This window comes from Anas platyrhynchos, chromosome 3 (assembly GCF_047663525.1).
Source record: "Anas platyrhynchos isolate ZD024472 breed Pekin duck chromosome 3, IASCAAS_PekinDuck_T2T, whole genome shotgun sequence".
In the NCBI taxonomy this organism is placed as follows: Eukaryota; Metazoa; Chordata; class Aves; order Anseriformes; family Anatidae; genus Anas; species Anas platyrhynchos.
The window spans coordinates 55,131,705-55,203,793 of record NC_092589.1 but is presented as its reverse complement, the minus strand read 5'-3'; the positions used below and the strand labels follow the sequence as shown (position 1 = coordinate 55,203,793).

Genomic DNA, 72,089 nt, shown 5'->3' with positions numbered 1-72,089 from the left:
TTCTTCATCTTGGTTTTAATGAAAATACTGAAGAAAACTGAAGAAAACTGAAGAAAACTGGATCTAGCCAGAAAACTAGCCTCTGCAAGAGTGCAGTTCAGCATCCTTTTATTTAAAATACAACCATTAATTAATATTTTCTTTGGTAAGATTATTCAGCCACTTTGCTACTCACCTTTCATTTAGGGCATACTTCACTATATTGCTTGCAAAAATTTTATATCTAACTGTATTAAAAGTCATCATAAATGACAATTACTCTTTCTTCTCTATTCACAAGTCATGCTGTCCCATGATAGACTCATTAGTTTGGTTTAAGACAACTTACTTTTCACAGATCCTTAGTAATTGCTACTTTTTTTTTTTCTTTCATATATACTTTTTCCCTCATTTTATTTATATATCATTTTTTATTTTAGTTATGTGCACCAACTTGCCTCATTCCACTCTCTAGTACCTCTGTTTCCTTCATGAATTCACACATATATAATGGTGTTAAGAGTAACTTGGACAAATTTTCAACTATTTAGAAAGAAACTTTCCTGGCTTTGTTAACTTAATAAAATTTATATATTTTTTAAGAGTCTCACTGACTTGCTCCTTCCCAATTGTGTTATTTTTTACCTTTGATGCTGATATTAAATTGTGCTACTCCACTAAATTGTGCTATTCCACTATCTACCGAAGACAGACAGAAGAATGCCTTGAATACTTTGGCTCATCATCAACTGTTTAGTTTTACATTATTTAATGTTCTGTCCCTGATGCTACAATGCTACAAGGGATTCTCTCTCTCTCTCTTTCTCTCTCTCTTTCACACGCACACACACACTATTTCTTGTTTTCTTTATTGTCACTTGCAGGTCATGTTATAGCTTTTCTGACTTAACATCTACGCATTCTACTTATTTCTACATGTCTTTCATAACCTAACCCGATTTCCACTTTAGCATTCTTCCATTCCTGTAGCTGAGGTCCATAGTCATGGCCCAATGCTTTTCTCTGCACTGGGATTGTACCAGTTGTTTCATCTCTTTGAGGAAATGCCAGCTTTCTCTAATAATTTTCTTTCTTTCTTTCTTTCTTTCTTTCTTTCTTTCTTTCTTTCTTTCTTTCTTTCTTTCTTTCTTTCTTTCTTTCTTTCTTTCTTTCTTTCTTTCTTTCTTTCTTTCTTTCTTTCTTTCTTTCTTTCTTTCTTTCTTTCTTTCTTTCTTTCTTTCTTTCTTTCTTTCTTTCTTTCTTTCTTTCTTTCTTTCTTTCTTTCTTTCTTTCTTTTTCTTTTCTCTTAGACCTTCCTAATACAAATTGCAAAATAACAAATTTCTGAATCTAGTCTTCATCAGTTTTACTTTTCTGTTTTCCTCCTTTCCCTTTCTCATAGGCAGTCACTCTTTCAGTGAATGGTCAACCTCACTGAAGCTGCTTTCTATGTTGACTTTCTCCCCAGCTGGTAAGATTCAAACTCAATAAATTAGTGTCCTTGAGTGACATACTGCCCTGATCTATTATTACATAAGATATAATTATTCTTTGTGTGAGGCAGTTGAAACTTTACAGGCATGAAGATAATTTCATAAGGGAGGAAATGCTGTAATATTCAGCATTTGCTGTTGGTGTTAGTCTTTTTATGTAGAGTTGTTTCAACAGATTGACTGCTCTTAGTCTTTTTGGAAAGGTGATGAGTCCTTTTGAAGTGATGTAATTTGATGTAATCAGGAGTCTTGGGTTAATTTTTCTCCATCCTTTTCCTTTGATATCACTAAAGCGCTTTCATCTCACCAGTGAACAGCACACAGACATTCCACCTCTCTTCCTGAAGTATCTTCCATATGCAAACTGTTTGTTCTTATTCAGTTCAGCACCCCATTTCTCTTCAGTACTATCCTGATATTAACATTTTTGTTATTCAGTAATAATTGACCTTGTGTTTACATCCTGTTTACTTCAGTAGAAGTTGAATATGTCATAGAATCATACAACAGTTTGAGTTGGAAGAAACCTTAAAGACCATCCGGTTCCAACACCCCTGCCATGGGCAGGGACACCTCCCATTAGATCAGGTTCCTCAATGCCCCATCCAACCTGGCCTTGAACATTTCCAGGGATGGTGCATCCATGACTTCTCTGGGCAATGTATTCTAGTGTCTCACCATCCTCAGAGTAAATAATTTCTTCTTTATATCTAATATAAATCTCTCCTTTTTTAGTTTAATTCCCTTGTCCTATCACTACAGACTCTCCTAGTCCGTCCCCAGCTTTCCTGTAGGCCTCCTTTAGGCACTGAAAGGCCACTATAAGGTCTCCCTGGATCCTTCTCTTCTCCAGGCTGAATGTTCCCAGGTCTCAGCTTGTCTTCATAGAAGAGGTGCTCCAGCTTGCTGATCATCTTTGTGTCCCTCCTCTGGACTTGCTTTAACAGGTCCATGTCTTATGCCAGGGGCTTCAGATCTGAACGCAACACTCCAGGTAGTGTCTCAAAAGAGCAGATTAGAGGAGAATCCCCTGCCTCAGTCTGCTGGCCACACTTCTGTTGATGCAGCCCAGGATACAGTTGGATTTCTGGGATGCAAGCATACATTGCTGACTCAGGTTGAACTTCTCATCCACCAGTATCCCCAAGTCCTTCTTTGCAGGGCTGCTCTCAAATATGCCTCAGGAAGCCAGGTATCTGCAGGTTATTGCAGCCTTGTTTATACAGCATGCTATTATGAGACAACTCTGGAAACATTTTAAATTATTTGCTACGTTTTTGTCAACTCTTATTATGAGGGAAACAACTTGTTTCATAGTCTGCACACAGTGGCCACTGCAACAAATAGCTGTCTGATGATTTCCTTGCCAGGTCACAGTGTGTTCAGTCACAGCAGCCAGAAAGTTAAGATATGCAGAACAAGACCTGTGAAGCATGACAATGCTTCACTTAATAATATGTACTCATTCCTTCATGCATTTTATTCATTCTGGTAATACACAGCTGACTGGCTACGGTTTCTACAATGAAAATACCAAATCACCAGTACAGTCAACCGTGTATGCACCTAACAAATCTGTGGTAACATTTTTTATGCTTTAGTGGTAGTGTTTGAGGTACAGATATTTGAAGCAGATGTGTTTAGGTGGTAGCTAAATCACTAAAAAATGTGTTTGTATGGAAACACACACACATACAAGAAAAAAAAAAAAGTATACTCCTGAGACTTCTCTCCAATAGAAATCAGGTTCCATAACACACAGGCAATGTGGATGAAGAGATTAAGAGAATATATTTATTTAACCTCCAAATTCATCAATTGTCCTAAATCAAGAATTTTAGCTAGAGCTGTAAATCAACATAGATTATTTTTAAACTTTAATCTCCATGACATGGCAGTTAGTAAAATGAAATACTTTTTTCCAAACTCTTTCCCTTGGTAGTTTTGCAATGCTACTTATTAGGACAATCAAATAGAAGGAAAATTTTTTAAACAAGCTGTAAAGAAACTGAATATTTATTTGTATGAAAAGCCACAAGAATTCAGCCAGGCTGTGTATTGTACAGCTTGGGGCACAATTAGGAAGTGAAAGTAAAGAAGGCAAAGGTTATGATCCCCAGAAAACAAAGGTCTTTTTAATGTATTTATTTATTTATTTATTTATTTTTATTATTTTTTAATTTAAACTTACTGTGTGTCTGACATTTTACTAAAAAAGATAGAATTAAAATTCAGCTATATCAATGCACATCAAGGCTACCTAACTGTAGTAAGATTCATCTTTCTACATCGCCAGGGGAGTTTTAGGTTAGATGTTAGGAAGAACTTCTTTACTGAAAGGGTTGTTAGGCACTGGAACAGGCTGCCCAGGGAGGTGGTGGAGTCACCATCCCTGGAAGTCTTCAAAAGACGTTTAGATGTAGAGCTTAGGGATATGGTTTAGTGGGGACTGTTAGTGTTAGGTTAGAGGTTGGACTCGATGATCCTGAGGTCTCTTCTGACCTAGAAATTCTGTGATTCTGTGATCTTTGAATTCATCTTTGATACCTGAAAATGCAAAATGCACTATTTGATTTTGAATAAGCTTTCATTAAGAATTCTTAATGCTGTCCTTTCAGACACCCACAATATGTCTGTGAAATACCTGAAAATGCATTACAAATACATATGGAATACTTTGTTTCTCCCTTTGTCCTCAGTGAAGTGTTATTTAGTCGGTGTGAACAGAAAGTGATGACTGGAGAAGTGATGGCTGGACTTGGTGCTTATCAAATACTGGTTTTCTTCAGGACTACTGTGAAAAGTCACAGGAGAGAACAAAGAGGTGGTCTGTATTTCAAAACACATTGAAGAATGTCATCTTTCTACATGTGATAGGGAAAATCTAGTATTGTACACCAAATATTATTGGATTCAATGTTCTATACAGAAGAAACCCAGAGAATGTTTAACAACTTTTGCACAGTAGTTATTCTGTAGGTCAGCAGTTTAATTATTTTTTTCCCTGCTATTGTACAGCATAGTTGTATGCTTGAAAAACAATTTGAGTTACAAAATATGTTCACAATATATTTTTTTAAGTCCTTTCATTTCTGTGGAATTCCATAAAGGCAGCTTGAGGGGAAAAATGACTGAAGACAGGACAGTCCCGAAACAACACTGAATCATAAGACTAAACCAAGATGAGATAAATTTTATTTTGTAGGCTGAATTTGAATCGTGAAAATAAGAATCTATATTATTATTTATAAAAGTGAAGATCTTAATCTATATATCAGTTTGCTAGTTCTATAGACTATTATCCACAGAAAATGATGGATGAGAAACTCAGATATACTCAGCTTATTGATTTAAGTGAAGCAACTTTCATATCATTTTCCTTGAGAAGGTCTGGCCACTGTTTGATGTATCACATCAAATAGCAGAATACAAAATGCTTTGCCTTTGTTTTTAATGGAACTTCCAACATAAAAAAAAATAAAAATAAAAAAAAAGTCCAGTGTAAGACAGATAAATAGGTACTGTATGTGCTGAACAAAAATACCAGCACTGTTGTCTTCCACACTGCTTGTGACATGCATATAATTGCTATTCAGACTGGCAAGAGTGACATCCAAACATTTCTGGTTAGCCTGCAGAACATATTCTACTCAGCCTGGTTTTAATATCTCCTCTCTTCTGTGGCATTCGATAGAAGTCTATATTTACTGTAGCCATGTCACAAACAAGAGGCCTGATTAATATTTTTGTGTGTTTAAAAAAACTTTATAATTAAACCTACATCCACAAAACAAGCAAGTAAAAAATTATAATTTTTAGAATGTCTCAAGAAATTTTCAGTAAATAATCACATGAATCTGCCCTGATCATGCTCTGTCAAAAAGAATATATGCTGCAAGCAGGATTTCCTCTTACATGGAGTACATCATGTTTATGGTTAGCAGCTACAAATATACCTTAATGTACATGACATATTGTGTGTATTGTAGAGGAGTTAAGTATTTTTTATGAAAACTTTCCCATGTTGACATTTTTTCCCATGTTGACTGTTTTCCCATGTTGACTTTAAAGCTGTATTAAATATGAAAGAGTCTACTTATTTCTATTATTTTCATTACAGGCTATTTTCAATGCTGATAATTATACTACAATGAACAAAGCTGACACAATAACAAACACAAATAGAAACTTCTTAGTGCAAAACATGATAGATCTGCACAAGGAAACATTTTCTGTTTTAATCTCATTTAAACAAAGATGAAACAAAAATTAAATTCTTAACAATGGGAGTTTATGGGAAAAAATATATTTCTGGCAAAACAAAACAAAACAAAACAAAACAAAACAAAACAAAACATCAAGGCTTTGAGAATATTGGCTAGGGATTACTGAAAAATTGATTTTCTGTCTGCAAATTTAGTGTATTTTTATTAATTTTATTTTTTATATGGAAGAAGTGTGTTAATAAATGTAATGGAAAGAAAAAGTATTTTCCTCATCCCTAGTAAGGGATTAGCTCAGCAAAGATAACTGTGGAAGTTAGTATAATTTATTCTCTTTTTTTCATATGTTCCCAACACATAAGGTTTTGTTGGAAAATGTACTTTATTTTTCTAGCAGTTATGATATATTTTAATATATATAATGATAAGTGAAGGAAAGAGGAGATTAGAAACATTGACATCACTTTGTAACAATTCCTTCCTAAGGTTGCAAAATGTTTTCATACAGAGCTTTCCAAATTCATGACACTTTCCAATCATGCAGGCACACAAAAACACAAACAGAAAAGATCATGTCTGATAAAATTGCAATATCTACTTTCCTTTCCCAGTGCCTGCACCAGCACAGATTTTCTTCCAGATCCTTTCTTTCTCTGTCTTTGCTGTACGGGCCTCCCATGGTAACTATGACTTCATACGTTTCCTATCAAATTCCTGCTTCTGCTCATTGCAGCCCCTTGCTTAGTTTCTGTTCTCCCAAGTCAGCCTGCTCTCATCATCCTTTCCAGTCAACCTGGATTTCTTTGAATTGTGCTTTTGTTGTACATAATACATTCACAGGTAGAATGGAAAAAAAAATTGGGGTGCAAGTTAATTAAGGGCTTTGTAATATATTTGAAAATAACTTATACCCATCTTGTTGTAATGTAGAAAATATGAATATAAATCATTATTCCTAGTATTTAAAATCTAGTTGTTGGCCAGGACTGTTTTGAGCTACATCCCAACAACAAACATTTCCACATTTCTTTCAATTTGAAAAGAAGTCATCTCTTTATGTTTCTTGCTAGTGAAGATCTTTTATTCTGTAGTGTCATTTGGGCTCAGTTTATTTAACTGATTTAATGAGTCTAGATAATCTAAATCACTTTAGCATGTTTAGAAAGAGAGAATCCTGTAGGAATTTCTACATCAGATTTTTTTTTTTTGTTGTTTTTTTTAATAAAAATTTAAATACTTGAACCTGCGAGGCTTTCCTTAAAATATGCTGTAATTGTCATTTAAATTATTGGTGACTTCAGAAACCCTTTAGCTTGGCATGCCCTGTGTGACACTATCTGGCTGCTTTTAGATTTGGAAGAAAATTTCTGTTTAATATTACATACCTCTTCTAATGCATAGTTTGTAATTTTGTCATACATCTTCTCAGCAGTATTACCCATGCACTGTGAGTTATAAGTTTGAATATCTCGAAAGCCAAAATAAATTAATCCATGTTCATCCTTAAAGAAAGCAAAACATAGTAAATATCTGTTATGTAGACTTCCTTTTTCTGAATTTGCAAATCCTCACTTCATCTTCTGTATGATTATTTAATCTGCTTGGGATCATTAAGAATCATTGATTCCAAATTCTGGCTCCACACAGGTCTACCCAGAAATTCAGATCATGTGACTTAAGTTCATAGTCCAAACACTTCTTGAATTCTGACAGCCTTGGTGCCGTGACTACTTCCCTGGGGAGCCTGTTCCAGTGTGTGACAGCCCTCTCAGTGAAGAACCTCTTCTTGATATCCAGCCTGAACTTCCCCTGTCGCACCTTGCCATCATTCCCTTGGGTCCTATCGCTGGTTACTAAAGAGAATAGGTCAGTACCTGTCCCTCCACTCCCCCTTGTAAGGAAGCTGTAGGCCATGATGAGGTCTCCCCTCAGCCTCCTCTTTTCCAGTCTGAACAGGCCTAGTGACCTCAGCCACTCCTCATATGTCTTCCCGTCTAGGCCCTTCACCATCTTAGCAACCAAGGAAAGGTTGGATGTGGTGCTTAGGGACATGGTTTAGTGGGTGACATTGGTGGTAGTGGGGTGGTTGGACCAGATGATCTTGGAGGTGTTTTCCAACCTTAATGTTTCTATGATTCTATGTTACGCCGATGAGAGACTAGAACCTGAGCTGGAAAAGGCCATGTGGAACATGTGGAACAAGGTAGATAAGGCTGCAATTTGCAAGTTCCTGCAGTTTTGCCACCTAAATTAACCCATAAAAGTGGCCTAAAGGAAAGCCAGAGAAGGACTCTATCAGGGAGTGTAGCAATGGAACAAGGAATAATGGCTTTGAACAAATGGAGGGCAGATTTAGATTAGCTGTGACATGAGGAAGAAATTCTTCACTCAGAGCACAAAACACACATGGGAATTAGGGCTGAAGATGCACCTTGTTTCTGTTCTTTTCCATAAAGAATAGAATGAAATTACCTAAAAAACAGTGTTAAAAATAAACCCAGGGCACAGGATGGGAGGTGGAGGGCCATCCCTGTGGCCAAGGGGCAGCCTTTCTCTCTGGCAAGCCAAATGGCCCAGGGCAGCCAGCCCCAGAAAAGGGACCCTTAGCCGCCTGCATCCCTCCTCCTCCTTCCACGTGAGGGAATCTTCCAGGCCACTCCCAACAAAGCTGCCTTTGGCCACACGTTGGCCACTCCATCACAGAGGCTTGTTGAGGTCACAGTGGCTACCACTGTTCTGCCTTTGCTGCGGGCCCTATAAAACAGGCCCCCTGCAGCTGGCCCACCATTCACTGAGCTTCTAGGCACTCTAACAGACAGCTTCTGTGGCACAAAGAAGTCCAGAAGCAGCAAGGCGAGCGGCAGGCCTCCTCAGTGTGAGAGGACAGTGATGCAGTCCAAGAAAGGACCAAGAAGGATGGCACTTAATGAAAATGAGAAGTGTCATGGGCAGAGGGATCACACCTGCGGCACAACAGACACCAGTGCCTCAGGGACCTCTGGTGTGCAGCCCACAGACACTTACAGGCAGTGCTATTGGCGCTGCAACAATGCAGGGAACAGGCTGCCCAATCCAAGACACAGCTACAGGGGGCCTAGGTCTTCCTGTTTATGCAATGGTGGCATGACATGACAGCAGACGCATCAGGCAGACGGCCATGGTAAGCAGAGGTGTGCCCATAGTCCGGAATGCAGCATGGGACCTAGGCATGGCCATAAAACAGACGGCAGCATCGAACCCATGCGTGAAAATTAACCTGATTTTCAGCCTGCCCCTCCACTCCCCGTGATGAAGAAGCTGTACACAACAATGAAGTCTCCCTTCAGCCTCTTCTTTTCCGGGCTGAACAGGCCTAGTGACCTCAGTTACTCCTCATACGTCTTCCCCTCTAGGCCCTTAACCATCTTTGTAGCCCTTCTCTGGACATTCTCCAATCGTTTCACATCCTTTTAATATACATGTATATTAAAAGGGATATTCTATGCTCTTTATAATTTCAGATATAGGCAATTTTCTCTTTGGAGCAACTGAAAAAAAATAAGCACTTAGAGACAGTGAGCTTGTTTACTAAGATCTGCTGCATTAAAATTTGTTCAGGACAAACACAAATTTTCTAGTGCCTTGGAGGGAGTAGTGTAGATGTATTAGAGACACAAGGTGTTTCTTGTTTTCCTTGTGAATTCAGAAAATATTTTCCCATGATTCTTAGTACTATCAGTGATTGTTTGGCATGGTGCATATTTTAGCCTTTCACAAGTGTTTATTACTATATCATAATTTGTTTAGCATCTTTATTTTGTAGTGCATGCATTATTGTTAGATAATAACTAATCAAAGCATATTCTTAATTCTCTCTAATACTTCATTTTTCTTATGTTTTAGAAAAAATATTCAACACAATCGACCATTATGACCTCTGAATATGAATATTTAAAGATCTCTATAAAATTCTTCAGCATGGGGAGGATAGTATCTACTAAAATCTTGAATGTCTTTTAAATTCGCAGAAAAGTTTTCCTCATCAGTTAAATTTTGCAACTTGTGTTGAATAATTTCAAGAGAAACCACTTTCTCTCTCATTCAATTTTTGTGTTCTGTGAGCAGACAAATGCTGACTCACTTGAATAATTTTAATATGAGGCAATTATAATTTTCTGTCCAATGTTGAGTATAATGTGATATATTATGTATGCAAATAATTAAAGACCTTAGTAATACCATTCAAGATCATTGCTCTTTTCGTTTCAACAGAAGGTAATGATTCTTTATACAGCATCTGATGTTTTGGCCAATATCATCTAAAGAAAAAGTCTATCAAAAAGAATCAGTTTTTATACAATAAGTTGTTACATTTCTTTACTGTGGGCTGATAAAATCCTTGGTGACAATTTTTGTACTTGTTACAGTGACAACAACAACAGAGATACTTTCCACTGCTCTGCATCACCTCATTAGTATATGCATTTACCTTTATATTTTTTCTATTTTTTTTCATTGAGTCCTGGTGGTGGAGAATTTGCTGCAATATTTGTGTTAGAATTCATTCACCGTAGAATTCACCCCCATTTTATTTGATTTTTTTTTGTTGTTCTAAAACATAGTTCTGTAGTTCTGACACATGTTGGATTGTCAAAACTGTTTAAAAGTTTGCCTTCATATGAGCATCAAAATTGAATTTGATTTCTCTAAATAATATAAAAAACACATCATCATACTCTGGTCATCATTATATTTCCATTATTCCAAGATTAATTTTTATCCAGTTTTCAAGCTATTTTTCTTACTCTACTCAAGATTCCATAGAAAATCTTGAGTTACAGGGGAAATAATCAATACCTTGCAGTACAGTGAGACTTTCCTGAGGTTTCAAGTCTGGTACCTAAAAAATGGAGCCAGACAAGCTCATTGGTCACATTTTAAATTCATAGTGTATATGTGAACATTTTCGTTACTTCTAGCAAGCTTTTCTTCCTCCTTGTGGAGCTGTCAATGTCACATAATCTATTTTCAAAGTGCATGTAAGATGCACACAACCTTGAGATGTTTCTCCAGGAGCTCACCAAATATGTTAGTTAGTTATGTCTGTACAAACAATACTTAGCATTCTTTTTACAGCCTGAATAAAACTTTCATTTGCTTGTCTTGTGTGTTTTTATCATCTTGTGATACAGTGGACATTAGAAGTCCGTTTTTCATCAGTAACTTAGTTCAACAGGTATCAAACTGTTCCACTTGATCACAGTGATAGTTCATCTTTGCTGAGTAATGTTATTGTCACATCCTCAGTTTATTTGAACTGCTGGAAAAATTAGTTTGAATCTTACATGTTTGGGTGAGCACAGAAACAATTTTACCACTATAGATGATGTGATATATCAAGCTACAAGAAAGTGAAATGTTGTTTGGCTGAAAGGTTAAATGTGCACGTATAAGAATGAGACAGCACCATGGCTTTTAGGGGGTCATGTTATGTTACACTTGACAGAAAAAATGAACAAATACAAACCTTTACTTTTAGGCATAAATTCGCAGCCCTTTGATATACGGGTCAGATTGAGAGAAGTAAGAAATAGATTAAAAAAATAATAATTTCAATGTCTGAAACAGCTAATATGCCAAACAAGCTGATAGAAGAGAGTTCTCTTTTACCTTAGGTCTTTGAATTATGTATTAATTATATAATATTGTTATATTTTTCTGTATGAATGAATTTTTGTTTTGAAAGAAACTTTGAAGTTTCATCTACTCTTTCCTGCAGATGCAAGGCAACATTAAACTAGCTATTTAACCAAGTTGCTTTTCAAGTTTTTTAGTACTTACTATTCTACATCACCCATAGCTTATTTATTCAAATGTGCTGTCCCTGGAACTATTAGAATGGTTTCCTCGTGTTTCTTTCTGCCACTTAAAGTTATTATTTCTTTCTATAAACACACTGCACAGTGAAAACAGGTAATATTCTTCCTGGTTGGAGCAGTATTTTAACCTTTTGAGGACTAGTATTTTGTATTCACTTAGGATTCTCCTCTTGCTTAAATTTACCTACTCCTTGGTTCAGTCAGTCTTTCCCCACAGCTCACGCTTTTTGGACTTCTGATCAATATTGTTGCTCTCTTCAGGACTGTCTCCAATTGGTGACTGACTCTTTTTAAAGAGCAACAGCAAAACTGAACCCAGTTCTCAAGTGCCAATCCATGCTGACTTCATGTACTTGTAAATTACACTGCTGTTTGCACTCTCAGATGATATTTGCCTTTTTTACTATGTCATTATTGATGTGTTTAACTTGTGGTCAGATAATAACAACAACCTTTTATTCTGAACTGCTTACTTCTTTATTTATTTTTCACCTTTTGTGTGGCTGACTGCACCAGAAAAGATAATTCACATGCATATATTGAATTGTATTTTATTTAGGTTATTTTTCCAATTTCTTATGAACAAACTATTCTGTAATATACCTCTAGTGTTTTCCAGGATAATGCCATTATTTCTTGAAGGTGTCTTTGAATAGGCTTGATATTTATTCACTTCTCCTTTAATTTTCATGGTATTGTACCCAAACAGTCTGAAATCACAGAATCACAGAATCACAGAATCTCTAGGTTGGAAGAGACCTCAAGATCATCGAGTCCAACCTCTAACCTAACACTAACAGTCCCCACTAAACCATATCCCTAAGTTCTACATCTAAACGTCTTTTGAAGACTTCCAGGGATGGTGACTCCACCACCTCCCTGGGCAGCCCGTTCCAGTGCCTAACAACCCTTTCAGTAAAGAAATTCTTCCTAACATCTAACCTAAAACTCCCCTGGCGTAACTTTAGCCCATTCCCCCTCGTCCTGTCACCAGGCACATGGGAGAACAGACCAACCCCCACCTCGCTACAGCCTCCTTTAATGTACTTATACAGAGCAATAAGGTCACCCCTGAGCCTCCTCTTCTCTAGGCTGAACAAGCCCAGCTCCTCCAGCCGCTTCTCATAAGACTTGCTCTCCAGGCCCCTCACCAGCTTCGTCGCCCTTCTTTGGACCCGCTCAAGCACCTCGATGTCCTTCTTGTAGCGAGGGGCCCAAAACTGAACACAGTACTCGAGGTGCGGCCTCACCAGAGCCGAGTACAGGGGGACGATCACCTCCCTAGCCCTGCTGGTCATACTGTTTCTGATACAAGCCAGGATGCCGTTGGCCTTCTTGACCACCTGAGCACACTGCTGGCTCATATTCAGCCGACTGTCCACCATCACTCCCAGGTCCTTCTCTGCCTGGCAGCTCTCCAACCATTCCTCTCCCAAATGTTTTGTTTCTATCTGAACAATCTCCATACTTATCTCTGAACATATCTCCAACTTATGTTTCTTTACTGTAAGTTAAGAATATTTTCTATGGAACTGTCTGGGAAGATTTTAAAAACTCCATTTAGCATGGAATTATATTTGATAGCTTTTCTTCTGTGTTAGGTAACTGTTAATTTATACATAATTTACATATAATTTATACGTAATATATTCTATAACATACAATATATATTAAGTACTATTTCTTTATATCCTAAATGTCACCTGTGAGATGTGCTTCAGTTGTTATCCTGGCCTGAATGTACTCAGCTTGTAACCTGGCTTATATGCATACAGTATTTATGTATAAGCCTTATGTAATCTACTCATTTTTTTTTAAATTTTATTTATTTATTTATTTGTCATTTGACTTGCCTAGAAATTGTCTTAGTTTATCAACATTTTGTAATAAGTGATCTGTTCCTTTTGTTTGTAAAGACTATGAGCTCTGGCATTATTTATTCGTTTATTTATTTATCTACATGTATCTGTTTGTTCATTTATTTATTTATTTATTTATTTATTTTGTCACTTCTGTTATAATTGCTTTAATTCTCATTCCATAATTTATAGCAAAGCTTCAGTCTGGACTAGTTTCCCACCTATTCACTTTCTTCATCTCTCTATAAAGAGATATCTTAGGACCTTGAGGGACTCATTGTATCTGGCTTTGCTTACACAGGTACAGCTAAAGAATCTTTCATTCATACGTCCCCTTTGCAGGATGATTCTTCTGGTTATTCATGAAGATTCCTGTTCCTGTAAACCCATAGACGCAGCCATGGCAGCACTTAAGCTTTTCTCATACATTCTCGTTAGTCTTAGAATTCTTGCACTCTCTATTTGAACAGAGACTTATTCTTGCTATATATTTTTATCTCTTACTGAAATTCCCATCTTCTATGGAGATTTCATGATCATTTATGTTGAAAAAAAAAAAGAATAATGGAGTTGCTGTTATGTGAATCAGACATAATTTTTAGTCTATGAAACCTTTATGAATAACCTAAAATCTCAGTCCTACTTTTAATAACCTCTGCTAGATCAACACCAAAAATGACAGCTTCTATGTGAAATATGGCATGCTGACTATGAATTCAGGATTGTTGATCTGGTCAATATACTGAAATCACTGTGATACTTTTATTTGCAGCTCATAGCATAAATTTATGTGATATATTTACCTGAAAGCGGTAAATTTCAAAGACAAATTAGGATGAAGGTCTCAAACATAGTTTATTGTCTTCTGGTGGGTTGCTCATAGACTTGAAACATTTTATTTCTAGAATCAGCCTAGAATTTCAAAAAGTCAGGAGGCAGTATAATAAACAACAGGCTTCTTAACTTTGAAGTAAAAGAAAAAACAGAATTTATTTACCGGGAAGTAAACACAGAAGATTAATCTCTAAAAAGTCCTTGAACACAAAATACCTTAGCTCTCTGTAAATCAAAGATAATTAGTGTTATAGCTGTCAGTTTGATGCCATTTGTTTTCAGGAGTTTCTGTATTTTTTTTTTTGTTGTTATTTCATTCTTTCTATGCCTAATGGTGTTAATGTTGTACTTATTGTTTCTTAATTTTACTCTTATCTTGGTGACACTGACTAATCCAAAAACTCTTTGCCGTTGTCGCAGAGCCTCCTGGGTAAAAACAGTGCCAATGCTTGATAAGTGGCTGCCAGATAAAATTCATGTTGTGTTCAGGAGTCTGTGTCAACTATAATGCAAAAAGACATGAATCAAGACAGAAAAAGACCATAAAAATTTGCTTTAAGTTTTGGTTATTGAAACTGTGTATATTCAAGTTAACCAAATGTTTCAGGAAGCAGTGCAGCTTAATTTTTACTTCCCATAAATTAGGACAGAGTAACCAAAATAATTTTGTTTTTCTATATATCAAGTACTCTGTTGGGACTTACAGTGATTAAGTCCTTGCTATTTTACAATTTGTGAAGGATAAGTTGGTAATAGAAGCCCATTTCTGAGTGAAAGAAAATATATATCATTTCAAGTCTTTACACAAAACCAATAAAGATGTGGAGACTGAACTGCAGCTTCTATATATTCTAGATCAGAGTGTAGTGGTTAATCAGAAAGAAATATGGTGCAATAAGAAGGAAGATTAGCATGTTTTTATATATATAAAATATATATTATTTTGAGGGAGAAAGGATATGAAGGGGACCAATTACTTGTATTGTGTACAATTGCAGAAGACAACTGCAGCCACTGAAATTTAATGATCTTTCTTTTTCTTTCTTTCTTGCTTGCTTGCTTTCTTGCTTTCTTTCTCTCTTTCTTTCTCTCTTTCCTTCTTTCTTTCTCTCTTTCTTTTCTTTCTTTCTTTCTTTCTTTCTTTCTTTCTTTCTTTCTTTCTTTCTTTCTTTCTTTCTTTCTTTCTTTCTTTCTTTCTTTCTTTCTTTCTTTCTTTCTTTCTTTCTTTCTTTCTCAGCTTTTCATAGATTTATTGAGGATTAAGCAATTTAGGAATAATTCCTAATTCAATATATTTGCCTTTGTCAGAAAAGATCCATGAACCCAAAGTACATCGGGTCATTGGTCAATCTGTGCATGAGTCACTTAGTTCGGGACATCTGTACAGGGTGTGTGAAAAATGTCTCCTACATAACACATTTTTGCAGGTTAGGAAGACGTTCATCTTAGATACAATCCAAACCAATTTGTGGAATCCTTGAATATATAAAATATTGGACAATATTACATTTTAGTACATTTAGATTACAGCAGGTTGTTATAGCCAGCAGAATTGTGCTCAACAAAACTGCAGTAACCATATTTGAAAATGAGTAGTAAGGTAAGAAATTGGGAATTATAGCTATAAAGGAGAAACTTAGTTTTGAAATGTTTACATTAGACTTTTACATTACTGTTTTACATTACTGTTAAAATATATCAGGTCAGACTGGTCAGGGCTAATCATTGTCGTTTTATCAGAACATGGTTGCTCTGCTGTTAAGAGGAACAGACAGTGTTATGAGTACTGTAATTAATTTAAAGAAAGAAACTAATTCAAGAACAATGTTTACTGTGGAAAGCTGTGTGGCCTTTGAGTGAGAGCTTCTGTAGAGTTCATCTGTATTCTTAGCTAGAGAAAACTATCTAAATTTGTTTTGAAATTGTGTTATAATCTTTTCTTATCTGTCCTTAAATCAGTGAATCATGAAGCTGGTGCAGTGGGATGGATCAGAGCCACTTCTATCTTTTTAAGAGCATGGAAATGTTCTTAATCTTTTCCATTCTTTTGTTGTTTTTGTTGTTCTTCTTGTTCTTGAAAGGACTGGGTATTATGTGTGTTACAAACTTGGATCACCTAATCTTATTTTTCTACAAATCAGCTACTCAGATATGCGTATTACCAAGAAGTTGGGGTAATGGTTAGGTTGGACAGACCAGCAAAAGCCAGTTAAGTTTGCAGTAGTCACAACTGTTCATCATTTGACATTTTATTACTGCATTTGAGCATTTAATTTGCTGGCCTGCAAGGACATCTCCTTCAAGATTAGCAGTCTTGATTTAAATGCCTTTGGTTTCAGGCGTGTGTCATGATAAAGTTCAGCAGCTCTGTGAAGTCATCTAATTTCCATCATTCAGTCTGACAGTATGCAATTCCCTCTACTACCACTTTTCCCTTTTATTCTCTTTACATATATTATTAAATGTTAAATTAAATTCTCTTTCTCCCCTTTAATGAGTTTTCTTATCTCATCAGAAATGTAGCATGTTGAACTTCTCTTGCACTGAGTTCCTCAGGAACAAACCCTGACAAAAATACATGATGAAGGGAGCTGGCACATCTGAGTAATCTTTATCACTTACAGATTTTTTTACTACAATTAAGGAAATTTTCTTAAGTCATATATCTGTAACACCACTGAACCCTAGTGTCCTCATGCTGCACATTATTTGAATCATCTAGGTTAGCTTAAAGATGGCAAAAGAGGCCCATAAGGAATATCTTCATTAACTGAAGCCTTTTTGTGTTCAGGTTCATGTTCACACTCCTGTTCATGACATACCTGGGTTCTTTTATGATTGAGCAAAAATATAGTTATAGCCTTTGGAATTATAATAAAAGTTGAAGTCAACATCAGATTATTTTGCCACTGTTCTTCTGTTCTAGCTACCTCAATACAGACAGACAGTTTTCACTGTAGTGGGAGGTTATCAGCAGAAGCTCCTAAAATCTTTACATGTATTAAATATAGTTATAAACATTTTTAAATTGTTTTGAAAAACAAAAGGAATGTGGAATGACTTATGCAGCTAATGTAACTTTTTTTTTTTTTTTTTTTTTTTTTTGCCAGTCTACCTGAAACATAGAGAGAAAAGACATAAGGTTCTTGTAAAACTGTCTGAAAAAAATGGCCATTGAAGTCCAATGAGTAAAACTGCAAAGATCATGAAACATATTTTGTAATGGCTTCTCTTTACATATAAAGTCAAGAAAAAATGCCAGGAGATCTGTATGGATGAACAAGGATCTTCTGGCCAAACTCAAGCAGAAAAAGGGAGCTTACAGAGGGTAGAAGCAAAGACAGCCTGGTATGGATATTGAATGAACTGGCTTTCCTCTGTGCTCTTACCTAAACTTGTGAGTGTACCATGTGCTCTTTCTGTAAAACTTCAATGATACTAAAAAAGGAATTGTGAAAGGAAAAGAAAAAATAGCTCTAGAAATAAGAGGGTAGGAGTGGGGATATATAGATAGTGTCTGGCTTTTCAAAATATTTTCATTTGTAAATGAATATGAGTATTTTTGAGAGCAAATAAGAGTGTCTTCCTCTGCTTTTATGTTTTGTTTCTAGTGTCTGTTGATAATATTGGCTAAGCACCTCTTAAACTGAAGGAAATAGGAATTGCAAAATGAACTGGATAAGCTCATGTAAAGATTTGTGGAACCAGAGTATTAGTATCATATTATTCTTACCTATGGTGCCTCTGAGGAGATAAAACATTGTATATTCAGTTTTATTCAAACTCTAAAAATAATAAAATTAGCAATAAAAATAATAAGTCAAATACAAGATTGTGTGAAATTCTAAGCTAAGATGACCACAGACTGTGAACAGGATGGTTCTCACCCAATTTGTTGGTAGGAAGCAAAAACCTCACTGCAAATGTCTGTGGCATGTTAGACCATGGTCAGCGATATCTCTGACATTCTTGAATGCAGTGATTAATGTACAATAAAGAGGTGACATTTTATATCAAAAGAAAAAAAGTGATTTTAGGGTATTTGTATCTCTTCAGCTCACATGATGGTGATGGATTCATTCTCCATGAACACTTCCAGCTATCACAAATGAATGACTGGCTTTTACAGCAGAAATGCTGAAATAAATCTAAATAAAGTATCAAGCTGAAAACTGGGCAAATTTGTTAGCTCTATTTCAGGTGGGTCAATGACAGTGTCCTTAAAGAAAAAATGATGTTCTTGCCTGCTGATATTTGTACTTGCCTGCTGATTATTTGTACCACGAGGCAGACCAACAGAAATGGTAGCAGGCTTTATTAACATCGCAATAAGGTATTTTACAAAACTGAAATATTACCATATGAGGGTGTAGCAGTATGCACATAACCATGTATATGCTATGCAGAATGTGGAAAAGTAAAAGTTAGATAGCAAAAGTTTTTCCATAACTGCACAAAAAATAAGTTGTGGTTGCATCCATATTGTAAGAAAATGACTAGGGCAGAACAAATATAGATGATGTAATAACTAAGGAAATGTACAAAGAAAGCACATATTACTTACTCATGATCATAATAATCAGTATACTATTACTACCAACCTAGAAGCTACAGCATAACATCCAAGGGATAAAATAAGGGTGTTGGCAAGACTCACAATAAACACTGTGTTAGATTGTTTATGCAAATTAATTTTCTGACGTTTTAAGTAGATTATTTGTCTGTCCCCAAAGGTGGCTAATGTATGGAAGTATGCTGTTCTGTTGCCAGAGCCTACCACCAGCAGGCATTTCTGTGGCATTAGTCACAAACTGTGCATTAACAAGATATGCACTAAATGAGAAGAGAAAGAGGTCTTCTAGATATGATCTAAGTTTGATGATGAAATATGATCATTCCCTGAATATGACCAGAGGCAACACACAGCTAAGCTAGTTTAAGATTCCAAAATATAAAAGATTATGAGCTTTCTAGAAAAAAAAAAAAAAGAGTTTTATGGATAAAATATGAGTTTTCTGGATGAGGGGATCAAGTGCACCCTCAGTAAATTCGCAGATGACACCAAGTTAGGTGCGTGTGTCAATCTGCTCGAGAGTAGGAAGGCTCTGCAGGAGAATCTGGATACGCTGGACCAATGGGCTGAGAACAACTGTATGAAGTTCAACAAGGCCAAGGGCCGGGTCCTGCAGCTGGGGCGCAATAACCCCAAGCAGAGCTACAGGCTGGGAGATGAGTGGTTGGAGAGCTGCCAGGCAGAGAAGGACCTGGGAGTGATGGTGGACAGTCGGCTGAATATGAGCCAGCAGTGTGCTCAGGTGGCCAAGAAGGCCAACGGCATCCTGGCTTGTATCAGAAACAGTATGACCAGCAGGGCTAGGGAGGTGATCGTCCCCCTGTACTCGGCTCTGGTGAGGCCACACCTCGAGTACTGTGTTCAGTTTTGGGCCCCTCGCTACAAGAAGGACATCGAGGTGCTTGAGCGGGTCCAAAGAAGGGCGACGAAGCTGGTGAGGGGCCTGGAGAACAAGTCCTACGAGGAGCGGCTGAAGGAGCTGGGCTTGTTCAGCCTGGAGAAGAGGAGGCTCAGGGGCGACCTTATCGCTCTCTACAGGTACCTTAAAGGAGGCTGTAGCAAGGTGGGGGTTGGTCTGTTCTCCCACGTGCCTGGTGACAGGACGAGGGGGAATGGGCTTAAGTTGTGCCAGGGGTGTTTTAGGTTGGATATTAGGAAGAACTTCTTTTCTGAGAGGATTGTGAGGCATTGGAACGGGCTGCCCAGGGAAGTAGTGGAGTCACCATCCCTGGAGGTCTTTAAAAGAGGTTTAGATGTTGAACTTAGCGATATGGTTTAGTGGAGGACTTGTTAGTGTTAGGTCAGAGGTTGGACTCGATGATCTTTAGGTCTTTTCCAACCTAGACAATTCAGTGATTCTGTGATTTATAATGCACCAAATTTCCTGTGCACAGTTCTATCACTTATAAGTCTTATGAGTGTGCTATATAAACCTAAGTCTGACAGCAAATACATTTCAGTATCTGTGTTAGTAGATTGTGTGTTTATTTCTGTATAGATTGCAGGACATTATGAGTTATTTACTTAACACTACAGTGTTATTTACAAATTGTTCTAAGCTCCTACACTGTAGTATTTGTATATCTATGTTTTTTCTTGGTGAGCATGTTTTTGTGAGCTATGTTTTTTTTTGGTGAACATAAACCTAAAAATGTGTCCCATAGAAATCAAGAAAAATAAGAAAAGATATTTTTCCCACAAGAAAAGGAAGAACACAGTGTCAGGATTATTCACACATTTAGTCATCATTATATTGTAGGAAATGGTGCTATATGTGCAACGACAATATATGTATGTTCAATAAATATAAGCACACAAATATATAATAAATATAACATATGTACAGTGTAGCAGTGTCTCTGTGTCTTACCTATCTGTTTATATCATGTATTGAAAATACATGCTAGTAGACAGCAGGGTTCATCTTCAAAACAAAACAAAACAAAATAAAAACACAGTTCATGCACCATACAGTCAGAATCAAAATAAAATAAATGAGTGCTGTTGTAATGTACAGAAATCCATAAGATATGCTAGGCTTGTACTTACAATATGCAAGAATGCCCAATTTACAGGGTCTTTCAAAATACTGTTGTGAAATAAATACTTTCTAGCCATTTGAGCAGATAGAATCTGTATTTAAGTGTCAAAAGAGGGGAATATGATTCATGATATTCTCTACATATGTAGTCACCTGATTCACACTCTGTTGCTCAGCCCATTGTCCTGTGTCTCCCCATATTCAGGTCATAAAATACTTTTACTGAATGCTGCAAAAAATCTCTGGACACTTCTATATATGACAATTTCATTTTGTCTTTCTTCCTGCTTTGGCACATTATCATATCAGTGTATTTTTAAGAGCAAGCACACTGGCTTTGCCAGAAGGGAATGAATACTTCTCAATCACAGGGAACATCAGGAAGGATGAGAGTTAGACTGACAGCTCCATCCTGTGAAATTTTGGGGGTAAAATGCAGTGCTGCATGTATACAGGAGTTCTGTTGGAATACAGAGAGGGAGACAATATGTTGAAAAATTTAGCGAGAAACAGTAGATGTTTTCATGATACGGAATCCTATAAATAAAAGCAGGTAGGAAATTCTGATTTGTATTAAGCCATAGTAACCATCTGTTCCTAAAGTCTGGGTGGGGGACTATGTCTTAATAAACAAACACAGTGGAGACAGGAAAGAAAGGTGGTAATTTATCAGTGAAAGAGGATTTTCCTAGGGCTGATTTAGCATTGAATGCTATGATCTCAACAATACCTACATCTATGTTTAGTATAGTAGATCTCAGAATCCTCCACCTACATAAGTGTACTCTGAGGTGAAAGAGTGTAGTTTTGTATAGACTGTAGAGATCACAGAAGGTCTTCTGTCTCAAAATCCCTAGCAGGCATCATGGCTATGCATGTATGTCCTATTATAGTGCAGAGAGGGATGGTACAGTGTTCTAGGCCTCACATATTAAAACAAAACAAAACTAAACTAAAAACTAGTAACTTTTCTAGCTGACACAATCATACATGATACTTCAGCTAGAGAAGATATCGTATGTTTCCTGAAGCCACTGTAAAGTTCAGATATCATGGATGACTATCAGGCAGGCCTGAGGCTTGCAGGCCACCACCACCATAGTTATATAACAGATATGGTTTAAAATACCCAGTTTCCAGGTGGTTATTGCCATCCTTTTTGCAGATAAGCTAACATAAAAATTCTTTAGGACCCTGCTTCAAATTACACCCACTGTCTTAAACATGCAGTACCTGTGAACATAGGGAGAAGAAGAAATGATATCCCAACTCCTTCATCTTTTAAAATATACCATTGTAGGAGTAAGGCTAATGAAAATAAAGATGCCTTTATAAGCCACAGTATGGGCAAAAGGGGAAAAGGTAGGCAAGGTACAACTGAGATATATGTCTAAGCTCATCTTACCTAAATTCCCATGAGAAATGCACTTTAATATGCTTTCTTGTCCTAGTGCTAAATTCCTTCTTTGTTTTCAATCTCACTTTGATGTGAGAGTCATGTATGGGTTCTGGGTCACTAAGACAATGTATACTTTTTGGCAGAAAGGTGTCTGTGAGTCTTGGTAAGCAGGCAACGTGCCTGACTGCTAGCTGTCCTATATTCCTTCTGCAGCAAGGCACCCTGAGTTGCCAGTTATCTTTCTAGGCACTAAATCTTCATACAGTGGTTTGATGGCATTTAATGAGAGGTCAATGTTGCAGAGCATTTATCACAGACTTGTGTAAGGAAATGGGCAAGCCACCTGATATTACAGGAAAAGGTCTGTGAGGAAGCAGAAAAGACTCACCTTCTCTCTGGTTGCTAGTCACAGATATCAATCACTACCTGCCTAAAATATTTCACCAAGAATACTTCAAAATGTCTGCCTGCAGCAATAAACATCTGGATATATGTTCTTTCAGCACACAAGTAACACTCTGAATATGGAAACATCCAAGTTTTCCATCAGCCTTGACATTTCCGCCTTCCTGTCTGCTTCCATATAATGCTTGATTGCTCCTGCAGTGACGTGTGAGCAATTTGCTGCCCTCAGTATCTGCTCCTTTTCTGAATTAATTTGAAGCTTTACCTCATTCTTCCTACTGGACTAAGCTTGCTCAGTAATGATCTCATGGCTGAGTGGCTGTGTCACTGGAGACAGCTAGCTTTTGCATTCATGGTCTCCCATTCTTCCATAGAACGCTGTTATGGCAAATGATTTTCACTCATATCATACTTTATACATTTTCTGAGATAGTTTATCACATTTGCACCTACCCACAGTGTCACATTTTTTTTTTTTTAATTAGTAGTGACATATTCAAAAGTTATCTTTTGTTTTCTATTGAACATTTCAGCTGCTGAGTTTAATGTTATGGGTGCTGATGAGTACTTCAGTAGTGCCGAACAGGAGTATAACTGAAACATGTTTAAAATTATTCTTTGAAACATCCTTTAATCAGATGGGTATAGCCTAGAAGGCTGTAGATAACCTGAAATCTAAATACTTAAGGCCTATGAAATTCTAAAAGCAGCCTTTTCAGCTGAATTCTTTTTACCAAGACACTCATCTGGGAAAGTGCTACATGGCATTTTATAAACTGAATATGTTTCCATGCAAAAAGCAAAGTTCTTCAACTCCATCCATAGCTTTCTGCCTGTTGCTGCCCATGTTACAAGGTTTTTGTTTTTTTTTTTTTTTTCCTTTCAAGTAGAAAATAAAGGTTCTCTACGTATATAGTCTAAGCTTCAGAAAATACCCTCCCTATGTATTTTATTGTAATTATTTCCCCATCTCCTCCAAATAGTATTTTGCCAATAGACAATGTGGTTTCCAACACAGACTTTTGCAGGCAGTTTAAGATAACGTACATAATCTTTCATTTCTTTATGACTGCTGCATTTTGTTGACATATTGTATAGAACTGAAAATATTGTTTGAGTAACTAGAGCAGCTGGAGCAAAGTGGGGATTTGTTTCTCAGTTAGTTCCACAAACCTGGCCAAAATCCATATGTCAATTAGGTAAGCACATGAAGTGAGTTAGATTTTAGAAGTGCCCAGGCACCACTAATTGCATCTAGATGAGGGAGAATTGAATTCCACTATGAAAAATACTAGCCAAATATGTGGTTTTATTTAAGATATGTAAAAGTGAACCTGTTTCATTCACACTCCAGTACTAGCAAGACTTTTGAATGTTTCATTTTTCAGCTGCTGATGCTGAATGTGCAAAGGAAGATAAAAGTTGCAGTGGAAAATCTTCATAATGGAGGATATTTTGTGGATTGAAACATCCTAATGCTTGGAATGGTTTTCTAAGCTGCCCTTATGTAGCCAGGATCCAGACCAAAATACCAGCTGTGAAAACTTATTAACACATCCTTTTGTTTATGATGACTCATTACACAGGGGCAGCATATGAACAATTACCCTTGTTAAAGAAAGTGCCACTCTGTTCAGCTTAATTATGTGAGATTTGATGTAGACTGATTATTATTGCAAATGAGGACACAGGGACAGTAGGAATCTAAAAGCATCAAAGAAATGCATGCAAATTGTTGTAACTTCTATAAATCACTTTGCTGAATGGTAAGAACATTTACATATCATTTTGCATATGTATTGCCTACTCTACCTAAATGACAATGTAATTTCTGTTAGTGGTCTATTGGAGCCATTGGATTGTAACATACAGAGTGCATTTCTGTGATAAACTTGTGTTAAAAAAAATTGTGGATTGTCAAGGTAACCACATGAGATACAGCAATTTCTTTTTAAAGGGATGACTAACAGAGTAGGCAAGCTATGCTTACAGTGTCAGTCAGCCTAATTACAAGAATTCACTGCAGGTGTTGCCATGCAAAAGTAGAACAATTAAGTCTCCCATCAAGCTTTTGGCACCAGATAAGGCCTAATACTTCGGTTAGAGACAAAAATCCCATGTTCTACCTGACCAGTTCAACACCAGTATACCAGTATATAAGCACTCTGACAGGAACATCAGGAAGGCTTTGTCCTTCCTGAATTAAACTCATCATGAACATCTCTACTTTGGAGGTTTTTTTTTTGTTGTTGTTGTTTTTTTTTTTTTTTTTTTTTTTTTTTTTTTTTTTTTTTTTAACAGCTGGGATTTTCACCAGATCATTCAAGTTCTTTGTCAAGGGTTACCTATTGGCCATGTTATCTTTGTCTCTTAGCTAGCTAAGTAAGAATCCAATAGGCCGTGCTAACAGAACGTTGCTAAGGGCTGGCAGGGATCAGACTAGATTTCTTACTGTCTAGCACTCTTTTCATAGATGTGGATGAAACTGCTATCTGTTTGAAATAATAAATTAAGAGAATTTGAGTTGCATTTTTAGGATGCTTTTCTGATTCAAAAAAAAAAAAAAGAAAAGCTGGCCACCAGGAAATTAAAATTTCTTTACACATTCATGCTAAGAATGAGTAAAGATATGTTGGATATCATTAGGCTTCTAAGCATTTAAGTTTTCATTTGAGTTTTTGTGAGGAGTAGACACTCCTGTTAGTACCAGTTTGTGGTGACTAATCAGACAGTATATCAAAGAGAATTGATCTCCTCGGCAACTTTTCTTCCATACTGCAAACTGAGTAGTAACAAGGGTGAAAGACCAAATACAGTATTTCACTATATGGAGATAAACAACAACAACAAAAAAGCTGAGAAGTGTTTTCTAATGAAAATCTTTATGCATGCTTCATGTCCCATTATTTCTTCTGCATACTGTATTTCTTTTTTCTTGATGTGTCATTCCATTGTTACACTTTTTAAAAGCTTGTTCTAAATTATTCTTATATAAGGCATTAACCTTAATAAGGCAATGTGTTCCCCTGGTTGAATGTGATCCTATAGCATTGTTTAAAACAGGACTGTTTCATGTAGGACAGTTCTGTCTTTGAGCTGAAGGAAACCTTTATATCATATACTGTTACTTATGTATAAACCTCATATCATTTTGATGCAATAATCCAGTTTAAAGCCTTCAGTCTGGCACCCACTTAAATTTTTATCAGCAAAGTATGAATACATTTTGTTTCAAAATTCAAGAATTTACTGTGATAACAGTAATGGGCAACCCATAACAAGCAGGCTAACGTAAATCTAACAGCCTTCTAGGCATAGGGACTGTCCATCCCTTTATTTAGGGTCAACTAAATCCCATTAAAATGTTAATCAGACAGTTTAATTAGCCATGATAAATGCCCTATGCTGCTGCAAAATAAACTGTAGTCACAAAACTATCTGAAACTATGCTAACGTCAATAAGTGGGCAAGGTGGGTTCCAATGCAATAAAGTTATGAGAGACAGCATAATGTTACTCACAGCACCATAATGCACAGACAGAAAACTTCACAGGCAGTATAGTTCTGACATTTTCTAGCTTCTGTGTCATTATCTTAGAAATGAATATCTAAGAAGTGTTTGCTTGTTTGTTCCACTAGACCTTCAAGCAGAAGTGCCATTGGAATATCTGTTCCATATGCAGACCAAAGATAATATACAGGTACTTCATGCTTCACATACTTGGATGTATGATGTAGGAATAAAACAAACAAAACCAGCAGAGACAGTAAAGGATCAATTAATTTTCATTTGCATGGATTTCATCTATAAAAACTAACTTAAAGTGCCAAATTTTTCTGTCAAACAAGGAAAAGATTTGCAGTAGCCATTAAAGTAAGGATGGGAAAAACAGTTGGACAAACCAGAATTGCCTCGAAAGACATTGGAAATGCAAGCTACTAAACAATGTAATTTTCATTGATATCTATCAGTATGTGTGAAAATTTCTCTCAGCTCAGATACAAATATGATTCTCTATATTTTCTCATATTTTCTTTCATTATTGTTATTTCAAAATTGTGCCCTGAATATATAAGAATGAAAACAGAAAACATTCCAGAGTGACAGACTGACACCAAGCTGATGGAAATGACTGTGGAAGTGTGATAACTATGATAACTCTGAGCTACGGAGCTGGTGAAGCCTGGCTTTCTACAGATGGACTTCTTGCTGTTTATAGAGCTACTAACTCCAGATAAGCTTTTCTTGCTGTTGCAGTGCTCATACTAGTACTCTCTTATGTGGCTCTTCAGTGTCTGTAATAAAATTCATACCACACTCTTTTGTTTATCAGGGCATTAATAGAGCCATTCATCCAGCTTATTTTCATAACACCTGTAGGTTGTTAATGCCTCTGAAGGCACTGTCCATCTGTCAGATTGGTTGAAATTGTTCAGAAGGTGTTAAATGGAAAATGTGGATAGAAGAAGATGTATGTGCTTGTATTTAAAAAACAAACAAACAAACAAAATGTGATTGCATTCACCTCATTCCTTTTGATAGATGGACTAAAAATGCAATCTAAGTTAAGATACAGAGTACATTCTTTCAAAGGAATCAGTTTTAAGGAAACAAATGAAAAATGCACCTTGCATCTGGGTAGGGGTGGAGGGGCAATGAGGGTAGTGGAGGGTCTGCTGCCTAAACAGAAGAATCAGATCTTATGCTTACAAGCACGTCCTACGTGGCATCCAGCTACCTCTTCAGGAGTTTCTTATCAATCTTCTGTTTATAACTGTCCATGCAGCTGTCTTAGATGACCTAGCTATCCAAATAATAAATGCCTGTATTTAGGGAATTGAGTCACTTCCTTAGAATTCTGGTTCTTCAGGACAGTGACTGTCTTCATAGAGATAACTGCAAAATGTCTGACTAACTGCTGCTGTTACGGAAATGGCAGTAATACTAATCAACCTAATTTTGCCTCCTGTCGTCCTGTTAGGGATATTGCATGTGAAGCTTCTGAAAATAAGGATTTATACATTTTATAAATTGCTTCTATTGATATTAATTTTCTGCCTCCCACTTCCCCTCAGTCTGAAGATCTGAATTTCATGCTCTTTTGTGAAGGCTTTCTTCCAAAACTAAGAGCCAGTACAGGAAAAATTGCAAACCTTGTCCCTGGGCTGAAAGTGGATCATGTCACCCATATAGAATATTTCCTTATTTACTATCTCATCAGGTTTCAAGTAACATGACTCAAGAGAAAGGATATTAATCAATATGTCATCCTCCAGTTTTCCCTCAGGTCTATAAATCACAGCAGCATTGACATGATGCACTTTCTTTTTGTAGCTAAAAATTATCTTAGGATCTGAGAGCTTCTTTGCTAACTCTGCTTCTATTTAAATTTACCTTTTTTTTTTTTTTTTTTCAAAATTTGAGTACTATGAGTTTTCAGATAAAAATACAAGGTTTTTTGTTTGTTTGTTTGTTTGTTTTTTCTACCACTCCTACTTACTGTAAATATGTTTGATTAGAATGTTCTGAATAAAATTTGTAATCCATAAAGTCAGTGAAAGAAGTTATGAGGTGTTGGAACACAGGAGTATCTTAGCACTCACCTCCCATCTGAGTATCGTAGCACTGGTAACTTGACCCAATCGATTCTTTGTTTAGACTTGTGGATTCCATAATAAGAGAAACAGGCAATTGAAATTACGTGTTATTGTGCTTATATTTCTTCAGACACATGAGCCTGTGCACTATCTGAGACCTAAATCTTCTCTAAAATATTCTCACACACAATACAGTCTCACAATTCACATCTGGGGAGCCATAGTCTTCAGACAGTGATAGATGGTCCACATACTTGTTTTTGAGAAAATGCAGTCTATGTCTATAAATCCTGCTGGCAATATAAAACCTACAGCCTGCTTTCCTTTTATTTATGGAGTAGAAACATTTTTGATAAATCATCTCTACAGATGCAAGAACGTACTAATATGCTTGCATAATAATAAAATGTTAAAATGAGAGTGGTGTAAAGTAATTCTTTGCTTGCAAGTCAATCAGATGTATTAGAATGAAAAAAAAGGTATGCCTGTAGGCCACTGATGAGTGCTGCAACCTTCTCCTCTTTCTCATTCTGACAGTATTCATGCCTATATACTCTAGCTTGAAAGTTTCTCCAAGAATTTATGCATCCAGGTGTGGAAGGCCACAGTGGGTCAGTGAGGAGGCAGTTATCACGCAGACTTTTTTATTTTGTGGCTGTGATAGCTATTTGATGCTCCTGTCCCCATTAACATTTGCCCTTCATTACAGAGCTTTTTTTCTTCATGAAAACCACTTCAATTAAGTATATGCAAGCTGTTATCCTCACACCATTTTATCATATTCAGGTGCTGTCATGCAATATTTCAGGTTTGCTCATTACCTTATAATTTGGTCATATGCTTTCCTCTCTCCCACAAAAATCTCATTATCTTTTTCAGACTCATTCTATCTTAGCTACTTTGAAAGGTTTTCATTCTTTGTAGCACTATGGACTTCCCTAAGACTCATTCTCTTGCTTTAAAACATGATCTGCTGATATTTGTCCATATTACACTAATATTAACAGCTGATGCAGTCAATAAAGCACAGTCTACTGCTTCAGTTGCTCACATATTCACCCCTAAAAAAAATGAGACCTCAGATGCTTTATTATAAAGCCTTAGAAGAGGCTGAGAGTTTTGTTTGTTTGTTTCCTTATCTACAATGATTACTTGAACTTAAAACTATGTCCAGACATCTTATATCATCCTGAGCTTACATTTCTGAATAATTCAGCATTTGGGGCAAAAACCTACCTTACTAAACAAAATGCTTATTGCTCAACTGAAAGTCAAGAATTAAAAGAGTGACTTGACATACCACACACCAGAGTTTCAACCCAGAAAGACCTCAAGTACTGGACAAATTGGTCAGAAGAAATCACATGAACTCCAAGAAATGAAAACCTCTGCATCTGGAATGGAATAACCATCAGTGAGGACTTGGAAGGGAATTGCTGGGTAGAAGCCTTGCTAAAAAGGGCCTGGTGTTTACTGTGGAAACCAAGATGAACACAACCCAACAATAAGTTCTCAATGTGAAAAATGTAAATTGCGTACTAGTGTACAACAGGAGATATATGGTTAGCAGACTGAGGGGAGCTATTATTTCCCTCAGTTCAGTGCTGGAGAGGCTACATCTGGATCCTTAAATTAACATTAAAGAAATTAAGTAAGTTTCTGTGGAGGGCTGGAAAATGGTCATATATGACTTGCTAAGAAGGGCATGAAGTGGCAGACTTGTTTATTCCTGCAGAGAGAAGGCTAAAGGGTGGGAGATCTTATAGTCTACAACTACTAGATTACATTAGATTGATTATAAAGGTAATGAAAGTCTGTTCTGAACGGTGTCAAATGACATAACAAGGGACGTAGTCCACAAATTATAAGTTCAGATGTTGTATATCCTCTGTATTTGAAAGATTTCAAGGTTTGGCTAGACAAAGCCTGGGATGAGTGGGCTTGGAAATACTTCTGCTTTGAGTTGGAGACTGGCCTAGATGACCCTCAGCATTCTCTTCCAGCCAACATTTTCATATACTCTTTTATTTTTTTTTTCTCTATGTACTGTTGAACCAAGGTTATAGATTTTCACATATTTTATCTTTATTATGTTTTATTAAATTGTCTTTTTCATTATCTAAAAAAAATGTTATTTAATGAGAGAAATGCACTACTTTGCACAATTTAAGATTTTTTTTTTTTAAATTATGTACATTATAAAGCCAGTGTAATGAGGCTTCATATTCTTGTCATGTCCACTATTTAACATATGATATGGAATAGGTTCTGTCACCTTAAGTGTAGTTACCTAATGTGATTTTCTGGAAGATATATAAGGTAATTTCTCAGTAGTGAAAATATAATTGCAAGCATTCTCTTCTATAGCTGAAGCAAATGAGGTATTTGCATATTATTACTTTTGGGGAAACCGGCACAACAGGATGCCTCTCTGAAGTAGCTGTCCACTTATGCATACAGCATAGTGAACAAACAGGAGGAATTGGAGAACTGTGTGTAGTTATAGGGCTATGATTTCACTGGGATGATAGAGGCACGGTGGGATGCAGTGGTTGGATATTGACTCTTTAGGAAAGACCATCTGGCATGTCAAAGAAAGTGTCATCCTGTTTGTGAGAGAGTAGTGGAAACACATGGAACAATACCTTGGTACAAATGAGGAGCCAGCTGAGAATTTATGGGTCAGGATTAGTGGGCACATCAATGTGACTGACATTGGGGTAGATATCTGTTACAAACTACATGATGAGGAAGAAGAAGCAAACAACTGACTGGCTGGAAAGCAGTTTAGCAGAGAAGGCCCTGGGGACCCTGGCAAACATCAAGCTGACCATGATCCATCAATATCCCTTCAGGAAAAAAAAAAAAAAAAAAGAAAGAAAAAAAATCCAAGAACAGCCTGGGCTGTGTTAAGAAAGGCAACAGCAAGTAAAGGGAGGTGATCCTTTCTCTCTGCTTAGCGCTGGTGAGACAGCTGTTGTGCTGCATCTGGTTCTGAGTTCTACAGTATGAGGGAGATATGGACATGTTGGAGTGAGTCCAACAAATGGGATGGTTAGGGGACTGTATGTGGAGAGATGTTCAGAGAGCTGGGACTGGTGAGAAGAACAGACTCAGGAGGATCTTATCAATGTGCATGAATACCTGCAGGCAGTGAGGCAGGGATGTTCTTAATGACAGGTTAAGAAGCAACAAGCACAAACTGAAACACAGGCAATTGTGTTTAAACATAAAAATATATTTACTGTGAGGGCAGCTGAACATTGGCTCATGCTACCTACAGAGGAAGTGGAGTCTGCCCTTGGAGACATTTAAAGCCAGATTGGGCACATCCATCAGTAACCTGCTGCAGGTGATTGTGGTTTGTGTGTGAACAGGGGGTGGACTGAGCAATCTTCAGGGGTCCTGCCCATCTCAGCAACCCTGTGATATCTGTGATTACAGGAAGTGAGAATCTGTCAGGGAAAACAAAAAAGATTACTACCAAGTTTACATTGATTTAAAACCAGTACGGAGCACTGCTGTGCAGTCTCACTTTGGACAGTCACAGGAGTTCCATATTCACTAGAAAGGGATGAAAAAGAGAAAATTAGCCATTGTTTTTTGACGTATTGACATGTGAATAGCTCATATAAATGCAAGTTAGTGTCTGAATTATTCCAAACACAAATAAGGCCGGGCAGAGAATGGATTGAGAGCAGTGCTGAGAAGGAATTGGGGTGTTGGTTGATGAGAAACTCAGAATGAGCTGCCAATGTGCCCTTACAGCCCAGAAAACCAACCATACCCTGAACTGCATCAAAAGGAACTTGATTGACAGGTTGAGGGAGGTGATTCTCCCCCTCTACTATGTTCTTGTGAGACCCCACCTTGAGTACTGCATTCAGCACTGGGGTCCCCAACATAAGAGGGACATGAACCTGTTAGAGAGGATCCAGAGGAGGGCCATGAGAATTATCAGAGGGCTGTAGCACCTCTCCTATGAAGACAGGCTGAGGGAGTTGGGATTGTTCAGCCTGGAGAAGAGAAGGCTCTGGGGAGACCTTAGAACAGTTTTCCAGTACCTAAAAGGGGTCTACTGGAAATCTGGACACTTAATCAGGGAGTATAGTGAAAGAGGATAATGATTTTAAACTAAAAGAGGTGAGATTTAAATCGATATAAGGAAGAAATTCTTTACTCTGAGGGTGGTGAGGCACAAGAACAAGTTGCCAAAAAGAATTGTGTATGCCCCATCCCTGGAAGTGTTCAATATCAGGCTGGATGGGGCTTTGAGGAACCTGGCCTAGTGGAAGATGTCCCTGCCTATAGAAGGGGGCTTGGAACTGGATGGTCTTTAAGGTCCCTTCCAACCCAAACCATTCTATGATTCTATGAATTAGCGTCATATTACAGATTCTACAATAACAGATGGTATATTTTCTCTGTAGCAATTATGGTTGGTTGCATATTTATAATAATGTATATGTATATAGGCAACTGCCAAAGAAAGGCCAATGCAAGTCCAAACCCTTGCTTGTCTCAGGGTCACTTAATCAAGTTGTCGGAGAATCATTTCAATTTTACTCCAGGATTGTCAATTTGAGCTCTAGGGCTGACACTGAGAGGCCATAAGGACAGAATTACATCTGGTAATAGCTACATGTAATTCCTACAGAGGCAGTTTACACTAAATGTCTGGAATGTTGAAGATTCAAGAAGAATATTTTTGTAAGTCATTTACATGTATTTGACTACATCAAAAATGGTTCTTAAAACTGGAGTGAGCAGGTTGTCTAAGCTAATTTTCTCAATGCCTCTTGAAAGTGCTCCTGGGAAGAGGACAGGGAAAATACATTTCAGAGCCAATCAGAAGTTCAGAAATAACTTCACACATGCTGGGCATCAACCCTTTATTCAAATAGTGGTGCTCGCAATTTCAGTAAACACAGAAGAGGAAAATAGAAATTAAGCTGTTATGAGAAAAACTGATTTCCATTTGCAGCGTAGATAGTCCTGCTGTTTTCAAATAATCGTTTTAACTAAGTAGTTGTTTTGCACTAGGAGATGCTGGTCTGTTACAATCCCAGTAAGAATGGCACTCAGGCTCTGTAAAGTACCCTTTAAAATACTATTTGTTAGAGATAGTGCTATAAAGAAAGAAAGAATAGTAAAGATACTCTTACATCCCTCATTTACTGGGAATCCTCAGGTACGCAGCTTTGAATGAGCCTCTGACCATGTGTAGCACTACATGCAGACCCTGGCCTTGGAAAGGGTGACCCCATTTTGGTCATTTGGACTTCTGTAGGATTTTCTTACAAGAAAACAAGCCTGATAATAATTTCTACTGTCACAGAAAGGATGTTCCCATGAGAACTTCTTGTTGCACTTCTAATTGAAGGCAAGGAGAGGCAGGCGGCCCAATCCTTCAGCCAAAGGACAGGTGCAGCACAACACAGGTGTAAAGTCCATGCTGGATGTGCAGCACAGCACAACACAGATCTGTTAACTCTCATGTTAACTGCTGTGTAGCTCACTAACTCCTCCATGAATAATGGTCTCCCAGGCAAGATCATTACAGCAATAGCTTTTCAATATTCACTATATACTGTTTAGAAAATATTTCAAAATACCATCTTATCTTGAGTTAACTTAGGAAATGTCTAGTTCCTTTTCTGGCACTGTATGAGTAAGCTGTATTTAATGGTATATATATTTCTTTGGCAACTCCTTTTTACTCCAAAAAAAAATATGTTATTCTTTCCTAATAAAACATAATTTTGGATATAGATTTGCATTTAATAATTTTAAACTAAATTTTGAAAATCTGAACTTCTCTAAAAAAAAAAAAGCAAATAGAAATAGATTTGATTGTAAAGCAAGGCAAGTTATGCTAACTGTAGGCTACCTCAAGAATTTATTTTTCAAATTATTAATTTATTTCAATTTTATCTGCTCTAAAGTAAGGTGTTATTCTAATATTATAACAGGTGAAATCTCACCCTAAGTGAATGACCAATTATTGATAAAGAATTAGAAGTTTTGGCTGATAGCAACTTGAATATGAGCCAACAGTGTGCCCTAGGAGCCAAAAGGGCCAACCATACCTTGGGGTGCATCAACCATGGCACTGCTAGCTGTTTGAGGGAAGTGAATGTCTTGCACTGCTCTGTGCTGGTGTGCCCTCACTTTGAGTACAGTTTGCAATTTTGTGTGTGTAGTGGGTTTACATGGCAAGATTTTGGTAGCAGGGAGGCATAGGAGTGGCTTCTGTGAGAAGAATCTAGAAGCTGCCCCATGTTAGGTAAGGGCCCTGCTGCTGGCCAGAGCTGAGCCAATAAGCAACGTTATTTGTGTCTCTGTGAGCGCATATTTAAGAAAAGGGGAAAAACAAGCAAACAAACAAACAAAAACAACAACAACAACAAAACTGCGGCTAAACATAGCTGGGAGAGTGAGGCACAGCCTTGCAGGTGCCAAGGTCAGTGAAGAAGGATGGGGGAGAGGTGCTCCAGGCACCTGAGCAGAAGTCCCTTGCGGCCTGTGGTGAGGACCATGGTGAAGCAGGATGTCCCCCTGCAGCCCATGGAGTACCACGCTGAAGCAGATCTCCACACTACAGCCCATGGAGGAGACCACAGTGGAGCAGGTGGACCTGCACTGATAGAGGCTGCGGCCTGTGGAAGACCCCTGCCGGAGCAGGCTCTGAGCCAGAGCTGCATCTTGTGGAGAGGAGACCACACAGGGGCAGGAGGTCTGGGGGGAGCTGCTGCCCACGGGGGACCCATGCTGGAGCAGTTTGCTCCTGGGGAATGGACACCGTGGTACAGAGCCATGTGGGAGCAGTTCTTGAAGAGCTGCTGCCTGTAGGCAGCCCCCGCAGGCTCAGTTGGGGAAGGACAGCATCCCATGGGAGGGACCCCATGTGGAGCAGGGACAGAGAGTGACCAAGAAGGAGTGGAGGAAAGAAAGCACTATAGACTGGCCATAACCCCCATTCCTGTTCCCCTGCATTGCTTCAAGGGGAGGAGGTGCAAGAGGGTGGATGGGGAGAAGGCGTTTCTTGTTGCTTTCCATTGTTCCTCACTTCTGTAGCTTGTTAGTAATAGGCAATAAATTTTACTGTCTCCCTACTCAGAGTCTGTTTTTCCTGTCACAATAATTGTTGAGTGATCCTCATCTCAACCCTTGAGCCCTTTGCATCATATTTTCTCCCCCTTTCTCTTTGAGGAGGGGGAGTGAGAGAGCAGCTGGGGTGGAGCTCGGCCGCCCACCCAAGTAAGACTACCACAGGATGCCACAATAGAAGGACATGAAACTACTAGAAGGTGTCCAAAGGAGGGCTAGGAAGATGGTGAAGGGTCTAGAGGACAACACGTATGTGGAGCAGCTGAGGCCACTTGGTTGCAGAGCAGAGAAGAGCAGACTGAAGGGAGGCCTCATGGTTGCCTGCAGCTGCCCTCAGGAAGGGAGCAGAGGGGCAGGTGCTGAGCTCTGCTCTCTGGGGACAGCAACAGGACCCAAGGGAACGGCATGGAGCTGGGACAGGGGAGGGTCAGGCTGGGAAAGGTTCTTACTAAGAAGTGGTCGGGCACTGGGACAGGCTGCCCAAGGCAGTGGTCATGGCACTGAGCCTACTGGCGTTCAAGAAGCATTTGGACAATGCTCTCAGGGACGTGATTTGTTTTTTGGGTGGTCCTATGTTAAGAAGGTCCTGCCTTCTCTTCCAACTCAGGATATTCTATGATTCTAACAAAGAAACAAAAATTTCCGGTAAGTAAACATGTCGTTCGTTCTGTAAAACATTAGAGCTTCTCAGTGATTTTGAAGCTTGTCAGCAAGGTACTTCTGAGGTGGACTTTCATAGTGGTTTTGTACACCCTATATGAAATATGTATGAAAGGATGAAAGGAAAAGCAAAAACAAACAAACAAACAAACAAACAAAAACACAAAACAAACAAACAAAAAAAACAAAACACAAAAACCAAACCAAACCAAAAAAACTCAGTATTTATTAGCTAATAATTTTTTTTATTATTATTATTTTTTTTTTTAGATTTATTAGGTAGGATATATTGCAATATACGGGATTGTTCTTTGATGGAATAAGAAAATCACTCCAGGGTACGAAGAAATGCTTCCAATGAAAGTCAGTAAAGGTAGCTTCATTTTAGCCCTTCTTAAAGCTTTTTTCTTAAAAGCAGAAAAGTGTTAACAAACAAGCAGAAAGATCTAAGCAGGCAAACAGACTAGAGGGAGGAGTGAAAGAAATATGATATTCTCCATGTAAGGAAAGAACCCAGGGCAATAAGTGAAGATAACTTCTACCAAACTTCTGTTTTCCAAATACAGGACAAAGGAAGGAAAGCCTCTGCAAGGAAGCAGCCAAGCTAGAGGCACCAGAAGAGAAGAAAATCAGTATGTCGATTGTCACAGCTGGACTTTTTGCCTCTGTAAAAGGATGCTGCAAAACCTGAGGTCTGTTTGTGCCTGGTTAAAAATAGGGACTTTTCAAAGCCAAGGTGAACATGCCAGTTGCTACAGAAATGGAAGTGTTCAAGCTGTGTTAAGCAGGATGAAAGCTCAGGATTTTATTTGCTATCAAGGTGATTGCAGAAGTGGTGAAAACAGATTAAAGGTAAAAGCAGTAATGGTTAGAGCTGTTGGTATGTATTAAGTGAAAATGGGTACTGGTGATTTATAGGCACTAGGAAGAGTTGAGAGTTGATTTACGGCCAAGGTACTGATTTGTGAAGGGCTTGTCACAGACATTAATGGAACTGGCTGCAGTGCTTGGCCAGCCTGGACATCAGCTTCAGTATGTACATGAACAAACTCCTTGAGTGAATGGGCCTTACCCATCTTTTGAGAGCTTCCTTACTAGCAAGTAACCAAGTTATGCATCATTGTTGTTACTGTAACATGGCAAAGGAAAGAGCATCATGCAAGTGAATGAACCATGCATTTGACTTCCATTAAGAAAACTGTGTCCACTCCCACTGGGATTATGTGCTATATTACATTCTTATATAATCCAGGATTCACATCTCCTTCAGAAAGCTAGAGACCATGAAAGAGTATTATTGATATAGACATAGTCAAAGTTCATGGTTTATAAAGTTGTTAATCAATGCAAAATTTCCATGGGAAAGTGCCTCAAAGATAACACAATCCTAAAATAATTTTTTATGCAGCTTTCTGTGTTTTGGAGGAAGTTCTTCACTCAGAGGGCGGTGAGGCACTGGAACAGGTTGTCCAGAGAGGTTGTGGATGCCCCATCCCTGGAGGTGTTCAGATTGCCCTGGGCAAACTAGTGGGTGGTGTCCTTGCCTATGGCAAGGGGTGTGGTACTAGATAATCTGTGAGGTGCCTTCCAACCTAAACCATTCTATGATTTTATGATTCTAAATGAGCTCTGTCTTGTACCTACAGTATGCCTGAAGATGTGCAGTTCATCAACATTTATAAAAGTAAGATAATTTCTTGTGGAAGCAAAGTAAGCCTGGAAAGAGCTCAGTTAAAAATCCAGTCTTTGGATCATCCATTCTTCATTTCAAAAGGTGTACATAATGGCCAGCAAAATAAATAAGTAAATAATAATAATAAACTTGAAATTAAACTTCTCCTGTCATCTGAAACATATTTTTTCATTGACAAATCACAACATGAAGAACAAGAGAAAGTGCTGTGGATAGGAGATCACACCTTTGAACCATCATGTCCAATCAAGGTACTATTTTTTTTGTTTTTCACCCAAGGCATAATTTCATATATCAGGAGAGAATGCAGAAATAAAGATGTTTCTTTCAGATTTCAAAATAGAGGTTTTTGGTAGATGTATCAGTTAAATAACCACTGCCTTCCAAATATCTACTGCCAGATTAATTACTGACAACAAGGAGAATGCTCATTATTAATCATGATAAATAATACCCAGTGGAGAAACTGAACTGCAACGTCACAGAGCTGTGGCAATTTCCAGTCTGACTTATTTAGTTTATGGATAGACTGCATCGTCTATCGTATTGTAGTGCAAAAGAACTGTATAGCGAAACAGATGGTGCTATTTATTTTGCGTCTCTCTCTCTCTGTCTCTCTCTCTTTTTTTTTTTTTTTTTAATCTATCTATGTTTGGATTTCCATCCTGTATTTGGATTCAGGTCTCAAGGACTAAATGCATTAGCAGTTGGAGAGTGTTTTTGTACTCTTGGGCCATATCTTATCATTTAGTCTCACCCAAAATAAATTCAGTTCTTACATTCCAAAATCACTTCATGAAGTGTGACTCACAGAATGTAAGTAGGGAGATACAGAGATACAATTCAGAAATGCTAATTACTTATAAAATGCTAATACAAGTGGGTAGATATACTTTGTTTTGAAATTAATGCTTAAGTCCACCCTATTCATAAAGCATCTCACTAAAGTTTTGTTTGTACTGATAGTGAATTGATGGGATTTTTCATTGTGCAGATTTTCTATTTCAATGAGAGTGAGGAGTGAAATTAATTATAATGGAATTTCATTTTTGACTGTGATGATAGCTTCTTTGATGGGACTTGATAGGAGAAATAAACTTTCAGTTTTTGTTATAAGTGGAAACACACCAATGGGGGAATAAAACACTTTTAAAAATTATTCTATTTTATACTCTTTTTTTTTTCTTTTTTTTTTTTTTCTGTAATTTTTCATTAATGAAGAAATCCTTACCAAGAAAAATAATTTTTAAATGTATCCATTATATGACTTGAAATATTGATATTCTTAACAGTTGACAATAACTTGAGTGAATATCAGTGCAGTCTGTTGGGATCCTTCCACAAGATTCCATGAGAACTTTGGCTAAGATTCTAAATTTCATTCTGTTACAGTATTCAGTTTTCAGAGAGTTGGGCTTGTTGATAAGTGACCCTAAGTCATAATGAGAAAGAAGATCAACCAGTATATATCTTTGATTGTTAACAAAGAAAATGCCAAACAAAAACACCACTTAAGTTTCTCTGATGCTGATCTCATAATTTCTTGACCTCCTAATAAATGTTATAGGTTTCCATTAATAAGTACTGACATGAATAGATTATTTTCAAGCAGATATATAATTTATAGCTCAAAATGTTTCTATCTATAAAAGGGGTACTCTTTAAAACTGTTTAGATCCCATGTTTATCCCATGTTAGACTACATGATAGTTTATGCTTTTTTTTCTTTGCTTTTTTTTTTTTTTTGTTAATTTACCTATATCTGGGAGACTAAAAAATAGTACAATAGGGAGTCTTGTTTTACAATTACTCTACAGTTCAACAGAGCAAGAAACAGCTTATTTAAACAAAACAAATAAACAAACAAAAAAGTCGATTATAGTTTTTCTCCTGAGACTAAAATTTCTGGTTTAAAAGAAGGCAAAATTATAGTGATGTTAAAAAAATATAAAGAAAGCAATGCAGATGATAAGTAAATAAAAGATTATTGAAGGTATTTCAAATGGTGCAGAAGAAAAGAAAAGACATTGTAAAAAAATCCCTTCAATCAGCTTAATTTCTCTTTAGCTTCAGTTCTCAAAAAACTTCCAGGGATACCATTGCTGCTGAATCTTGGCAAGTTGAAGATGTGTGGGAAACAAATTGTTATAATGGTGTGTCCTTATGCTTAGAAAGGATGTGCACTGAGGAAAAAACAAGAAAGATATTACACCAATCCTGACCAAAAGTGAGGAATGGAAGCTCTAGAAAAAAAATAAGAAATGTGTATGAAATGAAGATAATGAAGTGGTAAGTGAAGGCTAAGGGAGTTGGATGAAGATTTGCTAGAATTTGGGGCTTTGAAAAATGTTGACAATGGTAATGATAACAGAAGTATGCATAGGGGATTGGTTCAAGGACCCAATAAAAAGGCCTTGAAAGACATTGCAGCAGAACACTGAAATGGTGGACTTAGAGTTGCAAAAGACTATTTCTCTCCTCAAAGGATTTAAACAAACTTTGATTCTGTTCTAGTTGAGAGTAAAATAACTGTACCTGTACCGCTTCAGAACAATCTTGGAGGTATTTCTCTGGCTGGAAGTCATAGGAAACAATAATGCCAGGGTAGTGAGGATGGATGACCTGGCTGGCAGGTTGCCACAGGGCTCTACCGGGGATCTTTCAGGAAACAGAATGGGTTGTAAACCTCTCTTGGACTATTAGACTCGTTTCCCCATCTCTGCTAGTTTTCCATGGAATATCCTTTGAGCCACATTTGCCATCCCATGGCCTCCTGTTGAAAAAGGAAGAAGGCTCAGTAACTTTTTCTGTCTTTCTAAGGGAGGAAAATGGACAGAAAACAATGGAGAAACAGAAGAAGGTGGGCAGCTCTCTCCCTTTTTCTGCTGCTGGACTAGGAATGAAGATAGTGTTAGCTGAAACTCCTGCAGAGGGGAACCACTTCTTTTCCTTCCATGCAGTAGATCTTACACAGTTCAGTACTTCTCTCAGCTGCAACAACCACAGAAATGAGCAACAATTATAGCAAATGAGTGTGATACTTCGGACTGGAAGAGTTCATGCCATCATTTCAAGCATTGAAGGGTGTGCAGGTTGTTGTCCCCCACCTGCTGCCTTAGGCAGTTGCCTTCTTTATCGTATTTTTCAAGCCAAGAGTGCCTATAAAATTGACTTTTTTTTATAACTCAGAATAAATAATTGTCATTCTTAACTAACTACAGCTGTGGCTGAAATGATAGGAAATGTAATAAACTATGTCATTTATAGCATTGTTTATAATTTTATGTGAGTTTTCCTGTCTTCTTTTCAATTATAAAATCAACAGCTCTGCAGTGATTGTTTTTGTCATATCCAAAGGGCAAAAACATCCTTTCATAGTTGAGCCAATTTTCTTTCATCCGTTTTACTTTAGGATCCTGTCATTTTCATGTTTTAGCAATCTCTTGTATTTTAAACATTCAAATATAGTAGTGTTTATTTCCCAAACTCTAAAATTTCTAAAGTCTCACAGGTCAAGTAATGAGTAGTTGGTTTTGTTTAACGTTTGTTTATTCAACATCTGTGCACCTACAAATGCTTAATTCTCTGTTCACGTACAATTATCGAAATGAAAGCCTGATGACAGCATATTTCATTGTGACTAAAACATAAGTTAGTACACTAGAAAATGTACACTTACAACTATATTTGTAGAACAACTTTTAGCCAAACAGAGTATGGAGAAGATACCATAAATATCCAGCTATATTTAGTTACCTATTTTTTTTTTTCTTTGTTGGAGATGAATCTGTATTTTGCAGTACAAAAGCAGAGTGAGGAATATATTGTCTTGTTATGGGTTTTATAGCTATGTTGTTTCTATAGGAAATCTTCAAAGTTGATCTTGTTTGGGAGCTGGGGAATGGATGTTGTTATTTCTTGAAGTCTCTTCGAAACGATAGTTCTATAATTTTATCGAACAAATAATTTTGTGATGTGAGGGATGTAGTAGCAGTGGTTTGTAAAGGATTGAAGAGGGAATTCTTTACAATCCTTCTCCTTAAGTAGCTACCACTCTATATAGTCTCTACTAGTCTCTAATTATTCTAGGAAACAAGTCAAATTAAATCAAAACAACCCATGTTATTTCTTGTACCTATACATTAATTTTTAGACAACAGTGTTTTACTAATATGCTGTTGTTTATTTCAAACCTGGCTCCCACTAGTTTCATTTGATGGCTCCTAAGTCATTGAAAGATGTGGAATATATTCATCTCACTTATTATTTGGAATGCCTTTACATATACCTGTTCACATTTAAGGAGCCTCACATAGATTGAGAGCTGGAAGGAAATATTTCTTATTTCATCCTAATCCTTTCTCCAGGTTCAATGTCCCTTCATTTTCTCTCAAAGATTTATAATTTAGACATTTTTTCCCCTTTTTAAAATAAAATGGCAAGAAGCCAACCTGGTACCAAGAACAAAGTTGACAAGTTCTGAAGCACAGCTCACTGACAAAAGTCTTTTAGAGTTTTTTTTTGTTGTTGTTTTGTTTTGTTTTTTTATGTAGGAAAACAAAACAAAACAAAACCCCTTTATTTCTCTAACTGAGGTCTTAAAAATGTCTGGAATTGGAAAAAGTAACAGTCTGGAAAACAGCAAGTGAAAAAGTTCAGATCATAAGAATGTCAAAATCATAAGGAGATTGAGAACTACGCCTCAAAAAGGGGAATATAATAGCCATAATTATAAACAAGGCTAATAGTCTTGCCTCTCATCTCTCAGTTTTCTTTGCTTAAAAAATACAAGACTGAAACAGCAAAAAGACTGTAGAAATCGTTGTCTTTGTTGTATTTGCCTGTTCTTCATGATTAATTGGTCCAAAAAATTATCAGCTATGAGGTTTAAAATGAGTTACTCCATTATTCTCCTACCAGTTACAGAATGACAAAGGGTGATGGCCAGAATTAAAGTAATTGATGAAGTCAATGATAAAGTGACATTCAATTGTTCTCAGCTCCCGTTGAGGGTCCTAAAGTTCAAACTGAGATCCTTAAAATCTCTTTTTGTGTGTAAACTTTTTTTTTTTCCCTATGAGGAAGTGTGTTGTAAGGTAAGCAGCTAAATGTAAAAATATAGAATCTGGATGAAGAACCACTTTTTTGTGTCCCAGTAAAAGCCATGGCTGAGTGGATGATTGATCTCATGGTATGCAGAAATGCCATTGGCTTTGCTAAACAAACAGCCTATTATTTGTGAACAGAAATTGGGGGTGGTGTGTTGTGGTCCCAGTGCCCTGGAAAATGAGAGTTTTGTACACAAAAAATGATGTCTCCTGGGCTGTCTCTGCAGAGATGAAGAAATACGTGTCTGATTTTTTACTAACTATGCTACATCTAAATTTTAGAAATCAATAGGAGCAGAGAATGATGCTTCACATATCTAGCTGTCTATAATGATTCTTACAACAGTCCAATCACTTTCCTTATTAATGAAGTAGTGTGAATTTTGTGCTAGGCAATAAAAGTGCGAGGGACTGGAAATAAAGAAGACAAGGAATAAAAATCACTGGTGAAGTTAAAATAGGTTAAAAAAAACATGTCACTGCAAATGGAGAAAAAGAAGAATGATGGAAAGGCAAGGAAAAATAGACAAGGAATATAATGAAATAACACTGAAAATACATTTTCATAAATGTATAAATATTTTGTATTAATGATGTTAAATGTCAATGTACATTTTCTCTCCAGAAAAACAGTGAGTATTAACTAAAAGAGGGAAAGAGAAAAGTGACAAGATCCAGCATAAAGGAAAATAAAATTGGGAAAAACAGAAATTGAAATAATTTGTAAATAATATTACACATAAAATGGTAATAAATAAATAAATAAATAAATAAAGTTGAGTGCATAGAGTAACATTTAATTAAGGAGCCTAAACTACAGGTGCTGTGTTTTCGTGCCTTTCGGAGACATCAAAACAGTTGTGAACTTTGTGAGGCAAGAATTGTAGGAATGGAAACCTCTTGGGAAAACCTTTTGGACATATAAAACAGTCTAATAAAACCTGGGGGGAGGGGAAATATATATTTTATTATTACTTATTTCCACATAAATTGATATGGTGGGTAACACTGAAGGGCTCACTCACAGAGCCAGAAAAGTTAAGAAAATTATGGTATTCCCTAGTACATACCAGAGCATACAAGCTGCCTGCCTTCACCCAGCTTTGGTATGGGCATCAGCCTCCCCCTGTGGCAGACTTGCTGATACCACCATGGAGAATGGCATCAAGGATGGAGATGTGTGTTTGTGCAATTCACAATAGCACCAGAGAGCCTGAAATACAGGGGCTTGGCAAGTCAGTGGGGACATGCCCATGGAAGTTTCAAGGTACCTACCAAAGGAAGGATCTGATTTTTGCTTCAGTGACAGTTGGAACAGCAGCACCAACAATGAAATCATGCTGAGCAGATTTCCTCTGCTGTTCCTGGCATTGCAGGCCCAGCCTTTTCCAGTCTGAAATCTTTGCTTATGTTTTTGTCATGTGTTACTGGTTACATTTGCCTCAAATATGAAATTTCTGTAGTTTGTTCTCAGGAGAAATTTGCCATGATTTTGCTAAGTCATTTCCTCTTACTTCAAAAGCATTCAAGATATGTAAAGCCTGCACTTTTTCCCACTTCTCCCTCAGTTTGTGAACTCAGCCAGCTGAAGCAGTGAGATTTAAGTCTCTCTTTCTTGTTACAGTGGCAGAAGATAGCATTGTCCAAGGGATATCTCTGTCCTGACATTTTTGCCTACCATTGTTTTTGTCCCAAATACAGTACAGCTCTAAGGATCTCCAAGCTTGTTGCAGGTGAGCCAAGGTCCCTTGAGTACAACTCTTCTGTGAATTGATCCACTCCCTGAAAATTCTATCAGCTTCATTTGAGTCCATTTTAAAATACTGAGGCAGCTTAGGCTGAAAACAGCATGTTTTATGTCAGCAGTGCAGAGGCCGAACATTCAATTACAAAAGCAAAAACAACATTTCAAAACACATCCCTTAGACAGATAATGAGCTGAAATTAATCTCTTTTCCAGGCTCTCTTTTAGGTCTGTTCTTCACTGCCTTAGTGAAAGGCTGTTCTGCCTGGAGGCAGCCTGGGAAACTGCTCCTCCAACACACAGGGCGCTCACCTATGCTAATGCTCCCAGGCCACCTCCTTTCTCTGCTGTGATCTCCTTCTTCTTCCTGCCTTTTAGCACTCATAAGCTTCCTCACTGCTTTGTCAGTCATTCTCACATCCCCTTCAGTTCATTTGTGTAGTGTATTCTGGATTATATCTAATGTTTGAGAACCCTGTTTTTAACCTCGCTCTCCTTTTGCAGTTGAGTTCTCAGAAACATAGTGCAGAGGAGGTAGTACAAAATCCCCTTCAGAGATCACCAAATCACCACTTTTATTTTACTCCTTAATTTGTCCTTCCTGTGCAGCTTGAGCAGAAAGTCTGTTCATCTATTTAACTTCTAAGACTGCCAGTGTGCTTTATAAATGCAGCCTGAGAAAGATACATTCTACATGCAGCATACCAGCCCACACTCTTTGGGTCACTGTCAGATTCTCAGGGAGATGTAGGTATTGCATGATAACAATGTAAATGATAGCCTTCTGGCATAAAATACTTTTTCTAAATTTGTTTCCCTTCCCTCATCACTCCCTCTGCTTTTTCCCTCAGTTTGATGGCTGTTACAGCAACCAAAATTGAAAGAATATTTTTCTTTACCATATCTTTATCTTACATTCATGTACTGCATTATTATTATTATTATTGTTATTACTATTATTATTGGGTTAAAATCAGCATCATTTATTGCTGAAACGTATGCAGTTCTTAACTAGGAAATTTCCATAGTGACGTTTTCCAGAAGCTGGAGGACATGCTGTAAAAAGCACCATTTGATATGGATATGTGCAACAACTTTTGTGCATTTCTCAGGGGTCTTGACAAACTGATAATTAGCATCTGTTACAAATAAGATACTCTTAAAGGTGTCCTGAAACTGATGCTTAGCAATATTCCCCCACTCCAATAATATTCAAGTTTATTTATTTATTTGTTTTCAATTTATGAACTGTCATTTTCATTGGCTGAACCTTCAGCTGGAACAGCATTTGTGTAATTTTGTACTCTTTATTAAGGATTGTAGGGATAGGGCAAGGAATAATGGCTTTAAACTAAATGAGGGGAGATTTAGATTAGACATTAGGAAGAAACTCTTCACTCAGAGGGTGGTGAGGCACTGGCACAGAGAAACTAACTACCCAGATAAGCTGTGGATGCCCTATCCCTGGAGGTGTTCAAGGCCAGGCTGGATGGGGCTTTGGGCAACCTGGTCTGGTGGGAGGTGTCCTTGCCCATGGCAGGGGGTTGGAACCAGGTGGCCTTTAAGGTCCCTTCCAACCAAACCATTCTATGATTCTGTGATACCTATTGATATATGTGCCTCCTTTCTGTCTCGTCTTTTGCAGGCCAATACTGTTTGAGAGACTTTACTTCTCATATTTAAACTATAGTTTCAAAGGAAGACTCTTTTTTATTTTATTTTATTTTTTTATTTTTCTGCAAACAATTTTTACTTTTCCAATCATCATGGAAGAAAGTAACAGCTTTATTTATTGGTTTGTTTGTTTATAAATTTATTTATTTATTTATTTTAAAAGTCCCTCTGGCAGAAGAACTATATGCTGAATCAGTGCACCATACTCAGAAGGAATTGATTTTATATGTTACTACTATAACACTCTTATGTCTGATGACTCATTTTCCAACATTTTAATAACTAGTTTGATTAATAATGGGTGTACATTTTTATAACTAATTTTTAAACCATGTGTCTTTTCTAGACAACAAACTTGTTTTGTTCCTCCCCAAAACTTTAATTCTTAATTCTTCTGCATAAATGATGCAAGGGAGCCTTGCTTCCCCCTCCCATCCTCTCCCCTCCCCCAGAGAAGTGAACAGTATTTGCTTTTTCATATTCACAATCCAAACAGGGTATTTGGAGAGGAAAACCCTCTCAGTATGGTACAATTCTGTTTTGCTGTTTTTGTTGTTGTTTTCCCCACCATACTTGTCTGCCTTTAAAATCACAGCTGAATCAAATTATTCACATGGCTTCCTAGAAATTTATTCTTTATTGAACTGAATCTGTGAAATCCCTATTCACAGCCCTCAAGTTCTTCTGAAGCTCATTCTATTACCTATCAGCCCGTAACATATCATGGCACAGCAAGGAGCTGGCAGGAGGTGAAATAAAAGCTTAGCCCACTGACGTGTCTGATGTTCCTTCTAAGTAAGGCAAATAACTCCTCAGGCTTCATGTGAGTCTTTGATCATTTTTGAACAACTTTTTGGAAAAACATAGGGCTCTTGCAGAATTTCAGCTATAACAGCATTTCCTAAAAAAATCCTCTGTAAGGTTTCCATAGTCCTATACAATTTTCTGTTTTGATCTCTCTTCTTTATCTGATGGATGTCTCTGAGGAGAAAAAAAAAAAAAAAAAAGAAAAAGAAAAAAAAAGAGAGAGACCTTTATTACCAAATTATATTAATTATATTCAAACTTCCAAATTCCTGCCGAGAGATTCCATATGTTCTGTAAGTATCCAGTCACTAGTTCTTTTTTCCATAGCTTACATTTTTCCGTCATTAGCAGTAACCCATTTGTATCTTTTCCATTTCCAAATTTAGGGATAATTTTTAGATTCATTTGCTGGCACCCTACTTATTTTGATTAAAAACTCTGAAAAGACAGAAAAGCTTTTAAACTAAGCTCCAGGGATCAACAGTGCATTTTCATTTTTCTGAGTTGGCTTTGGAAACTCAGTAGTACTTTCATCCTCAGAAAAACTTTGTCTTCATTTTTACATGTCCTATTATTATGAATGACAAGGGACATCGGAGCATTCAAGTGGTTTTCAAATAATGTTATTAAGTTCTCAGCTGATTAAATGCATATTTAAACACTAACTTACAGCTGTTCTGTATATAATTAAACTTCCTTCTATCAGATGTTCTTATGTTAAGACTCACATTCATTAGCCAAAACAGTGAAGTGTATTCAAACACTTTAAGATAGCAGTGAGCACTGACATGTTATAGCTATCCATAATGCCCATAGAGTACAGAGCTAGAGTTCCTTCCATTCAGACACAGAGCTAGCTGTACTGAGAAACCAGCCAGGTATTCCTGTGCTAATACACAGGAATCTGCATGAAGGTCTGCATACCAGCAGAAATACTTTTGGCTAGCACATGTATCTACAGGCAGCTTGAGATAAGAGGATCCTGGAGACATGCATTAGTGAGGCAGCCCATGAAGTGCTGGAAGACTATTCACTCATACCGATCTACAATTTTTACATCTACCAGATGGTAGCTTCTTGCCAAATTGCTATCACCCCACAGCACCAGCAGCTACTGTAATGCTACTAAGTCATGTGAGACTAGTAATATATGAAGGCATCTTTCAGAGAACAATGAAAATCTACAAATTGGCAGTTTCTGACAGTTGATACAGTTTACTTGCACACCGCAGGGCTGTCTCCTCATCAAGGCCTTCATCTGCCTTTTGAGAACATGGCTTCTGGAGCAGCTCTTATGCCATTTTCAAATCAGCTATATTTCATCTACAGCTGAAGGAAGGAGTGTGCAGAAAACAAAGTATCTTAGTTTATGGACTTAATGTCTCTTAAGTGAGTTGGCAAAAATAGAGAAATTTGAATCTCCACACCCCACTGATTTAGTTTTTCAGACTGAATATTATTTCACATTTAAATGTCATGAAGGCAATATATATGACCAATGTTTAGTTAGAGGAAGTCTTTCCAGTGCAACACAACTTTGTTCTGAGCAACATTCAGTTCAGAATTCAATAAGACCATATGTTTTATCTAACAGAGAAATCAACAATACTTTGGAGAGGGCTTTCAAAAATAAATGTTGACATTTCCTAAATATTCTGCTCAATGTCTTTGTATTCCCATCACAGAGCCACCTCTGTAATATGAAAACAAAATCTGAAATGACAATTGTTGTTAAGCATTAGGCAAAAACAACTTAAACTGTAATAATCCTCATGTGTAAAGAATATGAAGGACTTCTACATGTCCTCTTAGTACCATCCTCTGTATATTTATCTCAGAATGAAAATGAATGCTCAGATGTTATCATGACTCCTGGGACCGAAGTCTAAATAGATGTATCTTTCAATAAATAGATGTATCTTATGTATCTTCGATAAAACCAGGAAAACAGGAAAATGTTGGGCAAGAAAATCAGACTATGATATGAAGGCCATGGGGAACCGGCATGTCTACAAGGGCTGCTTGCTCAAGAAAAGAGCCAGACATTTTTCTTTAAGAAAGGAAGTCTGGGACTCCTCTTCATCAAGATCTCTCATCAAGACCTCCATCAAGTCCTTCATAAAGTTCTGCTGGCAGGGGCACCTGCTTAGCCCTCTTGGCCCCTCTGGGGGTCACTGATCATGCCAGCCTGCCTAACTTCAGCTGTCAGTCAGGTTTCTTCTCATACAATTTTTGCATTTTCTTCTTGTAGCTTCTATCATCCGTATCATACCAAAATAAGCCTGTTCTGCTCTTGTGTTTTTTTTTTTTTGTTTTTTTTTTTTTTGGTCTATCTTTACAAAGAAATGAAGGTAGGATCTACATGACTCCAATGGAGTTATTAAAACCAATAACAGAGAGAGCAGCAAATAAGTCATGAAGTTTTGTGGGTAAAGGAGAAAGGATGAATGCTACATAAGGATGATACCCGCTGATAATAGACTTGTGGAGTTTGTACACAGCTGATAGCTGCTCGTAGCTGCTTTTTATGCATATCCAGAGCCATTCTTTATCAGTAAGCATATCCATAGCAATCATAATAGCCCATACTAGCCCACCAGCCAGCCTGGTGCCAGAAGGAGATATGATTAATTTTAGTTTGCTCTTCAGAGGTTGTGCAATGAACTGTGTGTTTGTGTGGATGTCAGAATTAAATGCACATTACCTCCTGTCTGATCTTCACAAACCAAGAGCTACAGGAGTCTCCCCTGTGGTAGGTGCTCCTAGGCACAGCATGGAGGACACTTCCAGTTTCATAACTGCAACACATTTTTACATTTTCTGTGAATGAGCAAATTTAAATCCAAAAGTATATTCACAGAACAGAAAACTTTTTTTTTTTCCAGAACCGCAATATTTGTATTTTTAATATTCAGTTATATATGTAGCATTTTAGACATTTTCTGATTGCTAAGTATTTGTAAAAATAGGTAGTTAAAATCTTTACTGCTCTGTGTGTTTAAAAAAGTTAAAATCTAAACATCACCTGTATTTTGCTGCTTGACTTAAACATAAGAACTTTATTTGAACTTTTCTAACTTCAGTTTTTCCTGGTGTTATATCATACACCAGGAAATATTTCCTGTGTTTGGTCTTCAGCTTTAGGTGATTATTGTGGTACTCAATTCTATCTAACAGCATAATATAACATTATGTTTTTCTGCAATCTTATGAAGAAAACAGATAAAATTAAATATTTATTTATTTATTTATTTTGTATACACATCTTTCTATTTGATAGCTCAGGGTAGTAATTACTTAACTGGATCTTGGTAAATTTTATAAAGAGATTAATTGCTACTTTTTAATAAAATAGTTGCAATGTCTGAAACTTGTCTCCACAGAGACAATGATAATGTCATCCATCTCCTGGTTTGTGGGAGACAATAAAAAGTTAATTTAATTGAACTTGGCCCACAGATTTATACAGCAGAAGTAATTTCAGAAGAAATTAAACCTAGCAGGATCTTTTCAGTGAAAAACATTCATTTCATCAGAAAATATTACTTTATAAAAACCGTAACTTGTAGTGAGAAAAAAAAATCATCAGACTTTTCACATTAACATTTTTACAAGTCTTCATCTTTTTAGTATATCTGTCTTTTCTTTAAATAAAATAATTTAAAATGTAAATTAATTACACTTTATTTGTATTTAATTGTAATGGAAACAATTAAAAGCAAAAATTGAAACAATGTTTTGAAATTGCCTTTGATTTTTTTTTTTTTGACATAGTTTCATGTAATTTGGTTTTGACTTAAAATCATTTTTACGAGTAAGTAGATAAAATAAATACTCTAAATTTTGTGAATTAGCATAAGCATGCACAGAACACCTTCAAAAGAATAATGAATTTAATGTTATATTAAAAATGATGATTGCATAGGAAATTGAGTGAAATCTTAACTACTTTTTTCTTTGTAAGTAAAAGCGTACTTTTATGCTAGTCATTTCTTACTCTCAAAGGAAGATGTCTCTGTGAAGTAGAAAATAAAAATTTCCATTTAAAAGTACTTGTTCTTTGGTGAGAATCCAAGACAACTGTACATAAAATGATTTACTGGGTCAAGATGAAATTGAAGAAAATAAGGGTATGCCTTATATAATCTTTTTATAATCTTCAGTAAACATCATAAAGCCAGTCCAGTAATCTACTTACTCCTTAGCATCTCTGATTTGATTTTCCTCAGAGGCAGGGTTCTAGGCAGTGAGGACAAAAGTGCAGCTGCACAGTTCCGTGGAGCTGAAGAAAAAAAGTATTTTCTCAACTTTTTCTTCCCCCAAAATATTAGCTAAATCATAATGATTTGTACACCTAATCTCAGAAAGAAAATAAAGCAAGTTTCTCTATAATGTCTTTGATAGGGCTATGTGGAAGGTCAACCTATTTATTGTTTTATCTGAAGCTCTAACTGAAAGGGGTAAGAGAGATTACTGAAATGCATGTCATAGCTGCACTGGGCTCAATATTTAAGGAATGGGAGAACAGTGAGGCCTCCCAGCCTAGAAGAAAGAGTATGAGAACTCAAAATACTGAAGGCATGGTAGTACTTCCTGATAACATTCAGGTTTCCAAAATGGTTTACTATCATGTTAGATCCTTTCTTGTTTGCTGTCACAGTAAGGGACAGCAGAAAATGAAGCAATATTTGCCATAAGAAACACCCTCATTTTAATGTCTAGAAGGATATATGGGTTAGAATCAACAGTTTTCTATCTTGAAAAAAATTGAATATTCGCCAGTCTTTGATCCATCATACTGTATTTGATTCTATTCTTACAAGATCCAGTTTGTCAGAGGAAGTCTTGCAATTGATTTATTGAATTCAAACTACTTGTGGGGTGGGAGGTGAGGAAAGTAGAGTTAAGAGAGGAAAGTCAGAGTTTTCAGCTAGGCAAGCAAAATTAATAATAATAATTTATCTGTCATGGTAGCATGTATGGGCGTATGTTTGTCGATGTGTAAATGTTCATACACAGAACAGCCACCTTTTAAACCTGCCCACACACTTTTCCCAAACTCAAGACCAGTCAAAAACTTGTGCCATTCCACACTTTTAAGAAGAAGTGTGCACCACAGTATTTCAAAAAATGAAGTACAGGTAAATGGATTGTAGAACAGGACTTGAAAATGTTCTCTTCAAAGATGGTATAAGGTGTATAGAATGCAGCTATGCAAACTATGTTAAAAGCTGACTGGTGTACACTTTACTTCCAGATAATCTTCCCCAACTCTAATCTTCCATTTGTATCTTTGTTACACCCCAAGCCTAAATCGCCCTCTCTTATCTGAGGATTCTTCATGTATTTTGCAAGTAAATTACTCTCAGCTATTACCTGCATTAGTAGGTTTGCTCTCTGGCGTAGATATCCACAGGGCTGCACTTCTAAAAACTCTGAGCTGCTGGTCTTTAGCAGCTCTGGCCCATGTGAAATCATCCGTTTGTTGTGCAGAAAGGAAATGCAAAGCTTTTAGCACCTTAGCTACATTTTTCTCCATGAGAAACAAAACAAAACAAAATAAAACAACAAAAAACAGACAAACAAAACAAAACAAAACTATTAGTGTAATCAATGTCCTACCATTTCAACTGTTCTCTACTGAATTAAAACACTTGCTCTGGCTGCTTTGCTGCTTATGTCCAAGTCTGTTGTTGTTGTTGTTGTTTGGTTGTTGTTTGTTTTTGTTGTTGTTATTTGGTAGTCTTTTTCTTCATATTTATTGTGTCCTTGAGTTACTCTTATGTATGAGATGTATTAGGCTAAATAAAGAGCTCTGTACAAAAATAATTAGATTTCTGTGCAGCAAGTGCTTCTGTCATTTACAGTGCATAATAAAGTATAAAATAGTCAGAAATTTTGAATTAAGGAGAAATCTAGTTTTCCAAAGCAAATTTCTCAGGTTTTGTTTGTTACTCAAAACTAAAAAATTTAAAAAAAAAAAAAAAAAAAAGAGAAAAACCATCCGGATCATACAACAGTTTCACTTACAATAATAAACACACCACCAACAACAAAATGCTCCCCTTTCCCAGCCAGATACTGGAGGTGAGTGAGAACCTCAGCTCTTGACTGAACTCTTGGAAATATTAACACTTCTCTTAGTAATGTTAAACTTGAGTTTCATGATCACACACATATCATTTCTCTTAATCCACAAACTCAAACGCTGTTATTTCACAAAACCTCACTGTGATTTTTGCTTTTTATATACTTTACAATACAGGCTGAAAGATTTCCCTGAAGTAATTTTGAGCTAAATGCTAGATGAGCTATTACCAAACAGAATATTGACAGTATCAATATCTAGCCAACAGGAGTCCTTACCTGATGAAGAAAAATATCACGTGGGAGTAAGAGTCACCTTTCTGGCATAAAAATCTTTTAACAGTTAAATGGTACTTAGAGATCAAAAAATTATCCTGGCAGCTTCCCTCATCAGAGATTATTAAACAAATCCAGATGTTATTGGAGAAAAGGGAGCATAGTTTTTTGTAGATTTATAATCCATGAAAGGATGAGAATCAAAAAGGAAGAGCAGATCAATTTTATCAATAAAAAGAGGTTGTCAGCAGAATTTCAGAGATCTTTTGTACAGATGTATGCAAAACCGATCTGAAAGGATGTAAATAGTGAAGGGATAAAATTTACTTTTAGAATTAAAAATAAATAAATAAATAAAAGAGAAGCTAACTTGAAAACTGAAAATTGTGCTGAGTGAGTAGACAATAAAATTAGAGAAATTCTGTCTAACTCCTAGACAATACTGTCAGTGGGGGAAAAACAAAACAAAACAAAACAAAAACCAAGCCACATCTTAATTCAACATAAAGAACAATGGACATTAAAATAACTGTTCTACTTAGGAAGGAAGCTCATGGTCAGTGCAGAAATTCTGTGAAAATGTTACTTATTGCTGTAAAACAGCAAATAGAGTAACATGGATGAGTAGAAAGGGGCTAGAGAAGAAATTCAAAATATCATTGCACTATTGTGCTTATGATCAACAGATTACCTAAGTAACAGAGTACCTAAACTCAACAGGTTATTCTTCATATTCCCCATCAGAATGACTGTATGGCAAAATAGGTAAGCCTATTTTGAAAAAGAGCAGCATGAAATTGACTTCTAAGGAGATTTTTATCAACAACACTTCAACCTGGTAACACCACACCACGTACTGGAAAGGACAGGAGTCTATATAGTAATGGACAACACTAAGTAAGTGATGGGAATGCTTTTGCACTGTTTCTTAAAACACAAGAAGGGAGGGGTAACACAGAAGGCTTACAGGGAAAGATAGATAATACCATCATGTATAGCTTACGTGTGTCTTGAAAAAATTGTGCTTTAGTTTTTTTTGTTTTGCTTTAGATCAATTATAAAGATATCCAAAGACAAACGAGTCCATTTCAAGGATCACATACCTATTCTGTCTATATATCAATGCAGTAGTCTGAGTAAAGCTTATACCCCAGAAAATGCTGCTCAGAAACGGTCTTCACTCCTATACTTTCTACAGGCATCATCTTTGCTGTTGCCAAGGACAAGATACAGTTTGTGACTTGCTTGGGGCAGTGACATTTTTACCTCTGTATAGTATGTTCAAAAGCAGCAAAAAAGTTCAAATCATGTTTTAAATTTACAGTATAGCTGCTCATAGTTGCTCTGCTGGCTTGTAAGATTAATTCTAGTTAGGGCACAGAGTATTACGTATGAAATTAAAAATCACAGGCAGACAAAGCTGCCCATTAGTGTCAGCAAGAGCAGGATATGAAATAATATTTTACATGGCAACACACATAGCTCCAGAAAAGCTTTCTTATTTTCACTGCAAGTACTTCATACCACCACGGAGAAGCTTAAGGAAATTACAACAGGGAAACAGTCCAACCACTAACATCTGTTCATAAAAGCTAGGAAATGGTCTGCTGTAACGCAGGCAAGGCATCTCAGAATTTATAAAGAATTTATAACAATCCTTTCTTTTTTTTTTTTTTTTTTTTTTTTTTTTTTGAGTCACAGCATCTGCTCTCTACTCTTTGATAGCAGACATCTAATAAGTTGACTCAGAAATGATGGGTTAGAGAAATTAAAGACTGTCCTTGTATCACAGCTATTAATGAAGAAACATATATTACCAACAGTAAAACACTTCTGTAAAACCAAACACTTTTTATTTTGAGGCCACCTTATGCCTCAAAGAATATCCAAGTAAACACTGTTAGATGAAGTGGATAGAGAACATGCTCTGCTGATGTTTGCTTTAAAGCAGCTCATGGTAAGCAGGAAGACTGCTCCAATTACCAGCTGAGGACAAATTTATATCTGGATTTTTGGAAGACAGGATATGAAAACAGTGAATGGTACTCAGTTAAGTCTCTTGGGATACCTTTAGACATAACACACACAGTTTCCTGCAAGATCTTTCAGAAAATTCTTTCAAATGTAGTATGAAGTTGAAAACAAGTACTGGAATGGCCCTGACAAAGCTCTAGATGTCTGTGGCACATCCCTTTTCTTCACGAGTTAAGAGGGGAAGAAAATTAGGAAGAATGATTGTGCAATTTTGTCCCAGGAGCCTTAGTGGCCTTTTAAGCTACATGTCCCAGGTCCTCTTAGGATGTCGGTATTGCAGAACAAAGCAAATGATAGTTCAGTGCCAGTTATTTCTGTTGTGTTAGCAACTGTTCCAGGGCTGCATTTCTCTTCTAGCCCCTTCCTCAAGTCCAATTCAAGCCTATAGCAATAATCCAGTCTTGCTGTATGCAACATTGTGGAAAAGAGTGGCCTGAACTACTAAAGGTACCTTTGCCATTATTTCCTTATAACTTAATTTTATGTTCCATTACCTAACAAAACTGAAATCTGATATAATAGGATTCATCTTTACCAATTGCTAGATGAAAAGATTCAGACTAGAAAGGAAGGGCTCACTCTCCAGGAAGTGGCACATAATTTAACATTTAGGAAGTGATTTAAGGTTGCAACTATGCTCTCTAACCAGCACTGTCCTTATCTTAGCATAGATTTCTCTTCAATGTCAAAAAGTCTGTAGAAGTTCTTGCTCAGACTGCCAGCATAGCTACCCAGAGAAGCTGTACTGAAAATAAAGGTAATATTTCACTCTGTGAAAAATTTCACTCTGTGAAAATATCACAGAGTGACCAGGAGATTGGGAACCATTAACCAGGAAATGCTTAGGCTTAGCTGATGAGAATGGGAACTTTTACTGGTTTACTCTTTATTAGAGTAAGTATGACAATAGGCAGTGGAACACGTCAGCTAAGAAGGTGTTAAGAAACTAGAAAAACAGTTTAAAATATACTGTCAATACTAATTTAAAAAATAGTGAAATTAGTTTTCCCATAATACTGGAAATGGATTTGAACTGGTCCATTGAAAGTCAGTTTGCTCTGTGTTTAGGACTCAGTCAGTTTGCTAAATCACATTTTAGATACAACTCTTCATATGTCATCCAGCTGTTGCTAATAATCTGGCCAGCATGAAACATTTTGATCATATTGGAGAAAGGAGATGGAAAACTAATTGAAGTAGAAAAACATATTCATTCCACTGGGGAAATAAGGGAGGAAAGAAATATTAGCTTTTATGCTGTCATTCTCTGAGCCTCCAATTTTAATAAAACAGATGCTTTATAAACAATCAAATTTGAAATGTAGCTCAAAGATTAGACCTCTGTTGTCTTCTCAAAAATAAAATTAAGGTTAACAGCAATCTCAGATTAGTCATATCCTGAATTCTTAACATAAAAGAGAAATATGTTACATTATAGACACTAGTAAAGTAGATATAAAATAAATTATGCAAACTCAATCTGATACTTATCATGTAGAAACATTAATTTTTGAGAAGCAATTCCTACCATCTTACGAAAACAACGGTTTCTGTCTAATAGCAATACAAATTCAGATTTACATAAGTGCACAGTAACAACATGTATTTTCTGTTAGATGCCTGGGGATGTTCTGTGCGATTCTAGCAGTACATGGGACTTCTGCTGAATGCAAAGTCAAGGTTCAAACCCAGTGTCACACACATGCTTTAAGTTGTGCTGTGCCTGCAGGTAGATGCTATTGATTCCCAGGGGACCTGGGACCAGCCCAAAGGGAACAACTAAAATCTGACACAAGAGTGCTGGAAGAAATATCTTCCAGGTTTTGTAAAAAAACACTGAAAGAAAGTTTGGGATGAAGTGCATGGTTACATAAGTTAACATGAATTGGGGACTGTAGTAGAATAAAATTGGTCTACCATGTGTGAAGTCCTGAACACCACTGAAAACCTTGTGTTATTGATGTGAACATGTATGACACTCAACATCTTGCTTATGGGCAAAGCAGAAATACACACTACATATATCTACCTAAAGCTAAGAATGTATTGTTTTTATAATGGAAATCCTCAGGACCTAGTCATTCAATCAGTCCAGATCTGGCTGTTACAGAAAAATAAAGAATAACAATACAATTGGAATTGCTATACATATTCTTCTTAGCTCCTACCCCTTTTCTGGGTGTTAATGGTCCCTTTCCCCTTACTTGTCTGAGTCCTGTGGTGGTGGATTCAATTTAATGACACTGTTGCCATGTTACAGTGAGTTGTCAGCACCCTGAGTTCTTTTCTGGGAGGAAAGTGGTGTTAACTTAGATAATTTCTTCTTCCTCACTCTAGGATACACTTGGAGTAATTTCTGTGTTCATTATCACACTTTTAAACCTCTGCTCTTTCTTTCTTGACCTGCAGATCTATGTTGCATCCGTATTTACTACATATGATGCCTTTTGCATTTGCTAGATACTAAAACCAGCACTGTCTGGGTCTGCAGTTTTTTTGACTGTGAGTGAGTTTTTTATGGCTGTGGAGTTTCCAGTACTAAACATGTGCCTGGCCTCCGGCACTCCACATCCTGAGTCTTCACTACATGATTCCCCTCTGTACCAGGTCTGTATTTCTCTACACTATGTCATTATCTCAGGCCTGAGTTATGGCCCACTTCATAGAAATTATGTCATGCACAGAGAGACATTTTTATTTGTGTGCAGTTTGATTAGGCACTGTCTTTTTTTTTTCCTTTTTTTTTTTTTTTTTTTCATAGTTTAATTGACTATAGATACCACTGCATAGAAGAGGTTTTACGTATAAATTACATTTGTTTTGGAACTGTGATAGCTCTGAAGGATACAATAGGTAGTAGCTCCATGCAGTTTTAGTGCAAAGGGGAGAAAGAGATATAAGGGTGTCTTTCAGTGTTATTACTTGCAGATGATCAGTGAGAGAGACTGAACTACAGTGGTGAGCCTTCACGATGCAGCATTTCTCACAAACCTGTAGCACTACTGAGGTTACCATTGCACCGGCAGGTCCTGGAACAAGAGGATTCCATTTTGGTATGAAATTGGACAAATTCATTTACCCTGTCAGGACTCAGATCACTTCTCACTCAAGTTAACAGAAAGTCCTTTATTAACTTCAGTTACATCTGGAAAGTTCTGACTGACACTTGGAGAGATTTGCCTGCAATATTTATTAATCTATTTTGTACTAGCGTAATGAAAAATAATGAACGGTCATAAAACTAAATCACATAATAAGCACATTTTAAAAGACTTCCAGTAGTAATCACTGTGTGGAACAAACCTGAAAATGATGAAAATATCTGAATATAACTGAAAATAAAGGTTTGACTGAAATAAGACTGATAAATCTATAAGTTCTAAAGATGCCAGCATAGAATTAGGAATATATTTTTATAGCAATAAAAAATAAAGAATATAAAGAAATGATAAAACACCGTGCCAACACTTGCTTTACATTTTTATTGTTCAATTAGCACTAAAGAGGTAACATAACTCAGGATATGACCTAAAAGTCTCAAAGAAAAATCACACACAAATATTACATATTACTCTCTGAGGCTTTCTTTGTTTTTGTTTGTTTGTTTGATTCCTATCATATGTAATTTTTCAAAGACTTATTTTGATTTCATACAAGGTATGCATTTTCTATCTTGACTACATTTTGTCAAATGAATTAGAATTTCCATGCAACTATAAATCATAATTCAACTGTGTTGCTGTAAACAAAAGTAATCCAACCGTGTGTTCCTGTTCTGTTCTTACTCCTTCAGTCATGCACCAGATTCAAAGTCATCTTTAATTCTCTTTCATTGTTTCATTGACATTGAGATGATCATATTGTTACATGAATTGCTTTCCAGCATGTATTCTATTCCCTGGTGGGAGAAAGTTTGGCAAGGTGAGTAGAACCACAAACCTTACTGCCGCTATCTAAGTGACACTGACACAGTTCCAGGTTTCCTGGATGCTGTAGTTCTATCAGAGGAGCCTTCTAAGCCCTACTTGAAGTACCTTCAAAGAAAAACTTGAGATTTTTTTTCAGGGTTTCAGAGTTTTTTTTCAAGAGCTAACTCTTTCAAAGTTATTTGTGCAATGGGCAATAGGATTAAGTGACAAGGGCAGTGGAGGCAAATGAGCCCTGGGAGACTAAAGACACAGAAAAGGTAAATAAAGCAGGCAGGCAATCTCCAAACTTCTTCACACCAACACAGTTCAGCTTTAGAGTACACATCACTTACTTCTGTGAATGGTATTGGCCAGCATAGAGAAGATTATTTATTTTATAGAAAAATACTGAGAGAATGAGAGGTAGCTGTCCTGTCAGGAATGCTGTGAAATCAAAAGCTTGTTGAGAAAATCTTCCATCTCAGCAACTGTAAACTAAGGAAATCACTGCCTTTCTAATATTTAGAAACTAAAGAGAGAAAATGTAATGCGATCTTTTTGCTGTTTGTCACTGGAATTTTGCCATTTGTTCTGAAGGACTATTGAGGACTATTATAGGGGCCGTATACAATCCTCCATAACCCGTTTAATAAAGATGTGAACCTGAACTTGACATTTCCATATCGTGCACTTTTTAATTTTGTGCATCTAAATTTGACATGCTCTTAAGATGTAGTCTTTAAAATTTTACACTATCTCCAGAAGATATTTCTCATCTTTAGCTATTTACTAAAAACAACAAAAATGGAAAAAAACACCTGCCTCAAATGAAAGAAAATAAATATTTTAAGACATTTTAAGACCTGTTTTGCTGGACATTTCAAATAGGCTGTAAAACAGCCTAATTAAAGCCTGTCCTGTCAGGAAAACAAGCCCTATTGACTTCACTATTACAAGTAGGCTCAAACAGTGACTGACTCAAATCAAACTCAAAATAATGTTATATCAAGCAATTTTAAGATCATAAATATGGGTTCTTGTTTTCTTGTGAGCTACTTGAAGTTGTGTCACTAGCAATGTTATATAATAATTAATATATAATAAATAATGGTCCATAGCCCATTATTTTTCAAACCATCTAAAAAGGAGCTATAAAGTGCTATGCTGCTATTTTTATTTATTTGACCTTTTGTGAAGCTGGACTTTCTCTGCAAGGATTCGAGTACGGCCTTTTTTTTATATACCACAAACCACCCTGTCTGATGGTAACTCCTCCCTAACCTTGTCTTATTTTTTATTCTAAATCAGAAGGTTTGTTAGTTAAATCCCAGATTATTCTCTCTCTCTCTCTCTCACATACGCACACAGAATTTAAATACCATCCTACGGTTCTTTGATACTAAAATGAAAGTATCTTGCTGGAAGTGAATAGAAATCTGTATTGTTAGACTTTTAAATCACACCCTTTTGACTCAGCTGAGTTCTGGTGGAACAAGAAAGACTCTTTATCCCATATGCAAGTGGTCTGTGGAACCTCTATTTTTTTTTCCTCATCTTTCTCAGGTAACAAAGATGTTGGGACTAGTTGGCAGGAGTGTTTATATAAATCTGCCTTCTATTACAGTGGTTTCTAGAGAAAGTCCAGAAGTGCTTTAACTAAAAAAAAAATAAATAAAATATGTGAAAAAATAGAACTTATTATTTTTTGAATATTAAAAACTGCAATTAAGGAAGAATAACATTAAGGAAATTAAGTAAGTTGAAATTGAGTAAGGAAATTAAAATTAAAGTTATGAAATATACATATCTCCCTCACTGTCCAAGTGCATGTCCTTGTTTCTAGGGAGTTACACAGCAACTTATACATAGCAGAAACCTGCTACCTAGAGAATTTATTTCTCTAACCTCAGGCTTTCTGCTCCCTGTCACCCTTTCCAATCCCTGAGGCTGAGCCTTCATCAAACTGCTCTAGAGAGTGCTTCTGGGCACTGGAACTTAGTCATTTGCAATGTTAAACTGCTGGAATGGTGGCTCTTTTTGCTCTGTGTTGACCAAGGTTGTACCCAACAAATCACAGATACATTACCAGAGCCGGCACAGCCAAAGACCATTCCCAGAAGATGCACTGGACTTGGCCACTCCTTTTTGTAGGGTCAAAAAGCCTAACAGTGCAAAAATGGGCTGCTCCATGCCAGCTGAATGCAGTGCCAGAGAATGACATCACAAACATTAATAAGGACTTAATCTCTCCAGAGACTTTCAGGTCTCTACAGAGTCTCTTATCCTTGCTCTTCCCACAGGAGTGAGGGGACCCAAACTTCACATTGTGCCTCTCTCCTCACTCACTCTCCACCCTGAGCAGCCTTAGGGAAACAAGGAAATCTTTCTCCAGTCTAGGAACTCCAGACTTTTTTTTTTTTTTTCCTTAATCAATATTAATGGCAAGTAGTATGGATCAACTTTGCAACACAGAGAGACTTTTCAGTACATAGCTCATGTGCCCAAGCTTACACAGAGTATCAGCTTTGGATAAAATAAATTTCTCCCAGTCTTGGTAGACATGGTATGAGGAAAGAGAGAAGGTCAAAAGAGGTTTGCAGCATTGGGTATGATTTGCCTGCTGGGGTCATCTCACCATAGTTTTCCAACAACAAAGATGAAAGTACAGACAGTGTTTTAGTCTTTCTTTCCCTCTACTCATGGCAATTTGAGAACAGAAACATCTGGTTTAAATAAATATTTAGATTTGATAATGAGTTAATTTTGTAAACCCTACTGACCTGTGGTATATAAAAGGTCAGCCTAGATGATCTGATGTTCCCATCTGTCTCTTTCTGTAAGACTAGAAGAAGATGACATTTTCAAAAGTGTTTTGTTCAAGGTATGTTTAAAGCACAGATGAAATCCACTTGTGACGTAACAATTCTGAAAGGGTTGTTAGGCACTGGAACGGGCTGCCCAGGGAGGTGGTGGAGTCACCATCCCTGGAAGTCTTCAAAAGACGTTTAGATGTAGAGCTTAGGGATATGGTTTAGTGGGGACTGTTAGTGTTAGGTTAGAGGTTGGACTCGATGATCTTGAGGTCTCTTCCAACCTAGAAATTCTGTGATACTGTGATACTGTGTAATTCCAGCTATGAACCAATCTGCAGTTATATCTCAGATGAGTATCATAAAACACACGTCTATTTCTGTTTAATATTCAGTTAGGTGAGAGCACATAGCAAAAGGAAAGGCCAACACTCCTTACTTCTCAAATCAGCTACCCTCTGTGAAAGCTAAATAACACTTTTTTTTGGGTCTGGTTTCTGAACAATTATAAGTGAGCCTGTAACAAAGAATTCATCACAGAGGACAGCCTTAACATGACTTCTGAGAATATGTATTTGTATTAGTCATATTATATTCATTTTTCTTTTTCCTTTTCCTCTCTCCTGAATCTGGACTGATATTTAATGAGCATAAAAGTAGTTTCATTAAAAAAAAAAAAAAGACTTTTTAGAAAAAAAAAGTTTTTTTCAAGAAAAACTTCAAAGTGGGAAATTTTGTTGCTAGATAGTAGATAGTTCCCCTAGAAAAAATAGAGAAAGAAAAGAAAAGATAGAGGAAACGAGAAACGGAGAGATTTTCACTTCCAAAAAAAGAACTCAAGAACCTACATGAAAACAGAGGAAGAGCAGAACTTCAGCAGTGACATGAGAGAACAGACTTTTCAGGCTTTAGGCATGCTAAAGTTGCATAATTTTAAATAGTAGATACATTTTCCTCAGTGTAGATCAAATGTTGAAACCTTCAAAAATACCTGAAAAACAAAAGATGATCGGACAGGTCTGCAAACAGTCTTGAAAAAAGTCACATGGATTCAAACTGGGTATCATGTGGGGAAATGTTTTACTAGAGGTATAATTAAAAACAAAATAAAAAAAAATAATATTGTGGAGAGCGAAAGAAAAGTAAGGTAAATATAGGTGAGAGAAATCCCCACACCAAATATGTTACCTGTGCAACAACAGAACAAGCTGAGCAGTAATGTCCTCTCTGGCTCTTCTGACAAGTCCACAGGCACTAACAGACAAGCTGCTGCTGTGGGAGTCAAATGCCTCAAATCTTTATATATACTGACTGATGGTGTTAAGAAAAGAGGCAGAGTGGCTTGAGGAAGCTCTTCAAGCCTGCTCTAACAGGAGCACAAGGAAGGCTGCAGACAGTTTAACGTGAATGCTTTTGTGCTCCTGCCTGAAAACAGGCCTTGATGGAGCACCAGGGGGAAGAGAAGTCTCTTTGAACAGAAATGTTGAACAGCTGGGGAGAAAAAAATGAGTGAGATTAAGCAGGTGAAAGGAACAGCAGACTGAATCACACAGTATATAGAGGCTTATACAGTTATCCATACACCCCCTGAGTTCCACTTGGTAAGTGTCTGCCATCCTTACCTACTTCTATGAACACCAATGATAATGTCTTCGCTGACTTAAATGGCTTTTACTTATTGAATTCTAAGAGATCTTTTTTGTTGTTGTGTGTCTCAGTGGGACATCCTCCAAAACCATGGGGTACTTTGATATTTGTATATAGAGGAAGCAGAAAAGAAACCAGTTTGTATTGCAACACGGAAAAGAATACTTATCTTGTCTGTCTTCAGAATTTGAGGAGTAATTTCATGCTGTCTGGAACAAGTTGCAGAGGATCAGACATGAATTAAGAGCTACAATAAGAGGAGAGATGGACAGAATGCAATACAGAATTAATCTAATTAATCTAATTTTATAGAGGGGACATGGCCATTCCAGTTGTTTTATACAGTTGGTTGTTGATTTAATATACGTTTAGGTTGAATACCCATGAAATTAGACTATATGATTAGAAACAAAGAGGCCTAAACTTTAAAGAGTTTCCTTTTAGACTCATGAACTAGAACTGAAAGGTAGTATCTGAAGCCTAGTACTACAGAATACTTGTAAATCACAGCAGCTACAACATTAAATCGTCTAAGAATTAAATTTAAATATTGACTAAGACGACACTTAAGCTGCCACTGTTCTTAAAATTAATGTAATTATGCCTACATCAAAGGGACAGAATGCAGAAGTGTTGGAACTCTATGCCATCTCCTGAAGATGCTTATCAGGACTGCAGGACTGCTGCTAGAATTAAAAACTTGACTACTCCTGCTGATAGCTCCTGAAAGTAAACATCATTAACTTAAACTAACACTGACTAGAAAATAAAAGTGAAATACCTTTCTTAAGGTGTGATTAATATACTCAGAAAATAATGTATAATGTACGTGTACTCAAGGCTGTGTTTATTCCTTGTGTTGTCTTAAACTGTGTGTTTTTTTTGTTTGTTTGTTTGTTTAATTGTTTGTTTTTGTTTTGTTTTGTTTCATACTGGTTTCTTAAATTTTATATATCTGTCTGTATTGCTCCATAATGAGATATTTCTTTTGCTTGTATTTCCATGCTTACTCACAGTTTTCTAAGATTTAACAAGATGCACTGTCATTCCATTGAAATCTGAAAGATAAACTGATTTTAAGCTCACAGCAGAGTTCCCTCTCAATTTGCTTTTTAGCACTCTGTGCATAAAAAAAGACTGATTTCCAACAGTCTTGTGGGGCTATTTGTGGTTATTTAAACTGGCTGAAAAATGCTATGGATTCAGAATAATGTAGAAAACTAAAAAATGTACAAGGCAATAGAAGATCAAACATAATGTCTGACATTGAGCTTTGTAACCAATAAAGACATAGTTGCTATTACTACATATCTATAGAAACATCAGTCACCGTTCTTCCTGCAGAGTATTGACTAAAAATATACTTTCCCAGTGAAACAAAATTTAGCAACAGCATGTCATCAGATTGACTTTTATCATTTGATTTCTGATTCCTAAGGGTAAAATATTAGACTAGAAAACACTCAAAATTGTGTTTAACCCTGTACACCACTTTACCAGGGAATCATTCTGAATTACTATGGTCAGAACCAGAGAATTTTCTAAAGTTCATTTTTCATTTTTTTGCTTTTAACTATGTATACCTCCAACTCTCTTGAAGTAAACAGTGAAAGGAAAGAATACATGACTCCTTTGATATAAACATTCATTAATGACAAAGAAGGAAAGCAGCAAACTGTATTTTAAAGTATTCTAAAATACCGAAATGTTGATATTAAATAGTCCTAAAAATAAAAAAATAAAAGGATAAAGAAAATTATTACTGCCTTTTTCCCTGAATGGATGGATATAAGAAACATTCACCAAACACTCTAAAAACCACCACCACCACCAAAACAAACAAACAAACAAGAAACCAAAGAGTGAAACCATAAGAACAATTATCCAGCAATGTATTTTTTTTTACTATTTTTTTTCTTGAAACTGAAGTCAGTGTTCATGGCTCTGATTTCCTTGTCAGAGTTTATGTTTAATAAAGGGAATCGTTACAGAATTCATTTTGATAACTTGAAACTGTTGAAAGAGATGATTATCTCTTTATTATTGCTGATTATGTATTTGTTTATTTGTTTAAAATCACTGCTCTCTATTGCTGCCTAGGTATGCATGTGCTTAACTTTCCCAGTGATTTCAACTATCAAAATACCCTGCACAAAACTGGAGACTTTGAATGTGCTGAAATCAAGCCACATTTTGAGGTTGCTCTGCTCACTGAACACTATTATTAAAGGTATAATGTACAGACCTTTGACAGTTAATGCAACTCATGTCATTCTCTTTAAATAGCTGTAATCTAGATTGAGACATAGAATTTATATTGGCCTTGAACACAGAAAATAAACAAAGACTAATAATTTTTATTATCTTTTCATTGTTAAAAAAAAAAAAAAGTCAAAAACAATGTCTCCATTATACCGAAATCATATCACTTCTGTCTAATTCTGTTTAATAGTACATTTGAGTTACATTCAAAATAAAAGGAAAGAGACAGTAACGTTGGGAAGGACAGAAAAATAGGATATGCTTTTCCTTACTTTGCCTTGTCATTCTGTTCTCATTGTAAAAGTCTGTTCACATTGCTTAGTTTTTCTAGTCGTGAATTTCCTCTGGTATGCTCACTGAATCATCACGTACATCTATGAGAAGATTTAAGGCAGCACTAATGCAGCTGTACTGGACTTGAATGGTGAAACTGGCGACAGAGTAAATACCTGCAGGTTGACCACCAGCTATGAAGAATGTACCACAGTGTGAGGTCCAAACTCAGAAGTAAGCCACACTCAGCTCACACCCAGCATTGCTGCAATTCTATGTGCCCTCTGCTGTATATAACTACACATAAGAGAAAAGATCTCTCTTTGCTCTACACCAGTTAGACTACCTACATCTCAGCCAGCTGGAGGCCTGGCTGTGCTCCATAAAGGACCCCTGGCTCAAGACTCACAATGTACACCTAACCCCTTTGGCAAGCAAAGCAGACAGATTTCAAGGAGGAATTTCTAAATTGCAGATGCAGCACTTTGAAGCCTCAGAAAGTTAGAAAACTCTGAGAAGGAAACAAACAAACAAGCAAACCAGGAACAGAAATTCTGTGTTAAATTTCTGATGGTTTATATCACTCCTACTGTAAATCCCGGAATTAAAATCAAGATAAAGAGTTAAAATCTGCAAACTTTCTATCTTCTTGATTTGGTCTATTTGCATGCAACAACTTAAAAGCTTCCTTTCACGCAGAAAAAAGAACTTTTTTTCTTTACCCTGTTAACATTTTCCCCATCCATGGGGGATATTCCTCTTACAAGTACAAACTATTTTATTTCACTGGGGAAAAAATAAATTAGAAATGAAATGCTTTAAAAGCCTATTATTTTGTGGATAACCAGCTACAAAATAAGTACATTGCTCTAAATCCAAAAAGGAGACTAGAAAACAAAATGAAGATTATCGTGAAAATTGCAACAAACAAGATATGCTGTTCACAAAATAGAATGGTGCTTACAGTTGCATTCAGATATTCAGATAGTGCCCACTTTGTTGCATGTGGTAAAGGGAAAAATATTACCCTTCATTGAGTAGCAAAGAAATGGAGCTGAGTTGAATTTTAGGAAAGAAAAAAAGAAAAAAGAAAAAAAAAGGAAAAAAAAAAAGGACCTTATTCTTATCAAATTTGAATGGATAGGAAAGCAGGAAAGGATAAATATTAATCCTCCATTCCTTTGCCTTCACTAAAGTTTGGATGTGAGAAGGACAATACATATTCAGCCTGGAGAAGAGGAGGCTCAGGGGCGACCTTATCGCTCTTTATAAGTACATTAAAGGAGGCTGTAGCGAGGTGGGGGTTGGTCTATTCTCCCATGTGTCTGGTGACAGGATGAGGGGGAATGGGCTAAAGTTGCACCAGAGGTGTTTTAGGTTGGGTATTAGGAAGAATTTTTTGACTGAAAGGGTTGTTAGGCATTGGAGTAGGCTGCTCAGGGAAGTGGTTGAGTCACCATCCCTGGAGATCTTTAAAAGACATTTAGATTTAGAGCTCAGTGATATGGTTTAGTGGAGGACTTGTTAGTGTTAGGTCAGAGGTTAGACTCGGTGAACTTGGAGGTCTCTCCCAACCTAGATGATTCTGTGATTCTGTGATACTGCCTACCTATGACATGACTACCGTTCTGCAAATCCAGTACAGTGATCCAGGTCAATATGCTATTCAGAAAGCTTATGTTAAATGTTTTTAGAGATGAAAATGGTTATGAAACTGTGCCTGGATTTTCTTTCTGATGGCTTATTGACAAGCTACACAGAACCGTTTTTCCTGATTTAGTTTTAGTTGAGGTGGATAGCTACTGTACAAAATACATGAACAAATAAATAAATTAATTAATAAATGATCACAAAATTAATAAAAATAATAAAATGATCACAAAATGTGCAAAGAATTTACAACTTAAAGAGTCAAAAAAGAAGGTTAGGAGTGTTGGGAAATATTAAGTAGTTAGCTGTTTAAAAGTCTTAATATGCTGATAAATTGATACTTGAATTATATATATATCATGGATAATTCTTGCTCCATTTTTATAACTACTCATAGAACAGGGAATTATATGTCTCCTAGCTACAAATACTGTTAATACTACTAGGAAAGTAAGGAACAGTTGAAATTACTGCCCAGATATTTTTGTTATTTCACTTTGAAGGATGTGCAAAAGTAGCTCTGCTGGGCTATTCCTTACTATGGAGACATCCCAGACATTACACTTCTCCAAAGGCTGTCAGCTAGTGAGCAGTCACGACAGAGTCTACCACACAAATAATAATCCCTGTTTTCACTAGCTTTTTTTTTTTAGATTAGGCTGTTATTTTTGAGCAATCTGAATCTTGTGGTATTTTGAATACCTTGATTTTGGAAGTATTTTCGTTACCTCTTCCATTTTGAATAGTACTGTTATTTCAAATATTGTCTGTAAGGCACATTAATATTTATCTTCATTTTACTTCAAATGATGAAATATCTGCCTTGGTCATCCCTCTGAAATGCAAATTATTTTCAGTCCTACATAAATATATGAAGCTTTATAAACTGGGCAAAAAGGCAAAACTGTGACACGGTTTTACCAGAAAAGATATTAAATCATTGAAAAAGAAAATTCATCATATATTGCTTTTGTAAAGAAAATTATATCAGTTGTTTAGAAATCAATCTTTCCTGCTTTGTTGCTCTTCCCTGTATATAAAATTATTTGTCACTTCATACTATCTTACTAGATAAAAAAAAGAATTGCTTGGTTAGACTTCTGTCCTGCTACTAAGAGAGTCTTGGAGCTGAAGTAGAAAACCAAAAGCTGATGATATCTTTGAGTGTTTTCCTAAGATACATTTTAAGTCTTTCCAAAGATTTAATAATTTTTCTTATGCTCATATTTCAAGAACATTGTTTTAATTTAATGTTAGGCACAATGTAGTTTAAAGATTTTGGTTGCTATTGAAAACATTTATATGCTTTCACTGTTCAAAACATTCCCTCAAGGATATTCTCAAGAACTTGGTTCACAAAGAATAATTTATGTCTTTGGAGCTAGTTTTCAATTTGTCTAACTTAGCAAGTAAAAGTAAAGATAATAAGGCAGTATGAATGAACATTTGCTTTTCACTTTTAATTTCCTTTTCCCCAAATATACATTCACATCTCCATCTCTTTCAATGATGCTGTATTATATCTACAAAAAGTATTATTCAGATATCCATTAGAAGACATTTTGCATGAGCAATGATTGTCAGATATACAACAATGGAATTATAGGCACTCCAGAACATGAAACAGCCTCCCTGGGAGAGAACCCAGTCCAACCCCCATGCACAAACCACAGCCACCTGCTAGCAGGTTGGTCACAGCTGCATCCAGTTGGTCTTTGAATATTTCCAAGGATGGAGACACTCCACACTCTCTCTGGGAAACCTGTTCCACTGTTTGACCAACCTCACTGAATAAAATAGAATTTTCTTTTGTTTAAATGGAATTCCTGTGTCCATCATCTCTTACCCTGTCACTGGACACTACTGAAAAGAACCAACCCCATCAGGTATTTATACACACTAAGATTCCCATGACCCTCCTCTAACCCAGACTGAACAGGTCCATCTCTCTGAAACTCTCTTCATAGGAGTCCCTTCATCATCTTTGTGTCCCTTTGCTGGGCTCTTCACATCTCTCTTGCACTGAGGTTCCCTGAACTGGACGCAGCACTCATCACCAGCATTGAGCAGAGGGGGATCACCACCTTCTTCACTCAAGACTTTTCAGGGCTGTTCACCTTATCAAACAGTGCTTTAAATTAGTTTGGTTTCCCAGGATGAATGTAACTCTCTAAATTAGACTATTCCTATTGATATTCCTATTCATAATGCTAGATATACATTTACATTATTTTTTTTTTTTTTCAGTAAAAAGATTTTATGTTTTCCTTTATTGTTTGGAACAAATTTCATTATCCATTTCTCCTAAAACACTAATAGAAATCAAGAGGAAGATGATGAAAAATAGTGATTATACTGTATTAAATTAGAAGAACCCTATCAAAAATCACTTCTATGCTCACCATATTCATTCAAAAGTTGTTGTTGGACATAGTTGGAAAAAAAAAAAAATTTTTTTTTTCCTCTCTCATTTAGAATTTAAATTTGACCTTAATTAAATGAAAAGCAGCAAAACAAACACAATGTCCTGGATGGCTCTGCTTCAGTGGATTTCTGTCCCATTGAATGAACCAATGGCTGCAACAAATGTTAAATTTAAGTTTAAAAAAAAAATATTCTGTTGTTATGCAAAAATAAAGGATTTAAATTGTGGTTTTACTGTTAGTATTTAGTTTTTAAAGTAGAACATAAAAGATGGGTATGAGAAAAAATTCCCAATTAATGCAACATTTTTTACAGAAAAACAAAACAAAACAACAATAACAACAACAAAATGGTCAATATTATTACAGAAATTGAGTTTAAACACATTAGTCTGACATCCTCCATATTCTTCAGAAATCACAGAATACTGTTTCTGTGTCCTGTTTGGGCCATCATTTTTTCTTCATGTATTTCAAGGTTCTTTTAGCCTATGTTAAAATAGGGGGCATTTTTACTCATAATGATGAAATGAAAGTAATCCACATACATAAATGTTTGTCTCTATATCTCTACTTTTCTATATACATATATAACTTTTTGATGATGTTTTAGAAGAGCTCTGAAAAATGTTTACTACAATTAATATGTTCTTTTGAAAATTTTAAATATCTAAAGATATATATCTAAAGATATATATATATCATATATATATATTTATATAAGTCTATATGTCACATCTTGTGCACTTACTTTCATGCGTACTTTTTAATAATAGAGCCTTTCAGTACCTGTGATACAAAATGATCCAGAAGTTAGTCACTAAATTACAAACAAAAGATATATATGTACAAAGACCCCCCAGAATTTGGTTCTATATAATTAAACACAGATTCAGAACTATACAAAATTAAGTTATGATTTAAGGTTATAGATATTTTGAAGCAATCAGCTTTGTACAAATAATCTGATGCCAAAATTTAAATATTTATGAAAGGATGACTTGGCACTTAGCTCATTGTTGCTTGTATATTTCAGTTTCCTTCTGAAAAGTTATTTTGCCTCCTTCTAAGAAAAAGCCAAAGTATGTCTTTTCTGGAAATTCAAAGTTCTTACATACACAACATTCAGCATTTATTGTTGTTATTGTTGTTAATTCATTCATAAGTGTAACAAAGAAAATGTCTTAAAGGAAGTTTCTTTCTACATGTATAAGCACTTTTTAATTTTATTTTTTATTTTTTATTTTTTTTCCCCCTAGGGAAGTGAATTTTCCTTGTGAGAAATGGATGATGAGAAAACTGTACTTTCTCCACATGAAAGATAAATCCACACATTTTATTATAACTCAGTTGTCAGTTATTCCCATTTACATGCAAGTATTTGTTTCATCTGCATTGCAGGTTGCCCCAATCACTGTGAGAATTGTGCCTTTTGATTCTGAGAATGAATTATTAGTTAAGATAATTGTTTTTACCACATATTTTTTCATCTATGTGAATAGATGAATTGAATTTCAAAAAACATTGAATGGTTATGTTCTCTGTTCTGCTTGGTATAAATCCAATCTCCTGCAGAAATGACTACGAGTGAAGTTACTTGGTACCTTGTCATTCCCTTATTGGTTTCAGTCATAATAATAATCTACATTACTTGTTGAGGA

General features: G+C 36.5%; 2 long non-coding RNA genes across 2 annotated transcripts; one reads left to right on the top strand and one right to left on the bottom strand.

Moving 5' to 3' along the window:
- Positions 1 to 24,300: 24,300 nt before the first annotated feature.
- Positions 24,301 to 27,266, top strand: LOC140002006 (uncharacterized). Its single transcript, XR_011807852.1, has 3 exons — positions 24,301 to 24,430; positions 26,304 to 26,365; positions 26,742 to 27,266. It is a non-coding gene; the product is annotated as an uncharacterized lncRNA (long non-coding RNA).
- Positions 27,267 to 46,563: 19,297 nt separating this feature from the next.
- Positions 46,564 to 62,256, bottom strand: LOC140002005 (uncharacterized). Its single transcript, XR_011807851.1, has 4 exons — positions 62,144 to 62,256; positions 51,257 to 51,340; positions 49,763 to 49,856; positions 46,564 to 47,232 (listed from the first exon to the last, which is right to left on the bottom strand). It is a non-coding gene; the product is annotated as an uncharacterized lncRNA (long non-coding RNA).
- Between the last annotated feature and the right edge of the window lie 9,833 nt (positions 62,257 to 72,089).